We start from the raw sequence: 57,809 nt of genomic DNA on the forward strand, positions 1-57,809 counted from the left end.
ACTAAAAACAAAGTGTGTCAACAATTAGATGTTATCGTTTTAGTTTATTGTCAACTCCAACCCAATGTCTTTTTTATTTAAAAAATGTGCATTCGATTTATTAATCTAATTTTGTTGCATTGTAATAGGGGACTAGTTGGTACAGTTATCACTTTTTAAAGGTTTCTCATTGGATGAATTCCCTCCAAGCTATGTTAACAAACAGAAAAAATTAATCTATAAAGTGTCAACTGCTGGTGGTTTTACCTTACCCTGTTTTCTGAACAGTTTTTGGTTTGCTTGGGATATTGTGTTTTGGAAAAGGACATTTCCCAGTTCCCCTCTTTGGATTCCTTTTGCAATTCTCTCCTCGCTTTTCACCGCGCTTTTCTCCAAGTTCAATTTCTATAAAACAGAAGAATTTTCCTGCACTCTGTTTTAAAAGTTTTTAGATACACATGAGATTTTTTGGGGGGGGGGGGGAGGAGAGCATTCCTCCAGTTCCCCTCCGTGGATCCGCTTTTGCTATTGTCTAATCGCTTTTCCTGAAGCCTTTCTTCAAGTTATAAAAAACAGTAAAAAAAAAAAAATCCTTTACGTTGTTTTCTGAACAGTTTTACAATAACTTGGGATATTTTTTTGAGAGGAGAGGAGAACATTCTCTAGTTCCCCTCCTTGGATCCGCTTTTGCAATTCACTCTTTGCTTTTTCTTGCGCTTTCCTTCAAGTTCAAGTTCTATAAAATTGAGTTTTCCTGCTCTCTGTTCTAAAACTTTTTAGAATGATAGACATGAGATTTTGGGGGGGAGGGGAACATTTCTCCAGTTCCCCTCCGTGGATCCGCTTCCGCTATTGTCTAATCGCTTTTCCTGGTGCCTTTCGTCAAGCTCTAAAAAAACAGAAAAAAAAAAAAATCCTGTACTTCATTTTTTGAACAGTTTTAGGATTACTTGGGATTTTTTTTTTTTTTTTTTTGAGGGGAGAAGAGAACATTCCCCAGTTTCCTTCCTTGGATCCGCTTTTGCAATTCTCTCTTCGCTTTTTCTTGCGCTTTTCTTCAAGTTCAAGTTCTATAAAATATAATTTTCCTGCTCTCTGTTCTAAAACTTTTTAAAAAGATACACATGAGATTTTGAAGGGAGGGGAACATTTCTCTAGCTCCCCTCCGTGGATCCGCTTCCGCTATTGCCTAATCGCTTTTCTGGAGCATTTCGTCAAGCTCCAAAAAACAGAAAAAAATAAAATCCTGTACTTTATTTTCTGAACAGTTTTAGGATTACTTAGGATTTTTTTTTTTTTTTTTTTTGAGGGGAGAAGAGAACATTCCCCAGATACCCTCCTTGGATCCGCTTTTGCAATTCTCTCTTCGCTTCTCTTCAAGTTCAAGTTCTATAAAACAGACGAATTTTGCTGTACTCTGCCAATAAAATTCTGCTGTATATGCCAATAAAATCATAACAAGAAGTTTTCTTGTAAAGTTTTTAATTGCTTACCAAATGTAAATTTTTTTTTGCCGGCACTAATTGAGACAGAGGTGTCTATCGTGCCCCCAATACCACGACCACCCTTAAATCAAGAGACACCCAAAGAATAGGAAAAAATATCCCTCAGAACCCCCACCCCCAAATTCCAATGGTGCAGTCTAGGCGGGCACCTCTGTATTAGAAGCATAAATTGAAGCGATTTTCATCCTGAATTTTCCTCTCCCGTTGTCCTCTTTGGAGAGTGACGTGGTTTTCTTATTATGAGGTGCTGAGGCAACTTCCAGAGCCATTGCGTTCCTTCGTTTCTCCAATGTGCCTAATGTAAAGGAAAAAAAAAAGGCCCAAAAAGGTTTTCAACCCATTTTAAAAATTTATAGAAAAGCACGAGTTGTAGTACGAGTAATGAGTGTACAGTTTGCCTTATATAATACTTTAAGAAGTTTTCCTGACATCGAAAAAAAGAAAGAAAAAGCAAGAAATAATTACTGTAGGCAATCGCTGCGTCGTCACAGGAAAAAAAAATGTATTTAATCATTTTATTAAAGAGAAAACAATATACCTTTCATTTCTATAGAGTTCAATCTGTAGAGTACCTCATCTAAACGGAACTCAAGTTATCATCCCATGTCCTCAAACGGTTTGCACATTGAACTCTGAAAATGAAACAATGAAAGGTATGTTGCTTTCTGTTTTATAAAAAGATTAAAAAAAATCTATGAACTGTGAAAAGTATTGCTTTTTGTTTAATAAAATGATTAAACACCTCACATGACGGTTGTTTTCCTTACTGTGGCGATACAGGGACTACCTATAATTACTTTTTTATCTTTCTTTTTTTCTTTTTACAATGTCATAAAAAACTTAGACCTGGGAAGTATTATGGTGCAAACCATTGAGAAGGCGCAAACCTCATATTCATACGGCAATTCTTTGCTTATTTCTATGAATGTTTAAAATGTGTCAAGGGTTTTCAATCGAACTAGACAGTCTCATTGAACTGATATAAGTGGGTCGGTGTGATTTACCTCTTTTAGCAGCCATTGACCAATAAATGTGCCATTCTGTAGTGAAATGTGAATGTGAGAAGAGGGTGAACTTATTTTTTTCGATACAACTACTGATCACGTGCTTCAATCAACCAATCAACATCTTAAAACGCGGTAACCGAGAGATCATAGAACGCTACGGTTATTACCGGTCAGTCAACAGTAGACCGGTTGAGTTCGTCGAACGCATTCTATGTTTTGCTTTTTTTCATGTTTATTGGAAAGGAGAAGCTCAACGTATATGTCTCTCATCTTATTCGCGCAATACTGCCTAGTATAATATACTATAATATGAAAATTGTTTCGCGCCACTTTTTTGGAAAATCGGTCAATGCAGGAACGATCCTGACAGATAAACGGGAAGCAACCCTATATTTTGGCGCTAAATGATATCATTCTCAGACTTGGCGACAAGGATTCTTCCTGTACCTCGTGCGTGGTTTAAAAAATGGCTTGAAGAATGTAGTAATGAGTAATGTGTTAATGTATTCATTATGATGAGATTTTTACAATTAAATATGCATGAAAGTAAGTGAAACATTTTCTTGGATGTGACTATATTAAGTTGTATCTTTTTGTTTTTTTATTTTGAAAAAGAGCATGTTCCTTTATTTATGCTTACTGTCTGACCACGGATTGTATGGAATGACAAACACCGTTTTACAGCCGGAAATGGATAAATTTATTATTTTTTACCGATGTCAGCTTTTGCAGAAGCAGAGTCTCATTCAAATGAGCGGAATACGCGCATCAAATGTTTACTTTTCCCCCTTATTCACATAGATTCGTTGATCTGGACGTTTGAAAATTCCATGCAATCTGTGGTTGGACAGTACAACGGTCATGAAATTAAAAGCATGTATTAAGATTTATTATGGCTAGGCCTTAGGTTTTTTCCTAGATTATCATTCTGTGCATCTGTACTTTCTATCCGGACAAAATTGATATTTATTTATGCCATAATTAGACGTCTTTCAGATATCTAATATAATATGGGAAATTGTTGTTAGACGTTAGCTTGCATAGGTGTGCATTAAATAAACGTTTCTCGTGTGCTTGAGATTTTTGCTCCCCCCATCCCTTGAATAATTGAAACTATTAGGCTTCTTTTAATTTCCCGCCTAAATTAACGTACATTTCTTTTAGACGTCCTTAAGGATTCTTCCTGTAAGCGTGCATGTATTCACATCATTAAACGTTTATCCTTTGAAATATTTAGATGTTTCCTTTTCCTTGTATAATTAAAGCTACTGAGTTGCTTAATTATCCAAAATTAACAATCATTTTTCTCAGACGTGTTGACTTTTGTCAGAATTGTTCCCGTCAGCCTTTAGCGTGCGTAGATCTGCATCAACTAGAAATCTGTTATCGTGAGTAAATTGTTTAATTTCCTTCATTTAGTAAAACCATTTTGATGTATAATTAATTTAATTACTGCCAGAATTAAATTTATTCCTGTCATCTATTCTTAAGGGCAGATTCCTCCTGTTAGCCATTAGCGTGCAAAGATTTGTTTCTAATGAATGCTATTGAAAATTGTACTGTAAAGCATTTTTGTTCCTTGAACAATTAGGAATATTTAGCAGCAAATTTAATTTTCTGCCAAAATTAACTTTCAGATATCAAATCTTAAGTAAGGATTCTTTCTGTCTCCTGTGTAGTTGAGCATCAAATGACTTCATTCTGACATTTATTTTCTTTTCCTGTTGCATAGTTGAAACTATTTAGGGCCATTCCTCCGTCACATGTGTGACAAAAATACGCTTAAATTTCATTAACATTTCGTCATATCTCTTAATATTTTAATGAAACCGGGTTAAGCAATTTTTTTAATCTTTAAATGTGATACAAAGATACTTCTGAAACAATTTTGTGATTTAAATTAAAATTTATTTACATGCGTCACGTGCGGGACATCTAAAGTCAACCTCTGGTAACTTGCTTGCGGATAAGCTAATACTTTTGCTCTATTAATACAGCAATGATGAAACAAATTGCAGATTTTTGAAAGCTATGGTTCCAACGTAAAGGAAACATATCTCATAAGTTTAGAAATAATTATTTAAATCATTGAAAAAAAAATATATCTATGCCTATTCCATTGGAAATGGTCATTTTGTCCCGCACATGACGGTTTCTGTATTCATAAAAAAGAAATAATTTTTGAAGAAAGTTTTGGCTAAAGAAGTCATACATGCGTTTGTGATGTCTTAAGCAACAAAATTTTGTTCATTATCCTCTTAAATTATTGTTTTTTATGAAATATACGAAGCGTCACGTGCAGGAAAAAATTATCGTTTTCCGTGGAATAGCCCTTTAACTGTTCAATTTCCCGGCAAAATATTTCCTTCAAAAATTAACTCTGTAAAGGTTCTTTCTGTTAAGTCCCCTTCCCTTCAACCATCATATCTTTTCTTCTTGTTGAATATTCTCCCTATTAGCCTTCCCGGGTGTGCCAAAAATGAACATTTATTAATTTTCATATTCTTGGTGTCAGAAATCAGTATGCTGTTTAATTTACTGTCAAAATTCATGCATTTTAGGTATTATTCTTATCCAGCATTATAGATGTGTAACAAATAGGTGTTTATCATGAGTAAAATACTTATTTCCTAATCCTTACATAATTGAAACTATTTAGCTGTTTAATTCATTACTTAAAATTATATGCCAGATTTTTAATCTCTACTGAACTTAAACTTTGTCTAGCAACAAATGAAAGATTTTTGTAGTTTGCTAAGAGCTAAATTATTTAAGCATGAAACACTATTCTATTAAATTAGTAGGGCACCTGGTACATTTGTCAATAGAACCTGAAGTATAAGTTCACCTTTCAGTGAGCAGTCATTGTTAGAGCAATGATTGAAATCTTTGAGATTGTGGGTTTTTCACTGGGCAGTCATCAGTTTCAAGTTCATCTGATGCACAAAATTCCTGCGGACATGTGTATAAAAATGCTTTATTTCAGTGTGCCCAAAGTTTAATGTTCTATTTGTATTATGAATACATTTTTCACTTATTGTATATTTTTCAGAAGTGTTCCTCCATGTTAGTTTACCAAGATGTCAATTGTTTGATCCTGAATAGCGAGAAGATGGATGATTTCATGGAAACTTAAAGCACGACACTAGTTGAATTTAGACTTTGCATGACAGTTACTTTATTAAAGTCTGCTGCAAAGTCTTAATTTTGCTGGTAATAATGCTTTAACTGGACCTTTCAATGAGTAAGAACAACCAATAGAATCTTTGAAATGGTGGGTCTATGCTTTGCAGCCAGAAATCAGTTTTAAGTTCATCTGATGCACAAACTTCCTGTGAATATAAGTATAAAAATAATTATTTCAATGTGGCCCAAAGTTGAATGTTCAATTTGTATTGTGAATTATGAATACATTTTTTGTTTATTAATATATCTATTTTTCAGAAGGGTTCCATGTTAGTTTACCAAGATGTCAATTGTTTGATCCTGAATAAAGAGAAGATGGGTGAGGTTATAGAAACTTAAAGCACACTAGTTGAATTTAGAACTTGCACAGCAGTTACTTTATTAAAGTCTGCTGTGAAGTACTAATTTTGCTGGCAATAATGCTTTAAAACCGACTGGTTAAAATTCAAGTGCATTCAACATCAGTCATATAGTGTAGTCTAAATATATGATTCTTGTGTCTGATGTAATAAAAAGCATTTACAGAATTAATATAAACGGATGTTGTCACTTAATTTATGACTAAAACTCTCTTTATAAATGCTAACATTTTTTAGGCTAATTTTCTTGAGATAAAAAGTTTAGTTTGAACATTTTTACTTGGTCACATATATATTTTATTTCTGGTACAATTATTTTGCTTAGAATTGTAACACAGCCGGCTTAAAAAAAATCTGTGTATTATTCTATTTTAAAACAAATTCTTGCTGTTATCATACCAAGAATGAATATGCTTCTCTAAGTTATTCCTGTAGTTAGCTCAGTACTCTAAAGTTTTTCCTGGTGCAAAAGTTTCATAAATGTCAAAAGAAAAACATTTACAAAACTTCTTTGGCATGCTGGCATTAAAACTTGGAGATCACAATCTGTAATTTTATGGTGTAAGAAATTAGGGGTATAAGGAAAGTAGAAATTAAGCAAAGTATTCTAGTGAGGGGAATCAAAAGAAAATGAACATTAAATCAACATTGCATTTTAAGTAAAAGGTATCAGCAAAACTGAAGTGTATAATAGTAGTGGTATATATGCTTTATGTTATTGATATGTTTCAAAAATCCCGTCAAAGCAATGACATATATAGTTTTTTCAATTATGTATTTAAATATTAAATTTCAAAGCTATAGTTAAAAGAGAAAATGATTGTCTTTCTTTGGGTCAAAAATATTTTTCTTGTACTTTAATTTATTGTTTTCTACAAAAGCACTATATTAGTAGTTAATGGTAAAAATAATATAGCTGGTAACAAGTTTAGCATGATAGTCATTAGGCATGTATTTTCCGTGGGGATTTTAAAAAGATCATCCTTTCAAATTAACAGAGGAGTAATTTTAAGCTATATTCATATTTCAATGTCAAGAACATTTGAGCAAGAGCATTAAAAATATTCGCACCATGTTGAATAAGTGCTGAAAAGTATGTGGAGACATTCCTCAATTTATCATACCATCCAATTTTTAAGAATGTTTTATTCTGGATTTGGTTATATGCTGTAATTGTGTTTTTCAGTGTAAGCATTTAAACAACACACATTACAATTATAAGTGGGTAATTTTGCTTCTAAATTAAAATAAAACCACAGCATTATATTTTGCATATGCTTCACACTTAGCAGGTTTTATTTTATAATACAATCAATGTAATTGACGTTCGATTTTAACAAATATACTGTAGTACATTCGTTCCTCGTATAACACGGTACTTGCACAACACGGTTTCGATATTACACAGTACAAAACTTCAATTTAATACTTCATGGTTTTGATATAACACGAAAGTTATCTTTAATAAAGAAGACATTTCTTTTTTGTTTAATACATTCTGTTAATGTTTGATAACTCTAATGAGGTTTTACTTTGTTTTTCATGAAACTTGGTTTCGATATAACACGATAGACATGCTTTGATTTACATTATTTCCAAGTCTCGTATAACACGGTTTCGATACAACACGATACATATTGACATGATTTTTACTATGTACATGATTAATTAGTGTAAAAAATATGTTAATAAGTTTAAAAAAGTCTCGTATAACACGATTTCGATACTACACGGAACGAATACGAGAGACGCCTGTATATTTACAAGAAAATTATTCAGCTCTATATATTAAATAGTTTTATTAAGAATTGTTATTTAACTTTATGTTTCACATAGAGTTTTATTAAGAGTTTGTCAAATTTTAATCTATTCAGAATTCTATCATGTATCATATGAAACACATTACTTGGAAAATTCTTTTCTATATTAAACAAGTGTTATCGTTTTTTTTTCTCCTTAATCCGTTTGCCGTATGAACATTTTTTTGTATTAAACGTTTTTTTTTTTTAATTACTAAAAAGTCATAGTTTTGATTTTTTTTTTTTTTAATGAAGGCTGTTTAGAGTGTACAATCACCTGACAGGCTCGTCATTTCAAAAAAAAACCTAGTATGTTGTGGCCATCACGAAACTTTCTTCTATATTTTTCTTTTTTTTTTTCTGATCCCTCCCCATGCTTGACGAGGAAGCAATATTCCCAACAAAAACAAAATTACACATGCAAAAACTTGACGACCATCCCAATGTCTGAATTATTGCAAAAGCAAAGCAAAGAGCGAAAATTGAAAGTTATTTCAAAAGCCTTGCTTGAATTAATTACAAATATTTTATTTGTTAACAAACATAAGATGGCAACAGTTAAAAATTTTAAATCATCTTACTAATATTATATATGCGAAAGTTTGTCTGTATGGATGGATGTATGGATGTATGGATGGATGTATGGATGTTTGTTACTCTTTCACGCAAAAACTACTGAACGGATTTTGATGAAACTTTACAATAATATAGTTTATGCATCAGAATAACACATAGGGTAGTTTTCGTCCCGTTATGGGGGGCAAAACCCCCTTAGGGGGGCAATAAAACACAATTTTTGTATAAATTCTCTAACATTGGGATGAAAAAATACTTGCACATATTTACATTATATGTCCATCGAAAGCTCTGATTTTTCTGCTGAAGATGACACCTGTTCGAAATTTCTAAGTAGAATAAAAAACGAGTTATGAGCTTTTTAGATCCATGTTCGAAGGCTTTCCTCAACTCAATACAGTATTTAGTGTATCATCTCAACTCCCTGTCGATAGCGACAATTGTTGTATTGTTGACTTTCTTTGCTTTTCGTGATTGTTCAAGGCTTTTCTCAAGTCAAATCTTAAAGTAAGATTTTTGCACAAGATTGGCAAATAATACATGATTTGGCTGATGATTTTCCATTTAAACGGAACTTTAAAGTAATTAATGGTTTTTATTATTATTTATGCTAATTGAACACTTACTCATTATTCAAACAACCAGCAGATCGCCAAAATTTTTGCAGAAAGATTTCCGTAGCTGATGCATTTGGCAGTTTTTTCAACGTTGCTGTTTTTGAAGCCGAAGACTACGTCATAATGTTTCTCAGCTTTCACCATGTAAAGAAAATATCGCCAATCAAAGAATTTTCAAAAGACTTTTTTTACTGTGTTAAATAATCCAGCAACTAAATTAGGCAAATCCATAAACAGCACAAAAACTTTCATTAATTTTCCTTTTTGCACAATTTCAAACAATCACCAAATTTTATTACTTATTTTGGTAACATTTGGGATGAAACTGTTTAGCGCCATTTTATGGTGACCAAAAATATCTCAGCATCTGGCGACGATATCTCTGTAACGAAAATTAATATCATATCGTTTTACAAAGTAAGGAAAGAATGGGGGAGCATCATCGAAGGTACCTCGAAACGACTTTCGCAAATTCGGTAAAATCGCACCAAGAGCCACAATGATTGAAATTTCCCGAAATAACTAAAGCAAGTATAAGGGGATTACGAGCGCAGCTACTTTTTTTTAATCACTTCGTACTTCATTAGCCATACAGAGAAGGTTTTCGACTCCATGTTAAAAAAAAAGTATCAACAGATTAATCTTTTTAAACATGAGAAGATTAATTTCATGTTTTTTAAATTTGTATATGCTTAAATATAGTGCTTTCGTTTCTTAATCAATACTAATTTGTTTTTATACTGATTGCTATTTTAGTTTTATGGGTAAGGAAGAAACTCGATTTTTAATCACGTCAAAAAGATGTGTTTTAAATTCTTTTACTTAAAACAGAAAACAAAAGCAAGTAACGATTTTTTCTAATAATTATTACTGACCCAGGCAACGCCGGGTATTTTTGCTAGTTGAGATAATATTTCCTACCATTTCCATACAATTAAAATCACGAGAAATACGCAGACGACAATCTATTACGATTTATCTTTCTTATTGTTGCATTAATAAAAATATTTTTATTCGCAAAAAAAAAAAAAAATCAACACCTCTTGGAGCGATCGGCGTCAAAATCGAACCAAAGCCTGTTTACATATGGATTCACATATATTCCAAATTTCAACCAGAACGTAGCATTACTTCTTGAGATAGGGTACTCAAAATGGAAAAAAAGAACGGGTGATTGTGCTACCCCCTTTTTAGCTGTTGACACAAAAATAAAATCAGTTCTTATACCCACTAAGGGTTACTTGCCGATAAATTTTTCTTTCATTCCGTTCATTATTTCTTGAGATACAGCAGTCACAATTGACGACAAAAAACGTTCTATAGCTCAACCCCCGTTTGAGTTATTGACACCAAAATTGAATCAGCACCTGTTCCTGTTAATACCAACATATGGACCAAATTTTGTTTGATTCCGCCAGTTACTTCCTGAGGAATAGCAAGCACGCGTAACTCGAAAAACGTCCCATTGCTCCATCCCCCTTGGAGGAATTCGCGCCAAAAACTAATGGGCACAAGTTCACATAGGGGCACATATGTGTACTAAATTTCGTTCGATTTCATGCGGTAGTTTTTGTTGTAGAGCGGCTACAAAAAACTGGTCACACACAGACGTGACACACATACATACACACACACACACACACACACACACACACAGACAGACAGACATTTTTCAAAAATGGTCGAAATGGACTCAGCACACCTCAAAACGTTCGAATCCGTCAAAATTCGAAATTCGAAAATTTGCACGAATCCAATACTTTCTTCTATATATTAGATATAGAAGAAAGTAACAAGGGAACGATGTCCAAAATACTCAGTTTCTATTGCAAGAGAAAATCAAGAGTAGGGAATTTTTAAACGGGGAGGGGGGGGGGGGTTCACCCCTAGTCACGTTAATTTAATGTCTGTTAATCATGGAGTAGGAGAGGATAGGAATTTTTTTAGTTTGTCAGTTTGAACATACATTTGCCCTTTGTATACTTATATGCACATATTATATAAATAGGGCTAAGTAAATAACTTAATGAAGTAGTAACTTGCTCCTTGCCTTTTCGCTGCAATAAATTAATAAATAATAGTTTAACGTAACAAATCGGTCAGGTAGGTTTGCGTTTCCTTTGAAGTGGAAGGGGGGAAAAATTGTAACATATTCTCTATTAGGGGGCAGCACAATCAGAAATATTTTTCTGCGGTCCTTCATTTTGAAATTTGACATGGAGGAAGGGGGGTTTGCACTCAATGGGAATTGACTTGGGGAAAACAACGAAAAACACGCCCGCTATCCACTTATAACTAATAAAAAGGATTATTTTCCCAAAGCAAGGGGGACTTTCGACCTTCCTCCCTATCGTCCACATGGAGGGGGGAGGGACAAGTGGGGGCTCAAGCCCCACCTTGGAAATTAGAACTTCCTTGCTTTTAGTACTTTTTTTCTAGCAAGAAAGTAAAAACATTTCTCCAGCCATTAATGAATAAATTATTAAAAATGTCAAATTTTAATAACTCTAATCTGTACTTAAATCGGTTTCTATGCGGAAAGTATCTTACTAAACCATGGAAAAAATATCCGACCCCCTCCCCCCTTAAAATTTTGCTTATGCGCGCCCATGCCCCGAGCCCCCTAAATGACAACGGACATATTGTGGCTCATTAGCAATCTTCGTGTTTTCATAAGCACTCAAGGATTAGTGAGAATTGCTTGAGACTCAATGAAGGTGCTCCACCCCCCCCCCACACAAAGCCCAATATCTAAGGTTGTGCTTCTGTTTTTGGGCGTTCACTGATGTCCTGTGAATTTCTTCATTTGCAAGGAAGTACTACTTTTGCTATTTATTCACGTTCTTAATAAGTCATACATATCATTTTATTACCAATCTCTGAACTCTCAATATTTATTGCCACAGTATCCAACTATTTATTGCTGCTTTTTCCAAAGCTTATGCATAACGGCATGGGGTTGGAAAAGCGATATACAGTTCATTTTGACACAAAAGTTAATATTGTTACTCTTGAAAGTTGCGTATGCTGTATCTATGTTACAAAAAAAAAAAAGAAAAGAGAGAAAATATTAAAATTTTTAATGAATCATTTCTAATGAAAAATGTTACAACTATCATTTTGCAGAAAAAGTTTGCAAAATTACTGCATCTAGGGGTTCCCTCCTCCCCTTAAGAGCAAGGGTGCACCCCCTCCAAAATAAGACCCCATAACAGGGAAAATACCACTCGAACCCCCCCCCCCCCCATAACAATTTCGATGGTGCAGTGCACCATGACCTCCCCAAGGTGGGTACCCTTCTGCATCTATGTGTTTCGTAGTTGTCCCTTCCCCCCAATCGGGAGCAGCACCCAGGATACCCCTTAAAATTTCTATGGTACGGTTCGTGCCACGATCCCCCTTGAGTGGGCACTCAAGGGGGTCAATTAATATGTTATCAAAATTAAGGTAGTTAGTACAACGAGGGGGCCTCGGTAGCTCTGTGGTAGAAGCTTCGTCTTCCTAGCCGAAGATCGTGGGTTCGATTCCCGCCTGTGCCTTGAGTGTTATTTCCTTCTCTAGTGTTGTAAATCTTTCCTGTGTGTGTGTCCGGAGGCAAGGCGCTTGGCACGCAGTCCTCTATGTATGTGAAGCTGTATAGCTTCTAAATAAATAGATAAATAAAGTGCAACGAGTGGGACTTCAGAGCAGACAGCATGATTGAAATTTTTAGGGAGAGGAGGGTTTGCTAAAAGTAGTCTTTGTCGTTTTTAGGGGATCTCATTTTGGGGATGCATTTGAGGGGAGGGGACGTCATTGTTCTTGAGGGGGAAGAGGAGCATCTCTGATTTAGGAAAGATTTTTTTTGGTGCAAATGGAATTTCATAAAAAATGCGGAAAAACTGTAACGTCATTTAGTTTGTTTTATTATAATTCAAAATATATAACTTTAGAATACAGAACGAATCAGTTTATTTTCTAAAACTAATTTGTATTAAATGATGTTTACCATTCTTGAAAATACCAAATACATGAAAAAAGCACACTTAAAATCGAAAAGAACATACTCCTTCAGGAAGTGTTTCCAAAGAGGAAAAATAAACTGCAACTGTATTGCTTATGGTATCGCACTTTTTTTTTGGCATCATGTTCGTCATGTTGATAAGAACTCGCCTTGAAATAGATGAAGTCGCCAATATGGTAACCATGGACCCAGGATCGTTCCTGCATTGACCGACGTGTCTTTTTTGTGTTAAAAAAAGTAATTTGTTTATCATAGTTTTTTTATGCTAAATATTTTATTTGTCTTCTGTATTATTTGATAAAAGGAAAAGTTATTCGGATGAAAATTTGGAAAACCTAGTGCTCAAAAATATTATTCAGTAGTTATAATTTTGAATATGTAAACAAACTATTTTCATTTTATCGTGTAATTTCAAATTTGAAAATAAACTCTTTTCAGGTTTGTATTTTTCTTATTTTGAGAAGCGTTTTTGAATATTTTCATCCCTGAACTTTAAATTTATATTTGCACGCAAATTCTTCCCAAATTTTTAATTTTACTTCTGATTTTGAAATAAGAAAATAATTTCTTGGTATGATGTGTATCTTATGACACATTTTAAAGTTCATTTTAAATTTTAAGCGTTTTTGTCTTTATTATTTCCTAAAGCTCTAAGTTCAAATTTGTTTTTTTAATAAAAATCTTTTTCCAAGCCTTGTTTCTAAAATTGGGAAAGGTATGAAGACTATTTAACTTTCCTTATATAGATAAGATCCATATTCTTCAACCCGAATCCATCTGATCCCATCCCTAAACCTAACTTTCTCTTGTAGACAATTTGTCACATCAATCACTTCGTTTTTTCGAGATACACTCCGGATGATATCCCGATACTTTTCTCCGCACACACCCCACCTCTTAGCTGTGAGCCTTAGGTTCCACCGCCCGGGGGGTCCGCGTAGCGGGCCCCCCGCACGGTTGGGTGCGGCGGTCGAAGATATCCCGATACTAGTCTGGTACATATATCGTTTCGTGTTTTCTAAGAACCTTCTCAATTCTTCCAAAATCCCGATCTGAATCTAGATATGTATGTCCCATTTCTGGAAATTTGTGGTCAATTGATTTGAAATAACCTTTCAATATAAGGAATTGATAGATGCAGATCATTGCAAAGTTTTTGTTCTAACCAGCACAAGCATCACTCCATACTGAAGCCGCCTGGCTTCAGGGGGAAAAACTAATTTTCGAGCAGTGGACTGTATAATGAAATTGGTGACTGCATTGATGAGTCGTGGTTAAAACAACTAAACAATTTAATTTATTTACACATTTTATATTATTATTATAAATAAGAATAGGATATGCTTGTATCCTTGTGGCCTATGGCTGCATCCGCTAACAACGTTGGAAGTGCATCTCCGAGGGGTGGTTTCCCACGCTCCTCTCACAATGGGGGCTTTAGGGTTGCTTGGCGAAGCCAAGAGCCAAGACCCCAAGCGTTGCTCCTTATCGCTCGGGGATCCGCGCAGAGGCGTTAACACATACTATTAAACTGTCTTTTGTTTTCAGCTCATCATCTGTTTCTATTGCCGTTAAAATTGAACTACAGACTTCTGAGCTTCCTTGATGGGCAATGTCTTCAGTCCATGTACAAAATGTGGCTTTGGCTACATTTTTATAATTTATATGTATTCCTAGATTGTAGAACCACATCTGACACAAGTAAAAGGCTTTTGATGTTAATTTTGGCAACGGCATAGTCTATTGTAAGTCAACGGTAATGAAAGCAGTACCATTATTACTTTTTGCATATTCCCTATCAAATTTGATTGACTCGAAAGCAGCTTTGCAGGAAAGCAGCTTCCTCTTCATGTTCTTCATCATTATTCCCGGAATTACATGTGCTACCTGTATCGCTTCTTGGTTGTGAAAAGGACAAGTTAAATTCGCTATTAAAAATACTTCTGTATGTTCACTCTTTGACAAAAACAGTTTCTCGTTTGTGAGTTTCGTTACATCGTTCAATATATAAAGCATACATTTTTGAGATACTAAAAAGAGGGGAAAGGTATTTTCTGTGAGGATTGCTGCACCTGGAATAATGTGAACTTTCTGCTGGGAAACTGTTTACATGCTCCATTACATATGCTTTCACATCATTTTCCACTTTGTGTGGTCTTGAACTGTGATGGCATCTTTTATCTGGTAGCGGTGCTGAAAACTCATTTGAAATAATGTTTTTTATGATATGAAGCTTTTTTCTCCCAATACCATACAAAGAGCACATAGCTAGCTGTTTTGCAAATATTTATAGTTTGACAGTCAAAAGTGGCATAATATTTGTGTGAAGCTGCTCTACTTTTCCTAGCATTTGTGCTGTCTTTTAATGCTATTAATTTCAGTACTATTAAAAAGTGCAATTTTTAGCATTCACATCTTGTTGATTGAATTCAGTTAGAATGGAAGCCCTGTCATCAATACTGAATTTAGAGGAACACTGTAAACAACACTTAACATGGCACAGAGTACCTGTACACTGATTTTGCTGGTACTAATTCGTCTGTCGGGGAAACATAAGCTTCTCCTTTCTGCCTAGCCGTAGCTGCTTTTTTTCTCTTCCATGCATGTGGAGTTCTTTTTCTTTTTCTGGATGGTTTTTTTAGAGCAGAGTATTTCAGTCAACTCTTCAAATTGTTCAGGAGAAGGTGATATGTCTACTTTTCCATCGGTAATAAAATTTTCACATGCCTCATGTTGAATATCAAAAATATCAAGATTTTCACAAACCTTTCTTCAAACCAACGTTTGAATCAAAAACGGTGCTAACTCTATGAAAAACGGTGCCCTCTAGTGCATGAAGGTGTTAACATACGTAAACACTTTTAACCACTAGAAAAAATACGGTTTTACGTTAGATAACACCTTTATCATCTATAATCTCTGGAAATATACAGAATAGGACTTTCAATGCTAGCTTATATGAAATATAATCATTTAAAACTTTCATCCATCAACAAAACTCGTGTTTTTTAAAAATGTCAGTTAACACCTTTATCCAGTGATCCCTTCAATAAGTAATTCGCCTCTTCCAAAAGGATCGTCTTGGATTGTGTGGTATCAATTTCTGTTCTGTTCAACTTAAATTGTCTGGAGAAGTAGTTGTATCATAGAGATGAGTAGATGTTTTATTTTAGTTACAAGCTGATACCTTCTTTTTGATCCAAATGCTTAAATTTTATAATTTTTTGGATAATGCCTGTATTTTTGAAAATATATACAGTAAAATCCCTCTAATGCGGACACTAATGGGGCAAATTTTTTTGTCCGCAACAGAGGGGTGTCCGCAGGACAGGGGTTTAATAATGTTATTCGGCTTGGAATCTGGGAATTAAAAATTGTCCACATAGGAGGGGTGTCTGCATTTGAGGGGTTTTACTGTATTTGAATTTTAATATTTGATGTAGTGTAGCTTGAATGTTATCTTTGTAATTATTTTGATGATCCTTAAAAATTTTGAATATTAACTGTCTTAAATTTTAGATATGTCGGAAAAAAATGAAGATTTGACTTTGCCATCAGCTGTTATTATGAGGCTATTAAAAGACACTGTAAGTAGTTTTTAGTAAAGTAACTTATTTACTAATTACACCTGACTTTTATATTTGCGAAGTAAAATATGAACATGTCCGTACTACCATAAAGTGAGATACAATTCTAATTTAACCAGAGAACCAGAACAGGTTAAGTTTTGTAGCTGAAAATAATTGAGTTGTTTATGTTTGCATTTTTAGCTGAACTTTTTTGTCTAAGCTATTTATTTTTTCAATGTTGATAAATTATTCAAATGGTGCGCAGTCAAACTTGCTATAATAATTAGTTCAAAATGACTATAATTTTTGCTAGTATAACTGAGTGCCACTTAAAAATAGGTTCATGCAAAGCCCCCCCTTCTCGTACGGCCTCCTCAGGGGCGTGCACAGAAATTTTGAGGCCCATCACAAATTACTTTTTTGGGCTCCTCCTTATTGCTTACCCCTGTATTACATATTTTTTACCCCTCATTTTAAAATTTTCGGGCCCTCCCCCCAACTTCAGGCTCGGGCCTGGGCCAACAGGTGTCATTTCTCCTCCCCTGTGCATGCCCCTGGGTTTACTCCATATACTCTAAAACCTGTTTTAGGCATATTATGTATATGATATGATTGCATATACACATTGTGCATAGGGGATTACTTGGAGTATGCCTTCAGGAAAATTTATGGGAACATCACTGGTTTTTTATTTCTACACATTATCATAGAAATTGATTAATTTGATTAGAATGGTTTTATTTTTGTGTTATTGATTTTGAGAAATACTTATGTTCCCCGGAAAACACCATTATTTGCACCCTTGGCTTTGAGAAAAGCTTGAAGTTTTTCTGCACTTTAAAAGCCATTGACTATGATGAGGATGCTTCTGCTTGAAGTTCTTTAAATTTTTCATTTTCATTGTCCCTTTCATTATTTTTTTCATCTGCTTTTGTTGGAGTTAGAGCTACAAAATCATTTGATGTAAGTATCTCGGTTATGATAACATTGGTGTCATCAAGTAATTTTCAAGTGCCTCTCTACTCAGCAAATTAAAAAAGGAGGATGTCATCACTGGTTCTCAAGATTTATGACTCACACCAAGAAATTACAGAGTAGTACACTCTATTTTATGCAATATACCAGACAGTGTAGTTATCACATCCTGAGACTGCAATTTCATTTTTATTAAAACTCCTCAGTCAGGAATAGTAAATAACCGAGCCAGAGACAGATATCATTTCACTGAAGCTGATAATGCCAACAAACTGGTAGATAAAGGGTATTTATCTCACTAGCGAATGTCCGCACCATGTTGCAGTTCGACTTGTGATTTGAAGGCAAAAGTTGGGTGTTTTTAGCAGCAAGTTACAACCCCTAAACCAGGGCTAAGGCAGAACTACATGCACTATTCCAGACAGCCTGGTTGCAAAACTGCAATATCAGGATGTGATAACCGGACTGTCTAGTACGTTGCATGTAGTTCTGCCTTAGCCCTGGCTTGGGGCGGTAACTTACTGCTAAATACATTCCATTTTGCTTACTTTTGTAAAATATTATTTATACTATAAAAAAACTGGAGAGAAATGTGTAGAATGAAGCATCTTCTATATACATAAAAAGTTTAAAGTAACATTAAGTTTAATTTCCGATCTATCTGTTAGTTTATTATTCATTGTTTGTTGTAAAATGTATGATGATCAAACAAAATTTGTAATGTTTACTTATGCCGTCTCTCATTTCTCTTAGATTCCTGATGGCATTAATATATCTCGTGAAGCTAGAGCTAGTTTCGCCAGAGCAGCTGCAATTTTTGCACTGTATATAACAGCTTGGTTAGTTATTTGTTCCTATTTACTTTTATCTTAAAAACAAAATATTTTCTATATTGCCATAAACATAGGCATTAAATGTTTTTATGATCAATTTCAGTTCAGGGTCATCTGGTAGCATTTTCTGACCATCTAAACAGTCTGGGAGTTCTATTTCTAAAATTAAGCTAAAATCAAAAATTAAAACAATTCCAAGATGCCTAAAGGATGGATCTGTTTTTTGAATATTTGTGGCTGTCGCTGGCTGTGCAAAATAACCACAAAAGGCCAGGCAGACTTAAGATTCCAGATTCAGTAACGCTCAAAATATTTAATTTTTCCTGTTTCAATTTGGCTAAAATTCCTTCCCAAAATCTGTCACCAGTTCTCTGACTATAAATTGGGCTCCTGTACTTCTTTTGCTTGAAATTAAGCCTTTATGTTTGTAGTAAAAATGAGTGAGTTTTAACTGATATAGAAAATGAATCAGAGCAATAATTTTTGAAAGAAATATAAGATTGAAAAGATTTGTTTATGTAATGAAGAATCGAGATATTTAAACAAGAAGCGAGGTATAATTACAGGGGTCTGGCCAGGGGATATTTGGGTCCGTTAACGGACCCTTCACAAAAATCCGATCAACCAAATCGGACCTTTCACAAATTCCAGATCAAACAAAACGGACCTTTCACAAAATCCCGATCAACCAAAACAAACCCTTCACAAAATTCTGATAAACAAAAACAAATCTTTCACAAATTGTTTATTGAAAGAGCAAATCTGAAATCAAAATAACGCGTATTAAACCGATAATTTTTTAAACCTTTTTTAAAGTCAAATTAGAGGGATCAGCTTATACAAAATCTGCTAGTTTTGCAAAGAAAAAAAAATCAGTACTCTTGTGATGCTACTGCAAGCGATAAATTGCTACTGCCACCAAATAAATATAATGCTTGTTATTTGTTTCTTGGAAAGAAATTTACAGCTGAAAATAAGTTTAGTTTTAAATAATTTTGTTTGTTTTATCACTGCTAATTAGCAGTGGTGTTGTTGTAAACTTTTCTGAAAAAGCTTTGGTAAGCACTTTTCTCGCAGTGGCTGATGATTTAATAAACAATAATAATATATATCAGCGAAATGAAATTAGAACTGCAAAGGGAAGGGTGGGAAAAAATATGATCGCTTCAGATAGGGTTACCAACTTCAAAATTATCGCCATTTAGCGTCTGGCGTCTGGCGTTAAACCTTTACAACGACTTGATTAGAAAATATTCTCATCATCTCACCAGCTTGTCAATATTTGTGTTTTTATGGTGCTGTACGATGTTTAACTGTTATTATGGGAGAAAATTATATGGGTTTGATTTTTCAATGCTAACAAGAATGATTTCCGTTAAATGAACTGTTTTACTTGCCTTTTTTTTTTCTTTAATGTCTACATTTTGAAAAATACAATCTTTTAACATCCGATATAAGAATCATGTTTTGTTCTTTTTTCAAGTTAACTTCGTTTATTAAGATGCAAATAAATGAAAAGCCTCTATTTTTGTTAGAACACGCATTTCAAGTTTTTAAAGCAAAATTCCATTTTCTTTTATGAGTCAAAAATTAAAATGCTGAATCAATGGTTTAATTTTATTTTTGCTTTAACTGTGCCCACAGATATTAATGACATGATTATCATAGGACTCTGAAATGCAATTTAAAAATAATTAATAAAAAATATTTCTTTTACAAGCCATTTTTATGCCTTTGATTCCTTCACTTAGAGAATTGCGATCTCTTTGCATCTGCTATGGGATTCCGATTTTTTGAATTTTTGATGTTTAGTCTGTTTTGTTAAGAAGTAAACAAATTAAATCTCTTTTTATTTTTGTTAAATTCACAAAATTTATAAGTTTTAAACGAAATTCTGTGCTTTTTTAAGAGTCTTGGGTCAAAAAGTTAAATGCTGAACCCCTCCCCCCCTCGTCTAAATTTTATTTATTTATTTATTTATTTTTTTTGTTACATTTATTTTAAATGTTGCACAGAAATATTTCTAGTATAATTTAACATAATGTAGAATGGTAGAAAAATATTGCTACTTGAGGGAGCGATGCCGCCCCCCCCCCCCGCCCCGCCAAATACTAGAAAAACACCCCAGAATTATATTCTCAACATAGAAGAGGAAAACACTCTACCTTTAAGTTTAAATGATGCAGTTTGTGCCCGCTCTAAATTCTAAAATTTCGACTTAACAATTTATTATTATTATTATTATTTTTTTTTTTTTGCGAAATTATTTGATTTTTCTCAAAATTAATTCACTTTTCACAAAATTATTTTATTTTTCACAAAAAACGGACCCTGTGAAAAATCCTGGACAGACCCCTGAATTAATGTGTGTTTGCTATTAATTTGGTCAGGTAGCATTGTTATATATGTCAATAAAAAGATTGATTCAGAAACATTCATATTTTCGTTAATAATTTGCTTTATTAAATTTTTTTTTTAAAGAGTACATTTGAGGCAGTGAGAAGCAAAGGGATGTAAGTGACAAAATTAAAAATTTGAAGATAACTCGTGAAAGTGGTAAGTGAACCTCTCCTCTGTCTTGTGGCAAGAGATAGCACTACTAACACTGGTAGGTGCTGCTATACAGCATGATTAAAAAAAACTTTTCAATGAAAGCCTACCAAGGACCGCAACTTTAAACGTGTTTTACTCAAAACTTGAAAATGGCCCCTTACATTGCCGTTATTAAGCTATGGCCACTTATGACCGTGGCTTTAATGGCTCCCTTTGCTCCTCTCTGCCTCATCTATTTTTTATGTTTTGAGTAGCATTATTGAATTCTTTATTGTTTATGTAACTGCAAAATATTTTAATTTTAAGATTAGAAATTTGTTTGTATTAAGACATTGTTTGTATCAATTGTGAATAATTAAATTGAAAGAACTGAAGAAATACAGACAGTGAAGCACCGTTTATAATTTTCTCTTTTATACATTTTTATCAATTATATGTCTTTTAAATTGGTCCCTGCAAAGTCTAACCTATATCTATATAAGTTTTTTCATTTGTACGCATTTTTCATGCAGTCCCTTCAAAAACATATAAACAGTGATTCACTGCACTTAATTTAATTTTCAATCTTAATTATATCTGTGATAGTAAAGTAAGATATAATGTATATTTATGTTTTTGGGGATGCACCGCCTCAATTGTTTATCGTTTTTTGATATAATGGTAAAAATTTTACATAACAATCTGCTGTGTAGTGTTATTACATCATGTTACTTGTAACATTTTGAAGTATTTATTTTTTGGTAAAGTTATTAGTAATTACAGTTTATATTTGACTGAAATTCTATATGTTTAGTCAAAATAGTTTACTTTTTTGTTTTTTCTTGTGTAAACATAAAACTGAAAAAGGTTTCGGATAAATATTTTCATATTGATTTCCTGACTGCATTTTATACACTTTTAACTAATATTCTTTACCACACTTAATATTTATTAATTTTCACTTTCATAAAATAAGTTTCTTCTTACAGTTCTACACATGTTCAAGCAACTACTCAAAGGAAAACAATTACAGCTTCAGATGTGTTTGCTGCCTTAAGTGACATGCTTCTTGATGACATGATTGAGCCTCTGAAGGAAGCATTGGAAGGTAGTTTTTTTTCTTTAAATTTAGGTATTTTAATCTTCAAAAATGATATAGTTCTTTTCTTTTATTAAAGAATTGCTAACTAAGTAGAATTTCAGTAATCTATGTATATATAAATGGATGTTTATTTGTTTGTATGCGTATGTTTATTATACACTAGTGGTACCCGCACGGCTTTGCCCGTAGTAGAAAATGTAAAAGTCATTTGGTTCGCCTGTATATTTACAAATAATGGATGATGAATTTCTCCCTAATTTCCTATTGCTCATCCACGTTATGTAATTTGCTCATCCACGTTATGGTAATTTGCCCATCCACATTATGATAATTTGTCCCTCCACGTTATGATAATTTGCTCGGTAAAATGTTCTTAAAATTCGAATAGAAGAACAAAATTGAATTTTCGAAAAATCGCTTTGAGGTGCTCACCTCTATGCTATGAACTAATTTTGTACCAAATTTCATGAAAATCAGCCGAACGGTCTAAGCGCTATGCGCTTAACAGATATACAGACTTTCAGCTTTATTATTAGTAAAGAAATTCAGTTTACATCAAATTTTGGCACAAAGATCCTTTGATGCTCAGGAAGTCACATAGGTTTATTTGTTTGAATTTTTACCCCATACCAGAAAATCCCTGAAACAGAATGTTTACATCTACTAATAACAATGACTGAATTTTTAAAATTAAACCAAAAAGGTCTAAATTTGAATATTTAGTCATAAAGTTGCTTTTATCTACATGTTACAGGGAAATTTTACACTATAAAATTAAATTTAAAAAAAGCAGGCTTAAATAAAGGAAAATTTTTTTTGTTTAAGCCTGATTGTTGAACATGGGTCACTTGACACAACTTTCATTTTGTAGGTAGACGTGCAAAGCCGAGCAACACACTGTTTTAAGTAAATCTACTCAAATGAAGTAATTTTGTTCCTTTTCCTTGACTTTATGTCTTTCATTACTTTCAAGTTGCTGCTCAGAAACGTTGGTTTTTAATGTCGCTAAAATTATGTATTAACAATAAATGTTGGAAAACATATCATTTTTTTAAATTGTTGTACAATATAAAACATACTGTTTTGTTAAATGACAAAATGAAAGACATTCATAGCAAATGAAGGTCGTTTCAGTTTGCTATATTTTATGTTGAAGAATATAAATTTGAAAAATATGAAAAATCTCTTTGTAAACATTAAAATTATGGGCATTCCAAATACAGAAAAGGAAAAAAGTTATCTGAACTCTGTAGAGGAATACCAATTGGGTCAACTTTTGAGTAGCACATTCATCTCACAGCTAAATGAGCTAACCAGCACTTTTATGTTTTATAAGCTAACTACTTGCGTGCCCATCGTTGCACGGGCTACTTAAAAAATGAAAGAGATGTCCAATTGATGTTTTTGTATTACTCTGACATCAGTTTCTAAAGCGCTAAGGAGTAAATAAATACGCGTAATGCAAGGTTTGCAAAACACCAGTAGAGCATATTTTTGGTAAAAATCTCTTTAAAGTTAATCATAGTTATCAATAATGCAAGTTATGAGTATTTTCAATTAGCACAAAAGATGAAAATGTATGCATAATCAATTATAATCTGTGCTCACTTTAAACTGAATTAAATCTGATAGACTGTACCTGAAACATTTGTATGTACAATTACGATCAGCTTTTTACATAAAATGACACATACTTTTTGGTTGCTTTCGTGAAACTAAAGCACCAAGACTTAATAAATACCAATCAGCATTAATTTAATACCAAGTCATCAGATTCGAATTAAGCTTTAGTTAAATCCTTAAAAACAATATTTTTGTTTTACTCTGTTTCACTTAAAGAAATCCAAACAATCTTAATTTAACATGTTCTTTTAACGATACAAACTGTATTTCAAAAATAGAAACAGGAAGGAAAAAGAGAGTTATTAATTTCGAAAACTCACACATGTGACAGGAAAAAGTCCAACAAAATAAACATAATTAGTTGCACATCCTAAATGTACCAAAATATGAGGCCGGTGAATGATAAACTTACACTACAATCAATAAACATAGCTAAAGAAACAACTTTCATATGTTGAAAGGAGTTAAGAACGTTGAATGTAAAAAATAAAAAAAGGACAGACGATAAAATAAATGCTATATCCAAATAGAGCAACCAATTTTAAACTAATTTAAAATGAAATTCTAGATGGAAATGTTGTTTTAAGATTTGGACAGCAGCCAAAAAAATCTCTCTTAAAACGATTATTAGAATTTTACTTGCTCACGCAAATTCAAAATGGCAACAGGAAAGAAATAAAATTCCCGAATAACGTTATGTTAATTAACGTTTTAATTAATATCTCCACTAATTAAAGTCGCACAATTACGAGATTGGTCCTATTGTTTTCTTTGGGAAATTTCAAATTGATCGGTATCTCGTTTGACTCCCGATTCGCAGCGGTTCTTGAGAAGATAGATCTTCAGACAGACAGACGCGAACAGATTTTAATATTATAGTGGATATTACAAATTTTGCAAATAGCTATTATTTGTATATTTTTAGGTGCTTTAATTGTTGTAATCTTACTAAACTTAAAATTTATTCCATTTGCTGGAAATAAGGTAACATTTTTGGTCATGTGCCTCCTGTCCTCCATGTAAACCTTTTCTAGAAATTAAGTTTGGTTTCGCATCTACATTAATGTGCTAAAACTGTTTCTTTGCTTCGACATTTCAATCTGCATTCAACTGAGCAATTGCAGTTCATTTTTCACCTTTACATTGTCTCGCCTTCTTGAGGCAAGAACTACTCTGATTTTGATATTTTAATTATTAATTGACACTACGCCTGATAGTCCAACAAAGTCTTGCCTTTTTGCTACTTATTATATTTCAAAAAATATTTGCTTAAAATCTGATTAGTGCATAAACTTTTGCAACATGAAAAAAAAAAAGAAAGAAATTTCTAATGTTTGCCCGTCCAAAGGTATACAGTCGAACCTTGATGTCTCGAACCTCCTTATCTCGAAACCCTTGATGTCTCGAAAAAATATTTTTCCCCTGCATTTTATATAAAAACCCCTATGTATTTCCCATAGTTATCTCCAAATTTATTTTTCGAAACCCTTGATATGTCGAAATTTTTGCACAGAAACAAGTTTCAGTTGTCTTTTTTCTTTGGCAATTTTTGTAGTAAAATCAGTTCCAGGGACCAGTTTTCATCTCTCTTCTTGGAAACTTTGTGATTAGGGGATTGAAGCTAGATAATAGGGGAGTGTTGGTATGAAAGGGGTGCTGTGTTTTCCCCAGAGTTTAGAATCTTTGTGCATTTCTCTCGAACATGTTGTCCATTTTGAGGAAAGGGGGTTGATTTTTCGCCAGTCACTTTTCAAGTGAAAACAGAAAATGCGTTCCTCATTTTCATCTTTCTGCTTTTTTAACTCCTACAAAATGGCTGCTGAAAAGTTTTTGAATGTGGGGCACTACTAGTTGAAAATAAGAATTTTTAGGTAAAAAACCAAGTTGAAATTGTTGTTCATTTCAAAATCTCTTCCTTTGCACTTTCGACAATTATAAAATTTCAAATCTAGTAAAATATTAAAGACTACTTTATTAATCGTAATTCAAAGTGGTCTCATAGTACATATATAAATGCATATAGCATACATGTGTGTAATTGTGAGAGTTTCTAGTGTAATTTTTTAAAAACCTTGATAACTCAAAAACTCGATATCTCGAAATTTTTTCCCGTCCCGAGAGATTTGAGTTGTCGAGGTTGTACTGTAAATAAGTTCTTGGTTTCATTTCTGTACTTGTCATTTGGCTGTGAATGAGTGAAGAGCGCTGTTTTGCAGCTCTGTTGAAAACCCTTTAGTGCTGTAATTTAATCATAGTTTGATTGTACTTAGAAGTAAATACATGTTTTCTGTCGCATTTACAGCGTTTAATGAGATTCGATGGATGCTTTAGCAACTGCACATATGTCTTAGCAAATATTTTAATCAAATTAACTGCTGTTTTTAAAAGAACACAGTTATCATATGCCAAGAGCAAGGACGGATACAAGGGAGGGGCGATCGCTTCTCCCTTGAGGGTTCATCAATTTGAAAATTCTACATCAGCAATTTTCCCAAATTGAACTCCTAAAATGTTAAGTTTAGGACATCTATAATGACATTAATTGAATGAATTTGGTTTGAATCTCCCTCCCGGAGACTTCGCAGAATTAAAATTTCAGAAAGGCAATTTCAGACAATTTTTGGTGATGCTTAGGGAGGAGACTGGAAGCCTTCCCCCAGGCATTTTGCAAAATGTAAGTCTTAAAAGATTCGATTGTAGACATCTGGTTAGGGGAAGAGATGGGTTTTAGCGACTTTTCTCCGGTAGTTTTTCTAAACTGAAGTTCCAAAAAGCGCAATTTATAGACTATCTTTGATGATATTAGGTGGAGGGTGTTTCGAAACATTGCCCCAGAATTATTTCGAAATTGAAGTTCTAAAGCGCAATTTTAGAATTCGCAACTCCAACGAACTATAGGGGGCACTGTAGCCATTTTCTAATGACGGACGAAAAAGGTAAAACAAATGCACGTGGTAACGAAGAAAATGCTAATAAGCCTAGTAAATTTTGTACGTATGCATGATTTTTTCACTTTATTCTTTTTAAATTAATTTTCAAAGTCTTGTTGATATTCTGGCCCACGTAGAAAGAAATGAGAATTCAAGAAGCATTACCAAACGTTAAATTAATGCAAACTACGTAGTCCGTAGTTCTAAGCAGCCATTTCCACGATGTTGAATTCCATATTTATCAATTTTTGATAAAACTAAACAATAATTGTGACCTGACAAGAATAACAATTAATGCTAGAAAATTTAATATGACATTACGAATTATTATCAAAAGAAGATGATACTTCTTTGCCTTGCTTGGCTAGCGCTTATTGTTTTGCATTTGTAGCTGAGTTATTTCTCTCAAATTCCCAAATCGGTTAATTTAAAAATTTTCTGTTTCCATGTTTCTAATTTTTGAGTTATGATTTAATTATATCATGCTATGCAAATCATCAACAAAATTCTCACGGGTATATGGTCTAGTTTTCTTTTCAGTTGATCTACCATTATTTCTTTTTACTTATTGAATTCTGTAATCTTTCTACCATTTTATTCCACTCATGATAAAAATTAAAAACTGTGGAATGGTAAACATGCGGAATCTCGCCAAGGGTATTTTGCTCACACAATACTAAAACTATAACCCTAAACAAATTTGGCAAAACCTTTCAGCTGAGAATAAAAGCAATAAAGTAAATTCTTTCTTGGTTAAACATTTTTCATTTTGTTCTACGATAATATATTCAAGAAAATATTTTGCATACTGTCCATTCCAACTAAATGCTGCTGTAAAATATAGTTAGTTAAATTAATTTAAGATTTAAAAAAAAAACCCATATTCTTACAAATTCACACAAAACAAATTTTTTTTAACCTGGTATAGCGTTATCCAAGTTTGTTAATCCAGAGTTTTCTAGTGTTAATGCTTTCACCATTTCTCAATCAACTCATGTTTTAGAAAGGACGAAACAATTTCTGTAGCTGAAAGCAATCTAAGACACATCGGTTGCGTTAAAATACTCAGAACAAACTACCTGTGTTTACGTCAACAGGCACACCTGGAACGCAATGTGGCAATGTTTTATTTTTTTCGGCAGTTTTGTAAATCACCGCAAGGTAGCGTATTCCGAGCGCTGGAGTTGCGAATACCTCTTTCAACGGAAAAGAGAGAGAATAGATTCAAAGACCTACTTGGATAAACCTTTGTATTTTAGTTGTTTTAGAATAAAAATGATGCTGCAGATCCCCCCTCCCCCAAGCATGTGTAAATCAGGTGCACAGTAACAGGTAAATTTAAAAAAGACAACTGCCCCCTCCTTGAAAAATTTCTGGATCCCTCCTTGGCGAAGAGTACAAACAGGTAACAATGTCCTTTTTTTCCTCTCAAATAGCCTATCATGCAGATAAAGGAAAGAAAGCTGCAGCAGCTGCTGCTGCCTCTCCTTCAAAAGCTAATACAACTGGACGAGGAAGAAAGAAAAAATCTGTAATCGATTCTATGAGAGATGATTCTATCGATGCTGCTATCAATGATGCAATTGGTGAACTGCATGAAACTGAACAGACAGTTGAATCTTCTATATGCGATACTAATATGACTGTAGTTGAAACAACAGATATTAATATGACTGATGTTAATACAGTTGAAATTTCTACTGAATGAATATTTTCTGCTGCTGTAGAAAGGGTAATGTATATATTATTATTGTAAGTTTTGTCTGAAAAATTTTTGCCGTAACATTTTTATATTGTAGTTTCTATTTATTTTTTGTTTATGAATTTAGTCATGTCAATATTCTTTTAAATCAGTTTTCTGTTAAAAATGACGGAATTATTCGGTTATGTAATAGTTATAAATCATTAATTATTATTGTATTTTATAATGAAAATGGCTTGGGGATAGTCTTTCATTGTATGATGTGAATTTCTTTTGTTTTCAGGCATCACCAGGGCATGATTTCATATTCAAAAATCAGTAGCTGAGTTTGCTAGTGCTATAAAGTACTAGTAGCAAAATCAGGGTTTAGACTAACAATTTTCTCAAGCATTGTCACATTATCCTTTACAATATGGAAAATCAGGGTTCGTACGGGTCATGGAAATCCTGGAAAGTCATGGAAAAAATAAACAAATTTCAGACCTGGAAAAGTCATGGAAAATTAATATTTTCATTAAAAGTCATAGAAATTTATTTCAAGTCATGGAAAAATGTCTTAGGTAGTAAGAAAATAACAATAGCTAAAAGAGCGCTAGAAATATTGAGTGATTTAGTAATATTGCATGTAAATTGAACGATCTCAAAAACAAATCCGAGTTTTGGAATCCAATTTCATCCGCTTCTGTAACAGCCGCTCGCCTATTTTGATAATGTGATTTTACTACTGAGGGATAACTAATTTTGAATTCATCATCATTTTCAACACTTCTTATATTTTATGTTCTAGTAGACATGCACGTTCTTGATTTTGCCATGCCCCCTCAAAAAGTGCAATTAAATCGCATCCGAGTTCGTTTCAATTACTTGTAAAAATTCATTAATAATTTCATCAGTTAATCTCAATATGTTGAAGGCTTTAGAAATTGAAGACTATAGTCAAGCAATAGAACATGAAAATAGGGGAATTATAATATTCTAAAACAGTGATGCCCAATATACAGCTCGCAAAATTGATTATTGTGGCCAGCTGAAATATCTGGTTTAGAAAAATAAATTTACTGAAAAACGTGGCTTTACTTTAATGAACAAATGTACGGTCAAGTTACATGGGTGATTTGTGAACTATTGACACCAAAGGGCAATGTTTTTATGAAGTGAACTTATTATTGGAAACTTAGTAATAATTCAATTTTTGTCCCATTATTACTATTCTGCCTTATTTATTAAATATTTATTAGACATTTAAACGTCAGTTCATTACATTTCACTATAATTTTTTAACTTTACTTGGATTTATATGCTAAATACAAACAAGAATAATTTATTAGTTTCTGCAGTGTGCACTGATATTTTTTCATTCACAAGTAAGTGCTTGAATGAGGTAGTGGCATTCACTTAAAAGTTTTTCTAAAGCTTATTTCTGAAAATTAGCAAGTTTGACATTAAATGGTACTATTCTCTTGGTATAATAAGGTCATAAAATTTTTTATGAAGTCATGAAAAAGTTTTGGAAAAGTCATGGAATTTTTTTTTATCCAAATTGAGTATGAACCCTGGAAAATGTACCAAAATTATTACTGTGTGACAAACTCAAATAGAAAATGGTTGTATAATAATGATTGACCTCAAATATTCATATTTGTGTTTCAGTAAAAGAAAAAACAATGGTTCATACTATTTTTATACTCCAAGATACATACATATTTTCATTGAATGAAAAACATGCACTTTGTTTGGAATATTTCAGAAAATACTAGATGTTCAAATTTTTCTGAAATTTAATAATAATTTCAGCAAAAAACAATTGAAATGTCTTAAATTTATTTTATTTACTAAAATGCAATAAGCTAATTTTCCATTATTGCTCCTATTTGGAAATTTGTTCTATTATGAGAAAAACTAACGTTATTGCAGATGCTTGTATCAATTACATGAATGTTAATCAAATTGCTATTTTACTGACCTCTGTTGAATTGTGCTTTCGGATATATTGCTCTTTTTTGTCTCCCATTAGTTTATTTCGATTATAAGTGTAGGATTTTGTGATTTTTCGAAAATGGTTTGTAATTTTTGTCTCCTTGTTTATCTTTAGCTTATTTTCGGATTTCCGCACACCTATCTTATAAGTGATTGAATGTGAACAGGGTGCTCTGAATAATGAATGATAGAAGGATATTTTTATCAATACAAAGAAACTAAGGTAAACACACCTTTAGTGGCCAGTGCTTCAGTAGTAGCCACTTCAAAGTTTATATTTGAAAAAATAGGATTCCAGATCTCCCAATAGATTCAAAAGTGCTTCAAACGTGCAGGCGGTAAACCTTAAAGTGGCCACTACTGAAGCTTTGCTAAGCACTGGCCATTACTAACGTGTTTACTGATTTTTTTCATTTTCATTCCTATACCAAATACAAACTAAATTTTTGTTAAAAAAAAAAAAAAAAACAGTAAAGCGTTTATGTGTTATGCATGTAAAATGTTGATTTTCTATCAATAATAAACCATATCAGTTTCAATGGCATTTATTACAAAGTCATGATTTCCTCATAATTGGGTATAAATACATACTGAATGCTTTGTATAAAAATCAGACTAATTTTCATTTGAAGTACATACATAAGTATGCAGTACAGAAAGACATGACACAAAAGCCCACTGTAAGAAAAGACATGCTGACTGTACATGGAGCAATGATATACACACTTACACAGATAAAGAATGAAAGAAGTTCTTTTACACAAAATGAAATATTCGTTGAAATATTTTGTAATGACAGAAGATTAGGTATTTACAATATTTTAGTACTCTTGGTGAATGTCTTTGTTCTTAGGTTCTTGTAGTTTGCTATTTTCTTGAAATTAAAAGTATTTATTAGTGTTAGTTTGCAGATTTTTTTTCTATTTAATATTTGCATGATTGCTTTAGGGATATCATTACTTAATTACTGTATGAACAGATAATTTCAATATCTTTAAATTGTACTTTCAAAAATTTATTCAGAAATTTGTTATGGAATCAATGGAAAAATGATGATCAAACAAGGTATCAACAGAAAATGATGCTTTAACAATAGCATGTAGAAATTGAAATATAATGTCATGCCCAACTTCTCCCCCTGAATTTTCTTAAAGATATTCTTAACTATCAGTGCATTTTACAAACTGTATTAAACGTAATAGCTAATTTTATGACGAATAATTCTGTTTTTCGAACATGTTTTTCAGTTTTAAAGTTTGAATACTAATTATAACTAAAAATCATCTCCCCTGTGAAATATCTTGAGAAATAAAGCATATACAGTAAAACCTGTCTACAATGATACTGTTGGGACCTAAAAAAACTATCGTAATAGACAGGTTATCGTTATAAACAGTTTGATTATTCATGCTGACATTTTGCTGGGGCAAAAAAAAATTAAAAAAAATGTTATAGACAGGTTATTGTTAGAGACAGTATCGTTATACACAGGTTTCACTGTAATTTGAACCTCAATGTACCCAGCTTTGCTTTATTACATGTTTCCATTAGTATATAATTGGAGGATAATTCAATTGAATTCAACAATTACCATATATTAATTATCTCTTGAAATTATCTAATTAATTATCACAATATTTTCTTTTCTTGCTATATTTTGAGACTTTACTAATTTTTTTCATGATGCTTTTTGAGTTTGAAGAGGCACCACAGTATTTTTTTTCAAGTCCTTCAGTACTAGCTTCTTAAATTACAGATGTATGAATATTTATACAACATGTCTCTTCCCTTGTCCACCAATGAAATATCAACACTTTTTTTTTCACATTTGCTTGTGAAAATTAGTTTTTATATGAGATAAATGCATAGTGCACTCAGTCAAATGACTAAAAACTATCAAAGTATATTGTAATCACAGGCACAGATAGTTATGCATAGAATTCATCTCAACGCAACTTCACAAAAATGTTTTTTGCTTCATGAAAGTATATCAGTCATTTTAAAATGCTTTTCTAGCATTCAAATTCTGATGCTGTAATGGCATTTAAATCTTTCATCAAACCCTCTAAGTTGGCCATTTCAACACTTAGGTCTTCAGTGCTGTAAGAAGGCTAAAAAAGAAGTAAAGAAATCAGTCATACAACCCAAAAATAATTTTTTACTCAGAAAGTTGAAAATTAATTCAACTTTATATAACATAAAAATAGTTATTGACATATTTATACACAAAATTACAGAAGTGTACTCAGTACCAAAATCACTTACACATTTTGATAAGTTCAGATTTTTCTAAATGCTTGTTTTAAAGGAAAAATATGAGAGGAAGAAATAAAATTTGTCATCTTTAAGCACAAAATGTACTGAATAAATGCAATTAGGATGTATTTTAGTTTTTGAATTTCAATAAATTATTTTTCTTGTTAAAGTTAATTAACAAGAAAAAATAATTAACGTTAATTAACATAAAATTAGTTTTCTGCAGTTAAAATCATTAATGTGTATCATATAAAAAATCATATTAAAAAAAAATCCTCTTTATGCTTGTTAAAATTATCCAATTCTGTCCCTGCATGATATTTAATGGGATTAATCCCAGAGAATTTCAAAATCCTATGAGAATTTTTCTATGCAATTGTTTTCCAACTTTTGCTGTTCATAAAAATGAAAATTTTCACAAGCATCATCTGAAGTCTGTATCACCTTCCTCTTACATCTGCAAGGATAAGCAGGAAACACTTTGTGTCTGAGGATGAATGGTGGATTTACCATTTAAGAACATGATAAAAATAGAGTATATTTTCTGAGAATGAATCAGTATTCTCATTGGAGGTTTCGGTTTTTTTATGTTCAGCAATTGAAAAAAATGTGCAGAAATTACAAACACTTTTGAAAACCAATATTTTGAAATTTTATGTGTTCTGGCCTACGAGACTCATTTTAATATGTGGTGCGATCCTTGCGTAGGAAAAGGTTGGGCACTACTGGTCTAAGCTGATATGGATTTTTGAGGAACTGGCATCCTTATTTCAATGGGGAGCTTTGAGAAATTTGTTCTTATTCAAAAAGGAATGTTTTTTGTGCTGTTTTTTTCAAACTTAATTTTCTTTTTTTTTCTTTTTAGACATACTGTTGATGCTATATTCTGTATTCTGAATTTTTCTATATTCTGAATGTTGTTTTTGGAGCTTCAGTTGCCTTTCTGTTTAACAAAGCTCTATTTAACAACTTTCTCTATTTAAAGATGACTTTTCATGGCCCCATATGTTCCACTGTACTTTTGAAAGCATTCTATTTAAGGACGCATTCTACTTAAGGACGATTTTTTGTAGTGCCTTGAAAGTCGTTAGAGAGCCAACTGTATTTTCTCTATCCAGATAGAGATTTTTAAAGCGATGGTTGGGGTTATTGAAAAACTGTTACCTTTTCAGTCCAAGAGTTTGTAGAGATCGATTTTCTTACTAAGATGGGTCCTTTCAGGAAAGTTTTTTCTTTTTCAAAAGGAAAGTTTTAGGAGCTATTGTCCCCAATATAATTGGATTTTTCATGCTCTGTTCTCTTATTCAGACAAAAGTTTTCCCCAGAAACATTGATTTATTTATGTCCTCAATCTAATTATGGTTTTTAGGGATTGTCATTCTCATGCTAATGAGGGGATTTTTTCAAATTTTTTTTCATTCAGATTACGGGTTTAGTAATGAAAATATTTGGGAGTTCCCCCTTTTTGAAAACTGTTGTCCTTCTTTTCAATGACGATTTATAGGTTCTGTTGGAGATATTTCAATGGCACAATTTTGGCTAGATTTCTCCTTATTTTTTCAAGAGAAAATTTTAGGCATGTGTCACATGACCTCAGTTTCTCCGTCAAGAAACGGTGTAACAATTGAGGTAGCCCATGCAGCCCAGTTTGATAGGGATTTTTAAAGACTGCTGATTTTATTTTACCAACTGTTGTACTATTTCTTTTTGGGAACAACGGCTGTTAGATTTTAGGAACTGTAGTCATATTTGTGAAGGGAAGTTTTATTCTGATAGTACGAGATCCCACTAGGCTTGACCTACCCTATTGTTCGGGTAGGTCAAGCCTAGTGGGTTTGAACTACTAGAACAAGTTTCCTAATCATCGAGTTTCCTAAAATTGCTACCATAGTTGAAGAGTAAAAGTTGTAAATAAAACTTGAAAGTAAGAATTTCTCTCTTTCACCTGAACTAATCAGGGTTGCCAGGGTTGAAAAGTGCCTAAAAATAAGTATTTTCTCCTTATTGAGTTTCCAAAAATCGTTATCATAAATAAAGAGTAAAAGATGGAAATAAAACGCTTTTAAGCGTTTTATTAATGCTTACGTTGTTTATCTTACTTTACTTTATCTGCTTACGTTGTTTTGTCTTACTTTACTGTTCAGCACAAAGGTATTTATTTATCTTATTATTATAGGAGTTAATCTTATAGAGAACTTATATTTTTTGAACTAATTAATTGGTTTTGATCATCAAGTTAGTGGTCCGGACCTGGACACTATCTCCCACCTTATGCCACTGATAAAATGAAATAAAAGCATTTTTCAATTTTACCGAAAGCCTCCAAAACTAAAATTTTTAGTAATTGACTTTTATTAGGTTAATGTATCAACACACTCAATCATTTAAAAAAAAGAAAAAAAAAAGAAAAGAAAAAAGAAATTGAAAAATATGAAAAACGGTACTAGTATTTATAATCGAACATTAATAAATATCCGAAATATGAAATAAAAGCTTACTTCTCTTCAATGTACAATTTTAAACTACAGTGAACTCGCGCGGCAACGCGATTCGGTTTATGCGGAGTTTTCCTCGAGTAACGAATTTCGGAACTAACGCGAATTCCTCACCCGCAACACACTCAATATTAGTTTTGTGAATAAACTTTCCCTTTAGCAATCACTGAAAGCGGAAGTTCTCCTCACCGTACTAGTCGAAACATCGCTTTGTCAGTGTACAAGTCGCTCCGCTTCTTTTTCATTCTAAATATGAAGTTGATGAGACATCATTTCCCATAAGTTTATCTGAAGTTCAAAAATTGAGTGAAAAATAGAAAGTTTCTGACAACTAAACAAATGTAAAGATTTTCGATATACAGTAAAACCTGTAAAGTTGACCACCTTTGTAAGTTGACCACCTGTCTATGTTGACCGCTTTTGTCAGGAACGGAATTAGTCCTATCTTATATAATGAAGGAAAACCTCTGTAACTTGACCACCTCTCTATCTTGACCACCTGTCTATCTTGACCACTAATGAACACCAAGTTTGGATTGGAGTATTGTAAAAAACCCTTTGTAAGTTGACCACTTGGTTTATTTTTTAAAATTTTATTTAGCAAATTTTTTTTATTATTATTATTATTTTTTTTTAAAGCTTTCCAAGAATATCTCTGATGCCAGACCAGCATTTTACCAACTAAGTGAAACAGCAGCATAACTAAACCTTCTTTTGAGTTTAATCACATGGGAAAACTACTAAGAACCCTTTTATTCCCCAAACTTGTTTTTCTTCTGTTGTTAAGCGAAAAAAATTTAATTTTTGATTAGTTATAAATTTTTAGGAACTATTAATATAAAATGAGTAACTTTTCATAAACAATAAGGCTTTCTTTTTTTGATCAATTTACTGAAATTTTAAATTTGCATGACACATTATATGTCATTCTGGGAAAATAATCTCTAAAAATATTTGAATAACATCTTAAATTATTGTTTCAAAGTAATGCTAAACAATGAAAGTGAGTTAAACAGAAAGAGTAGGTGTCAATTGCAAGATTTACAAAAGGTGTCATGGTGCAAGAATTCCAAAAAAAAAAAAAAAATCTTTACCCCCTTTATAAGTTGACCACCTGTCTAAGTTGACCACCAAAGTACTGCACCGCAAGTGGTCAACTTACACAGGTTTCACTGTACTAGAATAACTAAAGAGTGTGTAGAATATTGTTACAAATTCTGTAAATAGTAATTATTGTAGTAACGTAACCTGTAAATAGTTTCCCGTAATGAATATACAACCCCTTTTCATATGGCTAAAGTATACGACCCCCCCCCCTATTTCCTTTTTGTTCATTGATAAAATTGGATAACGGTCTACTATTTTCCAGAAGCGTGTGGAACAGTTGAGAGATTTCTTTCGATGTTTATAAAAGCGTCCTGCGTGATAAAAAGGAGAGTTTCGCTTGAGATTTAGAACGGAGAGCGTATTTGCTCTGTTTATAGCGAGGCATTTCGCTGTGTTGTTTTCGTATTTGGAAGTAAATACGTGTGTAACCGTTGAGTTTACGGTGTTGTGTGATAATTGCTTAATTGCTGATGAATAATTTAGCAGTTGTTAACGATTTCTCCTGTACATAGTGTAAATAAAGCTCCTGTGTTTTTATCAAGAACTGTGTCTTCATTTCAAGAAAGTGGAAGTCGCACCGAATCCGTAACAATATAATTACTGTATCCACTGTACAGTACTGTTGTAATGTTGCATTTTATTATAGCTACATACTATATGTACCGTACTGTTTCAATTTATGTCATTCTCCTTCATTGAGTTTGTGCATCCTAATAGTGCTTTTATTCAATAACACAGCTTATTATTATTATTTATTTATTTTTAATACAGTAAGATTTCAGTTCTTTATATATTCGGTAATATGAAGTTAAGAAATGGGTTGAAACAGTTTGAGGGATGTTTTTAAATGTCAAAAATTACAGGTATGTTCATGGAAAATTGTATAGATACTTTTTTGAGCCTCCTCCCCCACTCCTCTCTCAGAAAACACAAACGCGGTACTAAATTGGCAGTTATCGCTTTTTCTTTTCTTTCTAAGTCATGCTCTATTGAAGGCGAATATTTGGGAAATGTGAAAATTTCGATGCCAAACAAACTAACGGCGTCGTAGATGGAACGAATGGCACCAAAATAATATGTCTGAGGTCGGCTCGAATTTTTCAGTCTTACAAATTTGATTGGTGCAAGTTATACTTGCGTAAAACTTGCACCCGTCAGATTCGCTTGAAACCTTTTTGTTTCTTTTGTTTCTTTTTTTTTTTTTTTTGAAAATTTATTTAAAAGTAGTTTCCAGAAATCGCTACAAACTACTTTTTTTTGTATTGAACTACTCGCTACTCTACTTTTTTAAGAAAGTAGTGCACTACACTGCAAACTACTAAAAAATGTAGCTACTACAGTAGCGTCGCTACTTGTAGCACGCTACTTCCAACCACTGATGTTGCCTACCTTTTTCGGCTCCCTAATCAGGGTTGTCAGCAAATAAAAGTTTTTCAATGAGGAAGATGATTTACCCATCATTGAGTTTCCGGAAATTATTGTCATAAATGAAGAGTAAAAGCTGTAAACAAAACGCTAAAGTAAGGTTGCCTACTTTTTTCTGATCCTTAAGCAGGGTTGCCAGGGCCTAATAGGTGCCCAAAGATGAGTAATTTGCCCTCAGAGTTTCCACATAAGTTATATAAAAATATTATGAAACCAATGGTTTAGAGTTGTCTAAGCAAAAGTGCTCCAATCATAGGGCTGCTGTTGTTCGAAGCTTCAATATTGAAATTTCGCTACGATGTCGTTATGCGGACAGGTATTATGCTTGATTGGCAAATAAGGGATAGGTTCCACTTTGCTGTAAAAGACCTGGTGAGAAATAAGGGGATGTATATGCACCATTTAGGTGTAAAACCAATGTTTACACAATTTTTAACAGTAGATAATGTAAACCACTTTGAGAAAAGGGAAATTCATGGGTCGATAGGGCTTATTTTAGAGATTCTGAAAACGAAAAAAACCCGTTTTTCTTTTCAAAAAGTGGATATAATCCGCATTGAAAGTAAACTCCTCAATTTTCATTTATTGCAACTATGTCAAGTATTTCAAAAAAAAAAAAAAATTGTTTTTCCTTCAGGGAAAGCAAAGATTTTAATTTTGTTCTAATTACACAAAGTATTTCAATTAAATTCTTTGTTCTTTGGGTAGGGGGATTTTCACTTAACTCTGATCCTTTGCTGCATGACCAATGAAATTCATTCTCTCAAATTAAATATATCGTCTGATTATTTTTTGGCAATAAAAATTTAAACTTTTTTTATTTCTTTCAGTTTGAATAGTTGGAAGTGATCCGTTTATTATTTAACTTTAAATGTTTAGCTATGGTGTTTTTAAATGATTTTAAAGAGTACTTAAGTTAGATGCATTTTACTTTGATAGAGGGAGTTAAGAGCGGCAGTTGACGTCATTATAGCATGATTTTTTTTTTGCTTCATTGAATGTGCTTCAAGCATAAGTAAAATTATGTGTGCACATTTAAATTGACGATCATAATCTTTTCTCTATTTCAGGGTGGGAAGGGAAATTTTTACATTTGAAGAGTTTTTTTTTATTTTTTAAACCTTATAGTACAAGTAAGCATAGCCATGTGAGTACAGCTAGTTCTGTTATGAATTAAATGCTTACACAATACATCAGTAAAAATGATTCTTGCTTCAGCCAATTAATTCTTTTTAGAAATATTATGTTTATGAAAACAGTTTGCAGATTTTAGATGCACATCATTTTAGTATCACATCAAATGAATCAATATCATCCTTTCTTCTTGCTGGGCTGATTTATTTTGATTAATGTAGTCAGATGTTAGATGTAGTCAGTTAATGTTTGCATAATGTAGTCAGAAAGTAAATAACGAATTAACTACCCTTATACCGCAGTGACCCGGGGGGGGGGGGGGGGGGCAGAGTGCAGATTGCTCTATTGATTGTACCAGTGTACTTGGGGGAGATGGGAACCCCTGCTTATACCATTCAAAATTTATTGGAAAGTGCAATAAAGTCATGTCATCTCCATTTTTCCAGATTGCGTACCTATGCACATTAGGGTGTTTCAAAAATACATGTAAAAAAAAAGTTTCTCCTAGATACTGGGATACCATTCACTATTTTTAGACTTTGGATAGCATTATACTGGAAGAATTTTATCTTCCTATTTCAACTGAAAGAGGGTACTCAACCCCCTCCGCCAAACTTCAATAGTATGAAGAGGGGGGCTGAAAAAAACATATTAAACTGAAAAAACAATGCTACACATTATAATATACACTAGAAATATGCATATACATTGCAATAAAATAATTATTTACGATAAAATAGCTGGGGAAATTAAATATTTCTCAATTTGTGGCATCTTCTGTGATATGGCTAATGTTAAATTATGGGGTCTTTGAGCACCGTCTTAAAATTTGAGTAAGAAGCTAAAACTTTTACAGTATCCACTATAATATTAAAATCTGTTCGCGTGCGTCTGTCCGTCTGAAGATCGATCTTCTCGAGAACCACTGCGAATCGAGAGTCAAACGAGATACCGATCAATTCGAAATTTTCCAAAGAAAACAATAGGACCAATCTCGTAATTGTGCGACTTTAATTAGCAGAGATAAACGTTAATTAACATAACGTTGTTCAGGAATTTTTATTTCTTTCCTGTTGCCATTTTTCATATGAGTGAGCTAGTAAAATTCTAATAAATGTTTTAAAAGAGATTTTTTGGTTGCTGTCCAAATCTTAAAACAGCGTTTCCATCTAGAATTTCATTTTAAATTAGTTTAAAATTGGTTGCTCTATTCGGACATAGCCTTTATTTTATCGTCTGTCCTTTTTTTATTTTTTACATTCAACGTTCTTAACTCTTTTAAGCATATGAAAGTTGTTTCTTTAGCTATGTTTATTGATTGTAGTGTAAGATTATCATTCATCGGCCTCATATTTTGGTACATTTAGGATGTGCGACTAATTATGTGCTATTTGTTGGACTTTTTCCCGTCATAGGTGTGTGTTTTTGAATTGTAATAACTCTCTTTATCCTTCCTGTTTCTATTTTTAAAATACAGTTTGTATCGTTAAAAGAACACGTTAAATTAAGATTGTTTGGATTTCTTTAAGTGAAACTGAGTTGAACAAAAAAGATTGTTTTTAAGGATTTTAACTAAAGCTAAATTGGAATCTGATGACATGGTATTAAATTAATGCTTATTGGCATTTATTTAGTCTTGGTGCTTTAGTTTCACGTAATCAACCAAAAAGTGTGTGTCATTTTATGTAAAAAGCCGATTGTAATTGTACATCAATGTTTCAGATATAATCTATCAGATGTGATTCATTTTAATGTGAGCACAGATTATAGTTGATAATGCATATATTTTCATCTTTTGTGCTAATTGAAAATACTCATAAGTTGTATCATTGTTAACCATGATTAACGTTAAAGAGATTTTTGCCAAAAATATGCTCTACTGGTGTTTTGCAAACCTTGCATTGTGCGCATTTATTTACTCCTTAGCGCTTTAGAAACTGATGTCAGAGTAATACAAAAACATCAATTGGACATTTCTTTTATTTTTTAAGTAGCCCGTGCAACGCCGGGCATGCAGCTAGTAATACTATTATTAAGTGTAAAAAATAGGGGGTGTTCTGAACTCTAGCTGAAAAAAAGTTTTTTTTGAACCACCCTAATGCATATGTTATTTCAGATTCAATTCTTCTTAGAAAGAGTTTTAATTTTAACAGAAAAGATAAGTGAATCCTCTCTTCCCTCCAAACTATCAAGGTTGAATTAAAAGAATAGTAGTATTAAACACTTTTGATTGCAAGGAAAAAATATTTGCAAATGTACTCTGCTTAGGTGTTGATTGAAACTGAAATAAGAAGAAAAAAAATGTGACATCAAATCAAACACATATTTAATATCTATTTACAATGGCAGAATAAGATTATTATTTTAGTTTTAAATATTTTGAATTAGCCTTTAACTGTGGTATATTTAGAAAAGATGCATAGTAGATTAATATTTTAGACGTTTTTAAAAGAATTAGAGAGGGAGAAAGATGCATTCTTTAAAACAGTATTCCAATTCTTTTTTCCTACAACACAAATGTTATGTGACAAACTTGCTTGAATCAGGTTTGAACAGTTTGTTGTTATAAAACAGTTCGACAAGACCCTGGCAGAAGGACTTAATTCAATAATTACTGGTTATGCATTGCAGAACTAGGCAAGTTGAAATTTGTAAACAGAAGTGTGGTTAATAGAAATAGTAAATGCACTGTTAGTGAGAGATATAAGCGAAGATGAAAGAGAAAGAGCAGCAATAGAGTTAAGTACCTACAGGCAGGTCCTCCCTGTCACTGCAGCCACCATCCTGATGTCTTGGCATCGTTGAAGGCCGAGATTTTAGAGTGGACTGTTGAGATGAAGGCGTTGCAGGTGATGGACCACCGGTAGCTAAAAGCTTCTTCTGAGGACTGGCAACTTGTTGAGGTTTGACTAAAGTGAAAAACAGGAAAGTGAAAGTCAAAGGTTGTGTCTTTGTGCAGGAAAAAAAAAAAAAAATCTAACATCCCACTCTCCGTCTGCTATCCTTTTTCCAGGGGTGCTGGCCTGTTTCTACTTCTGAATGAGACATTTGTGTTCCCCAAAACAAATGTATGCAATTTTAATAGCTGTTTGCATTTTATAATTATTTCTTAATTTATAATGCTCAATATTTGGCAAAGAAGGAGATATTTACAAGAATGGGTACAGTAAAAAACAGCAGTATAGTTGAACGTTTATAGATTGTCACCCTCCTTTATATTAAGTACATTTAAGAAGAATCTTGAACTAACCAATGGAGTCACAGAATAAACCCTTATACCATATACCTATCATATTAACCTGAATTGTAACAAAATTTGGCCATAAAAACTAAAAGAAAAAATTTGTTGAAGTTGTGCATAATATTGTAGAAAAATAAGTTCATGCATTAGCTACTACATATGAAAAAATATATAAGCTAGTTGGATTTTATAAATTAGAATGAAATATATAAAACTTTTATTATGCAATCAACTACTGTAAAGCTAAAGCAGGCAAGATTTTTTTTTTTTTTTTTTTTTTGGGGGGGGGGGGGATGGTACTACAGAAAATTAATGCATAAAGTGATATAGTTGGATGTGTTCATTTTACAATTAAATTTGAAAAGTCTTGCCATGGTGTTAAAAGAAATGTGAGAATTAATTCTTTAATTCATTGCCTGTCACACATTGGACAAAGACAGACTAAACAAAAAAAAGGTTAAAAATAAATAAATAAAAAAAATCAACATTGGATATAAATTACAAGAGTTACTACAGTTAAATTGCTTACTAAAAATTCATTGTAAGAAAATCAAATATAGTTGAACCTTGTTAATTTGAATATGCTCTAAGTAACTTACTGCTAAACCAAACTATATTCGTGATCCTCTTCCTATTGCACTTAAAAGTAATGCTATTTTTTGTTTTTTGGATAAGACAAACTAATTTTAAAAGTCCCTTTGAGTTCCTTTCAACGAGGTTTGACTGTGTAAAAAATTTACTCCCTCCAAAAATGCAGTAAAATTTATTGCTTTCCAAGGACATTGCTTGATTTCCAACTGTCATAAAACTAATAAGATAGTTTCTTTAAAAACAAAATATTTCTTGGTGGGTAGAAATTAAAAAATGTATACTTTGACAGAAAGTGGCAAAAGTGTACCTTAACACATTTTGTTGGAATGCAATATCAATAAATCTACTGCAAATTAATTTAATTTGATTTCTTTGGTTCACAACTAAGTTTCATTACATATTTGAACTAAAATGTGGTAAAATAAATGTACCTATATGCCTTGGTTGGGGTGTTGTTGGGGCACTTTGGCAAGGTGGTGCTGGCACACTGAAAGACTTAAGAGAATGATTTGGTGGTTTTTTGCTCAGAGTCCCTGATGCAGATGTGGATTCTGCAGTTGTGTTGGTGTTGCTGGAGTAAGTGGCATGTTGACCTGTGCCCAGCACAGATGCACCACCAAGTGTTATGTGGAGAGTGGGAGATGTTACTTGATCATATGGATGATGAGTGCGAGCAGATGGGGATGCAAGGGTTGATGAAGATGAACCTAAAAGATGAGTTTAGTGGTCAGCATTCTTTTATGTACAGGGAAAAAAAGAAACATTAAAAAAAAAAATCATGCTTACCGGGATGCGCAGCATCTATTGTCACATGGGCATGAGGAATGTTGTACTGTGTCCTTGGATAGACTGGTCTGGCCAAGCCACTAGATCCCATTTCATATGGTGACTCTAAACCGCCATTGGGTACTGGAGTTGTCGCTGATAAAGCTAGTATTTGAGTCATTGTGTTAAAACAGTATAACTTTAGAAATTACAGTTGGCTCTCTGTTTACGACTTTCAAGGGACCAAAAAATATAGTCCTTAAGTAGAGAGTGTCCTTAACTAGAATACTTTTAACATTATAGTGGACCATCTGGGACCATGAAGAGCCGTCGTTAAATAGAGCAAGTCGTTAAATAGAGCGTTGTTAAACAGAGAGCCAACTGTACTTTATAAAGCAAGTATTTGTAGCATTTAAAGTACAGTAGAACAATTATCCAAAATATCCAAGCTCCTACCACCTGAATTGCTGATTATTCGAATCTCTTCCATAATTTCTGGGAAGAAAAATAAGACAAACATACTACGATTCAAAAAATAATAATTCTTCCCATGCGCAGTATTGTTATTCTCTCAGCCAAGCTAGCATAGGTGTAAGGCGAGCATTATTTTGATGATGAGTCACCGTCTCATGGTGCAGTTCTGTTATCGACTTCAAATGTACAGCACTTGTAAGTAAGCGTAGCATGTATAAGTGCTGCCTCTCAATTTAATTAACTCTTTTTCTTTAAAGCTAGTTTTTTTCTCCCATTTTTAACATACATACAGCAATTAGTTAATTGACTCTTTTTTTTTCTTGGGAAAGTCCAACAATCTGAGTTTTTGATTATCTGAGGGGTGTTTGGTCTCAATGGATAATTTGAGTTCTACTGTACCAAAATTTACATTAAATGATATTTTCTAAATATTTGATTTATATCCTATGCATTTACTTTTTGAGTATTGGTATAATTATTTGATGAAAATGGTTAATTGTTACGCGAGTTTAATTAGTGGGATTACTTACTGGGAGGAGGTGGAGGTATGGTGAAATTTTCTGGATGTATTAAAAATGATTTTACTCTGGAGGGACTAGTATCACACATTCCATCTACTAATGCAGCCATATCATCTACTTGTACAAAAATTCAAAACAAAACAAAATGCAATAAATAAAAAGATATATTAGAAACAAGGCAAAATTATAAATCAAATAAATTGTTCAAACAATAATAACTTGTCAAAACAAAGAAAAAAAAAATGTAGTAATTGAAATCAAAAACTTAAAAAAAACCCAAGTTTTTATTGTCATTTTTTGTAAAAATAAAAATATCATAATGTTTCATTGTAAAATTTAAAGGTATGATGTCTAACGTGCATGATCCACAGTTTAACATGCAAATGGGAAGAAAACATTCAAAAACTAAAACAAAATTAATTTTTAAATGAGTCGAGAAATTCTTTCTTTTCCTCTTTTTTTTTTTTTGTTGCATAAACCACTATGGAAATATAATCACTTATTAACCTTATCCTGAGTGGTATTGGTTTTAAATATGACAGCATGAAATTAGTTACTTAGAAAGTATAGATTTAAATGTTGATATGGTTTAGTTAAGGATTTCTTTACAAAGTGAGAGTTATTATTGCATTTTTCTTCTTACAGATTAAATGTTTTCTACTGATTTTAATGCAGAATTGCTAAAAAAAGCAGTTCTAATTCAATTCTGTTATTTTAATTTTTATTCTTTCAAATAACTGACATTTTGTCTATGAAATTATGAAATGTTTCAATACATTCAAGTGGGAAAAGTAAAATAATAAATAAAACAGGGTTCTGCTGTGAACTAACTTCTTCTGCATAAAATATACATTAAAATTACATGTAATCTTGGAAGATGTGTTCTTGTTAAAGTGGTAGGGAGTTCGAGAGAAAAAAAGAGGCGCTAATTAAAGAAAAACAAAAGTGCTTAGTACACTTTATGATAGGGTAATGTCAGAACTTTCACCTATTCATATATGTTGTGAAATATTTATCCATGTCATTAAAAAATTGAATTACTTCTATAACTTTAAGTAAGTGCAAAGTACTGGATGTTTGTTATAGTAGGTAACCCATCATTGATTTTATCTAAATCACAGAGAATTGAGCCATTATTTTTTTCCTAATTGTGTGTCTTTTTTTGATTTCAAGTTAACTATCATGTATGCAGCAAAACTTGTCAGGAGCTACCACTATAAGATCATATGTTGGTTGCTCCTGAGAAGAGAACAATCTGTCGTTAAGAGAGGCGATGACTCAAAGACAGTGGTTGGAAAAACTACATTTTATTTGTAGCGAACTACAACTACTTTATTTCAAATGTAATTTAACTACAACTACTTTTTTCAAAATGTAGCAACTACAAACTACTTTTGAAAAGTAGTCGCTACTTCGCGCTACTTTTTAAAAATTAAAAAATGAAAAGCATACACTTACACACCGTTTGAGGGTTGAACGAAAAAAGTCAAGAAGTGATTTAGAGTAATAATAATATAGCTCATTTGAACACGGAATATATTAATAAGGATTATTTATTCTTCCTTAACTTTACTGAATCAATTTGTCATTCGAAACATTTTTTAATGATTTTTACGAATATTTGCTGCAATAAATTAAAAGTTGAAGGTTGGAATTAAAAGTTGAAAGAATTCAACCTTCAAATTTTTAACTATTTCCTGACAGTGAATATTTAATTCAAGAAGTACAATTCGGCTACTTGAAACCGTAAATATATGCAGGCGTAATTTATTTAAATTTTACATAGGCATACATACACATAAAATTGATTAGATGATGAAAAACATATTTTAAACGAAAGAGAAAAAATTTAATTTCCCTTGTAGAAAGTGATTTTAAAGGACCTTATATTTTGTAGGAGATAATTAAATGAGTTTGAGCTTCAAGTTGCGGGTCTAGACATGGACACCATCTACTTTTTTATGCCACTGATAAAATGAAATAAAAACTTTATTCAATTTTACCAAATAACCTCCAAAACTTAATATATTTAGTAATTGTCTTTTATTATGTTAATGTGCCAAAACTCAACCAGTAAGAAGAAAAAAATAAAAAATAGGAAAAATATCCCAAACGTTACTAGTATTAAAAATTAAATATTAATATATATCCGAAATATGAAACATAAGAATGGAACCTAACTAAGAATGGATTACTTTACTTCTATGAGCAATTTTAAACTGCAGTGGACTCGCGCTGCAATGAGATTTGAAAAACACCAAATGGCTATATAGCGAGTTTTAGAGTTAACCTTTAGCCATCGGCGGTACATATGCTGTACCGACAAAAAGTGCTCTCTTCCTACGGCTGTGGTACAACGTCTGTACCAGTCCTTCCCTTCCCCCTCCAGTTACTTCCCCCAGCTGATAATCCTTTCACACACGCCTACGCAGGGAGAAAATGAATGAAACGCACTACACCCCTTTTGGGGGTCTGTCAATCAGAGGCGTTTGGCATAGTTTTGTTCCCAGTGAAGGAATGTGTGGTGAAGTTTCGAAAAAGAGGGGAGAAAGAAAAGAAATAAAATACTTGAAGGAAAGAAAAATTTTTGATAGCCTTTTTCTGTTTAATAACCCAATAGTAAGGCTTCCTATAATTAATAACAGCATATTTTGCTGAGTACAAAACACCTATTTAGTTTAAGCAGTGTAGATATTTAGGGAGCAGAGGCAAGAAACATCATTCTCCAAAATATTTCTTTTGTTATGGTTTTATTAAACACTTGAAAAGCATATCTTATTTTGCTAACTTTTCGAAAATGGATATCATGCTGAATAGGAAACAACTTATCAATTTGCGATTTGCTACGTTTCATTTATTTCTTTATTTACTTTTTAACTGAAAATTATTTGTAATACCGTTTCAACAAAACATGGAAAACATTCTAAAATCAATAAATTTGAAAGAGAGGTTCAATTAAGAATCTGTGTCGTGAATCTTTTGTTTTAAAAATTGAAAGTTAGACTAAATGCTCATTTTTTTTTTAAATAAAAAGAGTCACTAGCACAGCCAGAATTATCTTCTGGAGGGGTTTTTCCGTTCAAAACGAGGCTTTTAATATGTAAAAGTTATTGCACTAGGGATGGCAAGAATGTTAAAATCAAGGGCTCTGAGGGGTGTTTTTACCCCCCCCCCTTCGCTACGTCTCAAAATCTTCTGTGATAATTGATCACTTATTGAGTGAAAAGCATAAATACCTAATTTTGATATTTTAGAAAATATAAATGTATTTCCTTGATATTTTGTCTATAGCGAATATTATTTCAGTAGAAAGTTAAAAGGACTAAGGATATGCTGAGTGAAACAAAATAAGTATGGTACACCGGGGCACGTTTACAAGGATTTTTTTTTCGCTGAATTTTTTAATTTTATGGTTCAACTTAGGAATTCTTACACGTTATGGCCTTATAAAGCAGTTAATAAAGTATAAATTTGTGCATTCAGTTTTCCCCCTGTTTGTATTTAAGGGGCTTAAAATGTTAATTTTTAAATCAAAGTCGGTTGCTCCTCTTTCTTTCTTGCGCAAAAAAAAAAGAGGTTAAGTGAAAAGATTTATAAGAGCACCTGATATATCTTACTCAGTTTTCAATGAGAGTCTAATGTCTGTTAATTTTTTTTCTGTTAATTAATTCTTACATTTGGAACTGTTTATGCCAGTAAAAAATGGAAGAAAGAGGTTGGTTTTCTGTTTACTCATGCGTATTTTTTTTACTTCTCTTACTCACAAATAACAACGTACTGGGTAGTGAAAATGTATTATAAAGATAGTACATAAATAGGAAATGTTGAAAAGAGGAAAGACTTGGAATCTAAAACAAATTTGCCCAGATATTTTTCTTGTGCATTGTGAAGGGAGCGGAACTTATTCCTTCAACAATTACTAGAGGTATTTCAACCACAATTAGAAGAAAGAGTGAATGGGGATATCAGGGGATTTGTAGGCTGTCTCTCCATATTATCTCACTCGACAGTGATTGACTTTGAAACGCCTCTAACAGCTTCATATACAAAAAAGGGTGCCTTGCATGCTCTAAAAGGTAGATAAGCGCTAACGTTCTTTATGTAAATGAATACGGTGTTCAAGCATATTCCGCTTGCACCTGCTCAGAAAAGCAAAGCAAGGAATTGTTCGCTATTATTGTGGATTCTTTCTTGGACACACGTATTAGTGTCATCATTTTTCTGAATAGCCAAGCTGAAAAGCAAAGTTGCCTCCCTTGAATCTAAGGTATTCTACATTGTATTTACAATGGCTTTGGTCTCAGTTGAACGCTATTTACCTCCGCATTTTAGCGCATAGATAAGGACATCTGGCATTTATTGAATCCAGTGGTCTACCTCACAAATAGAGTTTGATATTTATTATTTTGTTGTCGTTAGCCTTAGGTTAGATGAGAAGCGTTATTTCAGTGATTTCAATTTTAAAACTGAACCAAATATACTTACAGAAAATCTAAACCTCTAATGTAATTACTAATTTTATTGCTCATAAAAATGTATCGTCGGAAAGGACTCACAGATGAAGAAATACAAAAGTTGATGCAAGAACTAGACGATGAAAACTATGCTGATAGTGAGTCAGAGTGCGAGGAGGAGGATGAATCGTTTATGCAATCTGAGCTAATCGACGGAAATGAAGAAAATATTATCATCGCACCGGAATTTCCAGAAAATTCTTTTGAAGTTGGAGCCTTAGAAAAGTGGGATAACCCAAAAGTCTCTGATTCTCCAATGAAATTCCAATTCACTTCGCATGTTGGCGTGAAAGTAAGTGTGGAGGAACTACAAGAAGAGAAAGACTATTTCAATCTCATTTTTACCAATGACTTTGTTGAATTTTTATGTAAAGAGACGAACAAGTATGCTTCTCAGACTTTGCAGCCAGTACATTTAGGAAAAAGGAAACATGTTTTAGAATGGAAGCCTTGTACCACTGAAGAACTAAAACGTTTTATTGCTTTGACCCTTTTAATGGGTCATATTGATAAAGATGATATTTGTGAATATTGGTCGAAAGACGAACTGATTGAAACGCCTATTTTCGGAAAAAGCATGTCCCGAGACAGGTATTTACAGATCCTTAAATTTTTACACTTTGCTAACAACGAAATCTCGCCAGACCGAAACGATCCAAATTACGACAGACTGTGGAAAATTAGAGAAGTATTTGATCATATAAATTTATATTTTAGAAGCCTGTATGATCCCACAGAAGAACTGTCCATTGATGAAGTTATTGTGAAATTCAAAGGTCCTGTTATTTTCAAACAATATATTCCAAAAAAGCACAAGCGATGGGGTATAAAAATTTTTAAAATTTGTGATAAAACTGGTTATACTTGTCATATGCAAGTTTATCTTGGTAAAGATAACTCACAAGGAAGTACCACTAATTTATCATCACACAATGTGGTAGTAAAAATGTGTGAGCATTTCAAGAACAAAGGGCACAAGCTTTACATGGACATCTTCTTTTCTTCCCCATTGCTCTTCTCAGATCTTTTCTTCAACTATAAAATTAACAGTTGTGGAACCATACAATCAAACCGAAAATATTACCCAAAAGAATTGTCAAAATCTAAATGTAAACTGCAGCAGGGGGAAGTAAAATTAAAATATAATGCAACAGGGCTTACAGCATTATGCTGGAAAGATAAACGCGATGTTTATATGCTCAGCAACATACATTGTCCGGATTTGAAAACTAGCAAAGATAATAAAAAACCAGAAATTGTAGAAGATTATAATCAGCACATGGGATATGTGAATTTAAGTGATAGGATGGCCAATTCGTATACCTTTGGGAGAAGAACAATGAAGTGGACTAAGAAGTTATTTTTCCATCTCCTTGATCTAACAGTATTTAACTGTCATTATTTGTTTAAATTAAAATTTCCGAAAAGCACCCACAAAACATTTCGCAAGAACCTCATCAGACAACTTCTAACTATATCAACAAGCATTACAATAAGCCCTTCAACCAGTAATATGTCCGTTCAATCACCACTTAGGAAGAATATTTGTATAAGAAATTCTAACGAAGGACATTGGCCACAAGCAATTAAAAATCGACAAAGATGCATTGTCTGTTCTAAAAAAAAATGTGCAAAGGCGCTCAACCATCATATGCAAAAAATGCAATGTTGCTCTATGCGTTGATATTAATTGTTTTGAAATTTATCACGAAAATTCAACGGACGCTTAGGAAGTTACGCAGAGCTTTGCAAATGCGTCCACCAGGTCAAATTTCGAGTTGGGGGAAAAAAAAAAAAAAAACGGAATGGGGGGGGGGGGGGGGGGAGGGGGGGGGCTATAATATATATGTGTGTATCAATATTTGTGTGAGTGTTTATGTTTATTAGTTTGTACCTGAATACGAACTTAGTGCTCTTTAAATTGTGTTAAGCTGTAACAATTTCTTGTATTAGAATTGAACGTTAATAAAATGTGTAATTTATAGAAATATATTTCTTTCTCTCTCTGTCTTAAGCATACATATGTGTCAAAAAATAAATGCATTTTTGTGGTTGATTTTTCACAGGCTCAATTTTATGTGAGAGGAGCACATACAGTAGAAACACTTTTACTTTTATCTCAACTTAAAAAATTCATACTATTAATGTCAGTAATATTATATAAAAAAATGAGAAAAGAGAGATTACACAGAATAACTTAGTAAGTCTGCACAATAAACTTAAAATGTTTTAAATTTTTTCCAGTGTACATATACAACATTATTGATGAATTACAGTTGAACCCTTTTTATGTAATAGTATTTTAATGTTTAAAACCATTGAAAATTGCTTCTGTGATCTCTGATAAAAGAATCTCTAGCTTAATGGAAAATTCCATTAGGCGGGCTTATTTGTAATGAGTAAGACTGTCTTTAAGCATATTTTAGCATATTCACTAATACAGTCGAAACTGTTTATCTCGAAAACCTCTCGATGTCAAAGTTTTCATTTTCCCTGCACATAAAGTATTAATTCAATGTTTTCCCCCAATGTTTGCCTCGAATGAAATTTCCTGAAAACCTGTATATCTCGTTATTCGCGTTATTAAAAAGGGAATATGATCATGTATTTTATCAACTAATATGGTTGAAACATTATTCTGATAAAACTACTAACTGCTGATCATATTGAATGTAAGTTAGTTAATATTTTCTCATATTTTATTGTTCTAGTTACGTTTTAAGTATGTCGACTTGCTTTTGAAAAACGTGTTTACAGCAGTGTTTTTTAGAGAACCCCATAAGGAACAAGGAGGGAAAAAAATTATTTTCAAACCATTGAATAAGTGATGACTAGCCAAGTATAGTGTCCCACTATGGTAACCCTGTATTGCGGAGAGCTCAGCGGTCGAAGTGGACATCGCCCCCTTTATGCTATCCTATTCGGGGGGGGGGGGGGGTGAAGGAACTAAGAAAGCTTTGAGCCGTAGGGAGAGGGAAAAGATAATTGTATAGTTGCCGTAGCCTAAAGGTTAATGCAAATTCCTCACCTGCGACACGAAAATTTTCGGAACTGAATCGCAATCTTAAGTATTGCCTTCTTTATTGGGTACTAAATATTAGTATCGTGAATGGACTTTTTCTTTTGCATCACTGAAAGCGGAAGTTCCTCACACCGTACTAGTCGAAACATTGCTTTGTTAATGTACAAATCGCCACTCCGCATCTTTTTCATTCTAAATATGACGTTGATGAAACATAATTTCACATGAGTGGGCTGTTTATCTAAAGTTTGAAAATGAAAGGAAAAATAGAAAGTTTCTGACAACTATAGATATTTAAAGATTTTCGAAATGCCTGAACAACTAAAAATGCACTGAATATAATTACTGCATCTATTGTACAGGTCTATTTTAGTACTGCATTTTATTACTGCTACATACTATATGTACCATACTGTTTCATTTTATACCATTCTCTCCCACTGATTATGTGCACCCTAACGGCATTTTTTTTCAACAACACAACTTTTTAAACTGATGCGAGGAACGCATCCCTCGTGTAAATTGATATTCGACTGTATATACGGATGACATTAATAACAAAAGCTTTTTTCTAAGACATTGCTAAAAGATTTGAAGAGAAACTGTAAAGTTTAAATTTGCATGAGTTGTTAAACACTACATAGTTTTGATTAACTCAGTAAATAATATCTGAAAATTAGTGTACCTATGTAAGAACCTTTCTTTTTTTCCATGATGTCGATCATAACGTCTGCTTCGTGTGGATTTCGAGGCAATCCTGAATGGTCTCCTTGCCTAATTTTTTCTTTTAACTCCATTTGATCATGATGAATCCATAAATCTGGAGGTTTCAGCTCCCGAGCTGTTGCTTTAGGTCCTGCATATCTACTATAAATAAATGTAGGATGATAAAAACTACTGATAAATAACAATAATATTAACAATATAAATACGTTTTTAATGAAAAATTTAAAGAAAACATAGCAGCAAAGCCTAGCAAAGGTGTTTTGATGTTAAATTCCTACCCTCAAAACCGTTTGGGTTTTAACCATATTACCAATCCTAGTATGTATATACATGTAAGAAGTTATGGTTGAAATATCTCCTAGAAGAAAATTTTGGTTGAATTAGTGCAACCAAAAATATACTAATAAGCTTCAAAGGTTTTATGTTTCTTAGTGTTTTCACAATTATTGGACAGTTTCTTTTTTAATATTAATTTTAGATAACATTTATTATGTTGGATTCTACATAAATTTAAGATTTCATATAGTCGCCTCGGAGCAACAGTGAGACATCTAATCCCAGGAATAACAGTAAAATATCCCAGTGTTAATTTGAGGCAGATATTTACTTTGCTATGTGTTGGAAGTGAAGCATTTATTTTGTAATTGTACCTTTAGTTTTTTAAATTAAGTTAACAATGTATCAGGAAAAAAAATCTCATATTAATAAACATAATACGATTACCTATTTTTCTGTACAGGTGCCAAATAAGCATTATGTTTCTTTCTGCAAACTATGGAAACTATTATTATGAGGATTATTACGACAACTCCTCCTGAGACTGCAGCAATGATTATGTACAAAAAATTGTTTGCCAAACCTGTTAAAAAAAACATCCTATGGTGAAATATCCACATTCAATTTATATATACTGAGAATACTTGCAATATTTAGCAATAGTGAATATTCAATCAATTACCTGGAGGTGTTTTATATACTACTTCAGATGATAGAGGTCCATATCCTTTTGTATTTCTTGCTTGTATTTTAAAATAATATGTTGTATCTGGCATGAGGTTGCTTATAATTGCTGATAATTTGTCGCCAATTACTCCTTCCACTACCCAATCTCTGTCTCGTTGAGTATTATCAGTAGTATAAAACACTACATAACCTAAAAGGAGTACTTTCAATATACATTTGACTTTCTAATACATTAGGAAAAATATGTATATTTTAGAAAACTATGCAAACCCAATTAATCTCCAACTGAGTTTTTCAATAATAAAATTAATGAATGAAATGGCAAATAGAATCGCAGAAAATCTGAAATAAAAGTGATTTATATTCATACGTACGTAGTGGATTTTTCGCAGTACTGCATTAAATTTAAAATTAAAAAAGTATCTCTTTAAAATATTGCAGAGATTTTCAGGATTTTTTTAAAAATAATAACTCTTACCTAAACCACAAGCAATGAGAAAAGTTTTAAATAAATTTTAAATAATAAAGTAATAAAAAAAGCAAATACCTTAGAGATTACTTCTGCAGTTTAAATTCTTGATTATTTTAAAGATTTAAATTATAATTTTGGTTGCTGTACATATTAGTGGGATTGATTGTTTTTTTTATTAATGTTTTAAAATATTAACTCAGTTTATATAAAATGGCAATTGTTTGTAGAATTATAATACTTCAGCTCTGCTTAAGCATCAGTGTGATTGATGCCCCAGTAAAATATCTGGAAAATTGACATAGATACTTTGACGTTGTTACTCATATTTTATCAAATTAATGCCTTTTAAGTTGAAATAATTGAAGTTTTAATGAAGAGCACAACAAGAGAAAGATACTGTATGTATGTTTTGTGTAGGTGTTTTTTTTTTGTTTTTGTTTCAATGTACTTTTACTGAATATATGTGCTTGGGAGTTTGTATAATACAGGGAGCACAATACACTTTCAAAAACATCATGTGAGGAAAAAATATAAATATTTCACCTGTAATTTGTCCGTTCGGCTGCTTAGGTGGCTGCCATTGCAAACTAACAGAAGAAGAATCATCCTCAGATGGAATGAGAGTTAAATCTCTGGGTGGTGAAGATGGTGCAGCTTCTTGAGTAGTGTTTATTACACTCATGCTCCATGTACTCTCTCTTGTACCTTTTACAACTTTCACACTGAATTCATATTGAGTATTTGGCCTGAAATGTAGAAATAAAGTACGGTGAGAGCTCTTTGAAAGAGAGCATCTATGAACAACTATAAACTTTAAAAGATAAGTAATACCATAAAGTAATAAAGATAAAACAAACTCAAAGAAAAATAAATATGGCATGAAATTTGTTTTATTCATTGTAGATTTCATGAAAGTAGGTGTATTCACATGTTTATAGCGCTGTACAAGAATTTGTAAATTATTGTTCATTTCATATCATTGTTAATAATTGCTAATAGTTTTCTTTTTGCATAACAGATACACAGTTTGTTTTTAAAAATATTTCTTAAACTATTAGAAAGATACTAATTTGCAGCCTAAGCTAAGTATAAGAGAGATTTTTTCCTGCTAGAAAATCAATGTTGTTAATAAGGGAATATGGGCTCTTTTAGTTCTAGACCAACTTCATATTTTAATATCGGAATAGAACTAAGTAAAGAATTATGAGGACAAACAGATGTATTTTTAATGCTTCTGCAAATATATTTTGTGCATCAAAAGTAGAAAATCTGTGACTAGGATTCACACATGCAAGTTACTTTTTTATTAAAAAATAAATATATTTTTAATCTTTGTAATTAGCACAAAAGTAATTAAAAAAAAATCTTACATGAAAAAATACCTTATTTAATCAATACTGTGCATTTTTTACTGTAAGCTATTCTCAATGGATCTTGCTGTTAAACAGTACCCAACAAAACAAAGAGGATTTTGTGTGGGCACATAAAAATCCAAAATTCATAGTTTGATACCCTTTCTAGCCAACTACGTGAAAAACTTAAGTATTTTCTGATGACTTATTCACTGTAACTTGTCACAATTTATCATTTTATATCATTTTATGCACTAATTCAAACTGAAAAGTTTGAGACAACAATAATGGTGGGCAGTGGCGCCAGGGGATCCAAACCCCTCCTATCGCCCCTAAATTTTTTTTTGATTGACTATGAGAGTGTTGTGAAGGTTTATAACAACACCCTAATTTTGTATAAGAATTTGACTCCATTATTTTATAAAAATCGACAAAACTTTATTTACATCACATATACTTCAAGAAGTCGTCATTTTTATTTTCTCAAGACCAAATTTTGTGGAACACGATCTCGTGCGTCTTTTTCACTTTTTTTAATTACGTGTTGCCATTCGGCAGTTTGTGTTAAATAGAAATAAAATAATTAAATTTAAGAATTAAAAGACATAAAAAATATTGATGAAAATATAATACTAGAGAATTATCATTACGTGGTAATAATTTTGACTGAGAAGGGCACTTCAACTATAATCCTATGTATGTAGTAGGTTAGGTAATTCCAAGCAAAGGTAATAATAATTTCAGATTTCATAAATGAAAAAATAAAATTTATTTTCTCTCTTTCTTCCCTGCAAAATCGAACTCTTATGTGAACATAAATTGTTCTAGACTGATGATTTTGCTACATTGTTTTTATTTATGAGAAAAGTAACTATATTCATTATTGTGCTTTCAGGTATTTTAGTTAAATATTTTTAACTTATAAGGTTATTTTATTAACTAATGTAAAGTGATTATTCAATATTTAAAAAAAATTTTTTTGTTCCCAACAATTGATAAAACGAAAGAATATGTTTGGATGCGTGTTGGAGTATGATATGAGAATGGTGGAACTTCGACTTGTTAAAAAAAGACAAACAGTATGTTTAGTTTTGACAGACGACCTACCTTAAATCATCAATCATGCAGTTCAAATCTGTTGAATTGAAGTAACGATATTTCGGACTTGAACTAGTGTATGTACTATATCTCACTGTGTAATAGCGACTATCAGTTACTAATTGATTCCTAGATAAAGTACTGTCTGTCCAATACAAAACAACTGTTGAGGAAGACAAAACTATAGCTTTAAGGCCAACAGGAGGTAACATAGGTGTCAAAGGCTCAGGAGCTGCAAAGAGCAAGAAAAATTAATTTTAGACACATTTTTAAAAAAAACGACTTACAGAAAGAGCATCAGCAAGAAGTAAATATTTGACAGGAATTGAAAAATGATTTTGTCACGTATTTGGTTAGGCATGCAATACTGAAATTTTAACACAAAATGAATAAATTGGTAGAAATGTATTTTTTCATATTTTGAGTCTTATAAGAAGCAATGTTTCCTCAATACATTTTACAGTGCTTCAGAAAAATGTGGTGTAATAATTTAAATTTTATTGTTCAAAAAATGAATCATTCTGGATTTTTTCGCTTGGCACATAATCTATGCATTCAAATTTTAGTGAAAAACTCAAAATCTCAGTACAGGCCACAAACTATTCCTCTGAAAATTGGCTGCATAAAAAAAGTAAAAATTATATAAAAACAGTCAATGATTTGTAGATAAAAGAATGGCTTGAATAGAAAAACTGATTATTTTTTGCCTTCTGCCACTTTAAAAAAATGTTTTGTACATTAAAAATGCAAGCAATCCACAGGGTATTACTTCTGGAAAGGAATGTTGATGAGCAAGACAGCTTTCGGAGGGAAGACCTTTTCCGGGAGTTCTGAATGCTGAATAGCCAGTGAACGGAAGTAGTTGCATGTAATTCTTTTGATTATGATTAGAAATAAATAAATGGCCATAAACAGATTTTTGAATGAAGGTCAACTTTTAAAGAGGTTTCCTCCTCTATTTACATGAAATACAAATACGAAAGTGACGACCAGCAACAGGCTCTGGGCCCAGCTAGGCTGGTCCTAGTCAATTAATAAGTCCTCAATGAAGATCAATGGCCCTCTTAAAATTATCTACTCCCTTGCTCATTACCACCTCTTCCAGTAAGCTGTTCCAAGGTTCTACTACCCTGCTAAAATAACAATTTTTCCTAAAATGCATGTTAGCCTGAGATTTAAATAGCTTAAAACAATGACCTTTTGTCCTGTTTTCAGTGCTAAACTTTAGCCCCGTAACACCTTTCATTTTAATAAATTTAAAAAACTGAATGATGTCCCCTCGGTCTCTTTGCTCAAGACTGTACATTTTTAGCATTCTAAGCCTGGAATCGTAGTCTAAATGAGAAAGTCCATTTATTCGCCTTGTGGCCCGCCTTTGA

General features: G+C 32.4%; 2 protein-coding genes across 2 annotated transcripts; one reads left to right on the top strand and one right to left on the bottom strand.

Moving 5' to 3' along the window:
• Positions 1-13,421: 13,421 nt before the first annotated feature.
• LOC129232496 (DNA polymerase epsilon subunit 3-like) lies at positions 13,422-28,303 on the top strand. The gene is made up of 5 exons (XM_054866641.1): positions 13,422-13,469; positions 16,551-16,618; positions 18,329-18,414; positions 21,930-22,048; positions 28,032-28,303. The coding sequence occupies exons 2-5, from the start codon at positions 16,553-16,555 to the stop codon at positions 28,301-28,303; spliced, it is 543 nt and encodes a 180-aa protein (XP_054722616.1). The 5' UTR covers positions 13,422-13,469; positions 16,551-16,552.
• A 1,459-nt stretch (positions 28,304-29,762) lies between these two features.
• LOC129232497 (neogenin-like) lies at positions 29,763-56,662 on the bottom strand (the record flags this gene model as incomplete). Its single annotated transcript, XM_054866643.1, has 10 exons — positions 29,763-32,385; positions 41,443-41,600; positions 42,955-43,230; positions 43,310-43,453; positions 44,293-44,397; positions 52,505-52,686; positions 53,269-53,404; positions 53,504-53,698; positions 54,524-54,726; positions 56,440-56,662. Coding segments are annotated over 10 exons (1,721 nt in total), but the record flags the coding sequence as incomplete, so codon positions are not given.
• Between the last annotated feature and the right edge of the window lie 1,147 nt (positions 56,663-57,809).

Source organism: Uloborus diversus, unplaced genomic scaffold (assembly GCF_026930045.1).
Source record: "Uloborus diversus isolate 005 unplaced genomic scaffold, Udiv.v.3.1 scaffold_1208, whole genome shotgun sequence".
Taxonomy (NCBI): Eukaryota; Metazoa; Arthropoda; class Arachnida; order Araneae; family Uloboridae; genus Uloborus; species Uloborus diversus.

Coding starts and splice junctions, on each gene's coding strand:
- LOC129232496 (XM_054866641.1), top strand. CDS start 16,553: ATGTCGGAAAAAAATGAAGATTTGACTTTGCCATCAGCTGTTATTATG. Junction 16,619..18,328: donor TGAGGCTATTAAAAGACACT/GTAAGTAGTTTT, acceptor CATTTCTCTTAG/ATTCCTGATGGCATTAATAT. Junction 18,415..21,929: donor GCACTGTATATAACAGCTTG/GTTAGTTATTTG, acceptor TTCTTCTTACAG/TTCTACACATGTTCAAGCAA.